The sequence below is a fragment of the Podarcis liolepis genome (assembly GCF_965112155.1).
Source record: "Podarcis liolepis genome assembly, chromosome: 2".
Lineage (NCBI taxonomy): Eukaryota > Metazoa > Chordata > Lepidosauria > Squamata > Lacertidae > Podarcis > Podarcis liolepis.
In genome coordinates, this window is record NC_139555.1 from 118283238 (window position 1) to 118339716 (window position 56479).

General features: G+C 47.6%; 3 protein-coding genes across 16 annotated transcripts; 1 reads left to right on the top strand and 2 right to left on the bottom strand.

Annotated features, from left to right (window-relative positions):
• Window positions 1-2870: 2870 nt before the first annotated feature.
• On the bottom strand, window positions 2871-20029 carry LOC310701185 (uncharacterized protein). 10 transcript variants are annotated; one of them, XR_014522942.1, is made up of 7 exons: window positions 17417-17546; window positions 15422-16391; window positions 14694-14805; window positions 8233-8715; window positions 5654-6824; window positions 4270-4404; window positions 2871-3782 (listed from the first exon to the last, which is right to left on the bottom strand). XR_014522942.1 is itself a non-coding variant. In XM_083491637.1 (6 exons), exons 2-6 carry the CDS (start codon window positions 16157-16159, stop codon window positions 6208-6210), a joined length of 2433 nt encoding a protein of 810 aa, XP_083347763.1. In that variant the 5' UTR covers window positions 16160-16190; window positions 18625-20029; the 3' UTR covers window positions 5753-6207. The 10 variants fall into 10 exon arrangements, 9 of the variants coding, with proteins under 9 accessions (XP_083347763.1, XP_083347760.1, XP_083347765.1 ...); XM_083491637.1 differs by lacking the exons at window positions 2871-3782; window positions 4270-4404; window positions 17417-17546 and adding exons at window positions 12040-12522; window positions 18625-20029 and having other exon boundaries at window positions 5753-6824; window positions 15422-16190; XM_083491634.1 differs by lacking the exons at window positions 2871-3782; window positions 4270-4404 and adding an exon at window positions 12040-12522 and having other exon boundaries at window positions 5753-6824; window positions 15422-16190; window positions 17417-17551.
• A 329-nt stretch (window positions 20030-20358) lies between these two features.
• Window positions 20359-35932, bottom strand: LOC310701066 (uncharacterized protein). 2 transcript variants are annotated; one of them, XM_083491201.1, is made up of 5 exons: window positions 35797-35932; window positions 32737-34542; window positions 30518-31211; window positions 28170-28275; window positions 20359-24230 (listed from the first exon to the last, which is right to left on the bottom strand). In XM_083491201.1, the coding sequence occupies exons 2-5, from the start codon at window positions 34506-34508 to the stop codon at window positions 23134-23136; spliced, it is 3669 nt and encodes a 1222-aa protein (XP_083347327.1). In that variant the 5' UTR covers window positions 34509-34542; window positions 35797-35932; the 3' UTR covers window positions 20359-23133. The 2 variants fall into 2 exon arrangements, with proteins under 2 accessions (XP_083347327.1, XP_083347328.1); XM_083491202.1 differs by lacking the exon at window positions 32737-34542.
• A 178-nt stretch (window positions 35933-36110) lies between these two features.
• LOC310701104 (uncharacterized protein) lies at window positions 36111-50983 on the top strand. 4 transcript variants are annotated; one of them, XM_083491378.1, is made up of 4 exons: window positions 36111-36599; window positions 44239-45184; window positions 47126-47240; window positions 48294-50983. In XM_083491378.1, the coding sequence occupies exons 2-4, from the start codon at window positions 44420-44422 to the stop codon at window positions 50426-50428; spliced, it is 3015 nt and encodes a 1004-aa protein (XP_083347504.1). In that variant the 5' UTR covers window positions 36111-36599; window positions 44239-44419; the 3' UTR covers window positions 50429-50983. The 4 variants fall into 4 exon arrangements, with proteins under 4 accessions (XP_083347504.1, XP_083347502.1, XP_083347501.1 ...); XM_083491376.1 differs by having other exon boundaries at window positions 36133-36599; window positions 48291-50983; XM_083491375.1 differs by lacking the exon at window positions 36111-36599 and adding an exon at window positions 40423-40462 and having other exon boundaries at window positions 48291-50983.
• The last annotated feature ends 5496 nt before the right edge of the window (window positions 50984-56479 follow it).

The window sequence follows — 56479 nt, forward strand, 5'->3', positions numbered from 1 at the left end:
TGAAGTGAATGGGCACACCACTAACTTAGGTCCGTTGATTTCAATGGGTCTGCCCTGCACTGGACTTTTTGTTGAATGCAACCCAGGGAGCATATTTTTATTTGTTTCTTGGAATACAGTGTACAGTACTGTTCTGGTGGCCTCAACTCAAAAAGGATATTACACAGCGGAGAAAAAAACAGGCAGCGCCCATGTGAGGAAAAGGCTGCAACGTTTGGGGCTTTTTAATTTAGAGAAAAGGCAAGTAAAGGAGGACACGATAAGAGGCAAATAAAATTGCGCAAGTGAATAAGGTTTTTCTCCTCTCTTAATACTAGAACTCGAGGACATCCAGTGATACTGAACGTTGGGAGCATCAGGACAGACCAAAGAAAGGGCTTCTTCCCACAGCGCGTAGTTAAAACTACGAAATTGGTCCCCACGGTTGAGCTTGCAGGATGCGTGTAAGAATGCTGTTGTAGCATTAATGGCAAAGTAGGATGAACTGCAAACATGAAAGTTCTGTGTTCAAATCTTGCCATGAACTCGCCAGGCAGCCTTAGGCAAGACACTCTCCTTCAAGCCTCAGGTCTCTTAACACGGGGATAGCCACACTGCCCTACCTTTCAGGGTTATTGTTAAGGGCTGCAACAAACATTATGTGCCTGGAAGCCCATACAGAGTAAGGTTGACAGGCAAAGGGCCTTCTCGGTAGTGGCACCCACCCTGTGCAACGCCCTCCCATCAGATGTCAAGATGAGTAACTACATAACCTTTAGAAGACATCTGAAGGCAGCCCTGTATAGGGAAGACTTTTAATGTGTAATGTTTCATCATGTTTTTATGGATGTTGGAAGCTGGCCAGAGTGGCTGGGGTAACCCAGCCAGATAAGCGGGGTACAAATAATAAAATCATTATTGTTATTGTTGTTATTATTATTAGTAAAGCAACAACGCCTGTAACTGCTTGGGGGGGGGGGAGTGATAAGCAAACTTTCTTCTTTCCTGAGTCCTTTCTGAGAACTTACCTATAAATCATATTTTTCTCCCCACAGGTGTTCCTTCCTTCCTGCTTCTTGTTTAGTGTACATGCTGTTTAACTCTTTGTCATGGCCAAATGTATTCCTGTTCTCAGAATGGTTTTGTATGCGAAGTTCCTTTATTCTTTCAAGCAGCAGTCTTGCCAGGCTATTTGCTTCTGCACTCCGCACATATATATATATATATATATATATATATATATATATATATATGCAAGCACCCATGTGCCATCCATTTTGAAGTAGACAAAATAATGTGAGGACAGCATGGAGTAAATCTGCTTTAGGGCTTTACAGATAAACACTTTACTTACCGGTAGCTGTGCTGCCCAGGGTTCCCCTGGAAGCAGGAACATAAATTCAATAAAAATAACATTTGCACGTTGGATTTTTCAATTTATCCGCTGCATTTATATTCTACATCACCTCCATTGGAGACAATCTTGCATGCCTAGTTTTCCTCTTCCTCATTTTATCCTCAGAACCCCCCTGTGAGGTAGGCTAGGCTGAGAGGCAGGGACAGGCCTAAGGTCGCCACTGCGAGCTTCGTGGATTTGAACCCGGGTCCCAGCCCAATGCTCTCAACCACTAACCCACAGATTGCCTTGAGATGCATAGAGAACCATAAAACCCTAGAATTGTAGAGCTGGAAGCGATTCACAAATTGGTGCTGGTCAAATTGATTTGGTTCACAGATTATTAAATCACCAGCCCTTTTGGAATTGTACCAAGTACACCACATGTCAAAGAGCACCTACACCAGGGGTCTGCAACCCGCGGCTCCGGAGCCGCATGTGGCTCTTTTACACCTTTGCTGCGGCTCCGGGGCGGATACTAGCAAGGGGAGGAGGCGCATTGCGCGCCCCGACACTCCCCACTGTGGCGGGCACTGTACTGGCTGTGAAGTCGCATGGGGGCGGTGCGTGCGTTAGTCACGCACCGTCCCAACGTCACCTTCCCGCCCACCACTACCGAGGGCACCACTACCGAGAAGGCCCTCTGCCTGGTTCCCTATAATGTCACTTCTCGCTGGGAGGGAACCACCAGAAGGCCCTCGGCCCACGGGCTCAGCAAATGAGCTATGCGGCATTTGCCCAGTATACCCGAAGGAGCGTCTCCATCGCCATCGTTCAGCCTGGACACTGGCTCCAAGGGCTTTCTGGTGGTTCCCTCAACACCAGGAGTGAAGTTGTAGGAAAGCAGCTGGAAGGCCTTCTTGGTAGTGGCACCCGCCATGTGGGATGCCCTCCCATCCACCTAGCTGCCAATCTTGCCGATGGTGTGGTGGTTCATGGCAGGCGGCGGCTGTGGAAGCTCAGGCTCCATGACCTGGGTCTGCACAAAGAGACAGCCAAGATGGTCTCTGGCCTCTTCACCCTCAGCTTTTGTAGCTGGAGTCAGTCAGGGCCCTGCCCTCCTAGGCCAGGTGGGAAAAGTCTTGCAAGGCAGGGAGCAGGTCTTCCAAGACTCATAGCAGAGTCCTTTCCAAATCTACTATTTTGTGATTCTCCGAAAATGTTTTGAACAAAAATGCTTTATCTGTCTTCACATGTCTCCACGAGAGCCCTGGAGGGCGGTGACACAGAAACAGGTCCTTTTCTGCAGTGGCTCCCCATTTGTGGACTGCTCTCCCTAGGGAGGCTCTCCTGGCGTTTTCGTTAGCTATCTTTAGGTGCCAGGCAAAAAGAGTCCTCTTCTCCATGGTGGTGGGGATTACTGGTTTGTCTGTTACTATGTTTTGTATTTTTGTGTTCTTATATGTAAAACACCCTGTGATCCTGAGATGAAGGGTGTTATTGAAATTTGATGAAGTAATAGATATACAACAATGCCTGCTACAAAAACAAACAATTTTCCTTACAAAAGAGCAATTTATTTAAATCTATCACTATATGTTGCAGAAACATGCTGGTCATTGAGGCAGTCCCTAAGGTGGTTACATTCTCCATTTGTGGGATTTGTGACAACCATTGCAGGTTTGCTTTTATTTATTTATTTATTTATTTATTTTTATTTAAAAAAACATATTTTATTAAAATGCCCTCTAGTTCTGATATTTGTGTGAATGTGCCAATGCTTTCATAGCCCAAATGGAACGGCAGACCCTCAAGATGAAAGAAGTATCAGCAGGCCTGGAAGGAAATTCAAAAGTACAGGGAAAAAGTTTGGAGAAAAATTGCAGAGCCCAATGAGGACTATTGGGGAATTGGGGGGGGGGGAGATAATTGGTTGGAGGGCCTTGAATCTTGAACAGCTACACTTCACTCTGTAACACTTTGTTACACACAAAACACGGTACTTTCCAGATGCTATTGGACTCCAATTCCCATCAGCACCCGAGGTCACAGGGGATGATGGGAATTGGAGTCCAGCAACTTCCAGAAGACACCCCCCCCAAGTGTTTCCCCTATCCCTGCTCTAAAGGGGTGTGTGTGTGACATCCTTGCTTAACATTTTCCATGCTGACGTTTCAGCTTACACACAAACCCTGTAAATATGGCCACACGTGTTACTAGTCAACAAACAGCCCGATCCTGTGCACACTGGCTTCCCATTTCTCATTGAAATACCGGGTTTATATCCCTTCAATTTCCCACTCAGTCAGAAGAGAGAGAGAGGGAAATTACTGGGGTCTCTCGTGAGGGAATACTCCAAATTCACGATTGCAAGGGCAATCAAGGGCAGGCAAAACGATCCCCATTCCAGCTCATAGCATTTCATTATCGTATCCTAACTGAAACTGATTAGAGATGCTTAATGCAGCTTTCACCTTGCCAACAAAGGTCCGTATAGTTTAAAGCTCTGGTTTTCCCAGTAGTGATGTATGGAAGTGAGAGCTGGACCGTAAAGAAGGCTGATCGCCGAAGAATGGATGCTTTTGAATTCTGGTGCTGGAGGAGACTCTTGAGAGTCCCATAGACGGCAAGAAGATCAAACCTATCCATTCTTAAGGAAATCAGCCCTGAGTGCTCACTGGAAGGACAGAACCTGAAGATGAGACTCCAATACTTTGGCCACCTCATGAGAAAACTCCCTGGAAAATACCCTGATGTTGGGAAAGATGGAGGGCACAAGGAGAAGGGGACCACAGAGGACGAGATGGTTGGATAGTGTTCTCGAAGCTACCAGCATGAGTTTGACCAAACTGCGGGAGGCAGTGGAAGACAGGAGTGCCTGGCGTGCTCTGGTCCAGGGGGTCACGAAGAGTCGGACACGACTAAATGACTAAACAACTAAACAACAACAATGCGGCTTTGAACTGGGCTGAAAATACTTTGCTTGCTTGCTTTCAAAATACTGATAATCTCTGGAATATTTATAGCCTGAAAAACAGGGGGCGGAGAGTGTGTGTGCTATCTGTTGCTGTTGTTTATCTCTCTCTTACCTGAGCGCCTGAAAAATGGTCTCCCTCGTCACAGGTGATCAGTCCTAGCTGGCACATTCAGCTTCAGGGATGGGGAACAGATATTGCTAGACTACAACCCCCATCACCCTTGACTTTGGGTCACATTGGCCGATGGCAGCCGGAGTCCAGCAATAATATAGCAAGAACCAAGCGTTTGGGCACTCCTGCTTCATGGAGCCACATGGCTTTGAAAATACAAGTCTGTCTTCAAACGCCCCAGACTGTTGATTCATTTAGCTCGCCAGCGTTGTCTTTTCCCAGAGAATCCTGGGAAGTGTACAGTGGTGCCTCGCAAGACGAAATTAATTCGTTCCGCAAACTTTTTCTTCTTGCGAGTTTTTCGTCTTGCGAAGCACGGTTTCCCATAGGAATGCATTGAAAATCAATTAATGCGTTCCTAGGGAAACCACCTTCAGACCAGGTCCGGGGACAGTCTGTCCCCCGACCTCTTCTGAAGGCTGGGGGGGGGGGGAACAAGGGCTTTTCTTCCCACCCCCAGCCTTCAGAAGGCTGTTCTGAAGGCTGGCGGTGGGAAGAAAAGTCCTTCTTCCCACCTCCCACCCCGCAAGCTCCGGGGACAGGAGGGCTTTGCTGCCGACCGCCAGCATTTTAAAAGCCCCTGCTGTCCCGGGGCGATTTTAAAATGCTGGCGGGCGGGACCGAAGTCTCTGCTGTCCCGGGGAGATTTTAAAATGCTGGGGGTCGGCAGCGAACGCTTCGCTCCCGCCCGCCAGCATTTTAAGATCGCCCGGGGCAGCGGAGAAGTCTCCGCTGTCCCGGGAAGGCAGGCGGGGGGGAGCAAAGACTTTTGCCCCCCGCCGGCCTTCAGAAGAGGTCCAGGACCTCTTCTGAAGGCCGGCTGTGGGCGAAAGTCTTTGCTCCCGACCGCCAGCAATTTAAAACAGGTCCCTGGAGATTTCCCTATGGGCTTTCGTCTTGCGAAGCAAGCCCATAGGGAAATTCGTCTTGCGAAGCGCCTCCAAAACAGAAAACCCTTTCGTCTTGCGGGTTTTCCGTCTTGCGAGGCATTCGTCTTGTGGGGTACCACTGTAGTTTGTTAAAGGTGCTGAGCATTGTTAGGTGACCCCATATTCTCCCACACGGAGCGACAGTTCTCAGTGTGGTTTAACAATCAATCCATCCATCTTCACAGGGGAACTCTGGGAACTCCAGCTCTGTGAGGGGAACAGGGGCCTCCTAACTGCCCTCAGCACACTTAACAAACTACATTTCCCAGGATTCTTTGTAAGGGAAACCATGAGTGTTCCAAGCAGTATGATAATGGTTTAAAGGCACAGCCCAGATGAGTCCAGCCCAGATGAGCTCCTGCAGCCAATCAGAAGCCGCGGAAGCCCCATTGGATGTTCGGCTTCCAAAAGCATTTCACAAAGCAGAACAGTCGCTTCCAGGTTTGCGGCATTTGGGAGCCAAAACGTTCGATTTGCAAGGCGTTTGGTATGACTTTACTACTTATGATCAAGGTACGACTGTACTACTTATGATCCAGACCACGACACTCCATGTGCTGATGTGAGCCACGTTTGCCATTTTATCCATCGCACAGAGCAACTGATGGATGCACAGCTTGTCGTCTAAAACCCCTGGAACTTCCTCATGTGGCTCTGAAACCCATTTTTAGCTGGGGACCTTTCCCGTGGAGCACACACAAGCGGTCTGGCTTCAAGCTTTGGGATCTTCTGTTTTATCAACACACAGCACACACAACCCCGCTTGTGTCTCCCGCCATCTAGACACGCACAGTTCTGAAGATCCTCCCTGCCCTCAGAAATGTGGCTTCTTCTTTCCATGCGTCTTCTCGTGCCTGACGAGATGCGCGGACTGGCGGAACTTCCTCCCGCAGATGGGGCACAGATACGGTTTCTCTCCCGTGTGGATTCTCTGGTGTCTAAGAAGGAGCGACGGAGAGATGGATTTGTGGCCGCACTCCAAACACCTGAACCGTTTTGTCCTCTCGCAGACGCTCTTGCGGCCATTAAGGCTCAGCTTGGGACGGCTGCCCCCCTCGCACTTCGCACACTCATACGTTTTCCTCCCTGTGTCTGCCATCTTTGCCTTGGGCATCCGATGTCCCGACACCGCCGGGCTGAACTTCTTCCCGCAGTCCGAACCCTTGTGAAGCCTCTCTCCTGTGTGGCCTTTCATGTGTCTGGTAAGGGTGGATCTGCGAGTGAAGCTTTTCCCGCAGACGGAGCACACCGCTTGTGGGATTGCGACTTTGAAGTAAAGCTCTTCTGCCACGGGCTTTCCCCTCTGAGTCCCTGTTGTTCTTCCTTCTCTCCTCTTCCCACTGTCTTGCTTCTCCTCTCCACAAACTTCGTTTCCTTCCGACGTGACCCAAAGCATCTCGCCATCATCCTGAATCGTCCACACAGGACCTGCTGGAATGAAAGACAGAGAATCTGATGTCAATCCTTCATTATTTTCAGGGAATTATTGTAATATTTTGAAATGCAGTAGTAATATGAGATGATTGGGATTCCCTCCGATCTCAAAGCATGGGAAGTCAGCTAAAAAATAATAATAATTTATAATTAGACATAACATTGGGATTTGTTTGATTATGGGATAATTTGTATAATTTGGAATATATGATTTGGTTTGATTGGTAATTTTTAATAAATATTATTTAAAAACAGAAAGAGAAAAGACAGACAGAGGATCATAGAACTACCATATTTTTTGCCCTATAGGGTGCACCGGCCCATAGGGCGCACCTAGTTTTTTTGGGGGGGGGAATAAAGAAAAAAAAATTATTTCCCCCCGCCAGGCGCGGGGCTGGGGCAAGGAAAGCCCAAGCTTCCCCCGACCCCAGCCCCCAGAACAGGCTGCTATCCGCAAGCCTAGGGAGCCCGGCTGTCAACTCCCGGCGGGCTCCCCAGGCTTGCGGATAGCTTCCTGAAGCCTGGAGAGCGAGAGGGGTCGGTGCGCACCGAACCCTCTCGCTCTCCAGGCTTCAGTGAAAGCCTGCATTCGCTCCATAGGACGCACACACATTTCCCCTTCATTTTTGGAGGGGGAAAAGTGTGTTCCATAGGGCGAAAAAAACGGTACCTCCTGCAATGCAGGAATTTTTAACCCAACACGGGGCTCAAACCCATGACCCTGGGATTAAGAGCCTCATGATCTGAGATGAGGAATTACGCAGACAATCCCCATGCACAGCTGTCAACTTTTCCCTTTTCTTGTGAGGAATCCTATTTGGAATAAGGGAATTTCCCTTTAAAAAGTGGAAAAGTTGACAGCTATGTCCCCATGCTTAGACCAAATTAATGGCCTTTTAGGCTTCCTCCATGTGAAGAGGAGTTCACTTTTTGAATAAGAAGAGTTATATGTCATGGGGGGGGCACCAGGATTTTAGAGATGCTTAGGTGGGGCATGGCCAAAAAAACGCTGGGAACGACTGACTTAAAAAAAGAAAAGTCACTTGAGCCAGGGACAGTCCACATATATATTGGCCTATTCTGACCTGTTTTTTTAAAACAGACTGCACAGAAAAAGCAATTTGGTTCCACAAAATTCATTCCGATTGCGCAGATAAAAGATAACAGATAGAATTCTACAGAATGGGGTACTGGCGTGTGAAAACGGTCAAGATCCAAGGATCTCCAGATGGCGGCATCCTGGCTTCCAGGCCTATTCACTTGGTCACAAGTGGTTGAAAGCAAAAGGCGCCTGGCAAATTTTGAACACTGGTGCAATCCGACCAGTGGCAGGGCAGAAAGCGTTAAGAACTACCAGGCTCACATTTGGGATCCAGTTCTCCACACCTGCTTCAAATTTACACACCTGCTGTTGTGATTCCGGGAGACTTTGCGGCTATTTCCCCCGCTTGGCCTCTTTGTCCAGCCGTCACCCTCTTTTTGTGAACTTTCTGGTGACTCACGAGCTTCTCCTTCCGAGCGAACCTCTGCCCGCAAACTGCACACCAGTGGGACTTCTGTCCCGTGTGGAGTTTCTGATGCCGAAAGAGATTCGATCCCCGCGTGAAGCTATGTCCGCAGACCGTGCATATGTGGAGCGTGGGCTCCTTGGGTCTTCTCTGGTTTTCAAGGCCTTGCCTCCGGGTCACGCTCCTCCTGGAGAATGCGCTCCTCCTCTCCTGTGTCCCCAGAGGTGGGACTGAGAGTTCAGGGAGCTGTTCACAAGCAGCTGCTGCCACGGATCTCTCCGGCCAGCTTTCGTCACGCTGCTCCGCTATGCCTACAACCCCGATGCTGACCTCCAGCTCCTCTCTTCCCACATTGTTCTCGCTCGTCAGCTCATTGGTTCCTGGAACGGAGGGGGATTGGGGCAAGCAGGGGAAATGGGTGGGGGAAACTCCGCCCCAAATGTCGTCATCACCTGTCTGTCTCGAGACAATGGAGTGCGCCTCCGGGGGTGAAGTAAAACGTTTCCGAGGACAATTCAAAGTGTTGCTGCTGACCTTTAAAGCCCTAAACAGCCTCGGCCCAGTATACCTGAAGGAGCGTCTCCACCCCCATCGTTCAGCCTGGACACTGAGGTCCAGCACCAAGGGCTTCTGGTAGTTCCCTCACTGTGAGTGGCAAAGTTACAGGGAACCAGACAAAGGGCCTTCTTGGTAGTGGCGCCCACCCTGTGGAACCCTTCAGATGTGAAGGAAATAAGCAGCTATCCTATCTTCAAAAGACATCTGAAGGCAGCCCTGTTCAGTGAAGTTTTTAATATTTAACGCTGTATTGTTTTTAAAACTTGACTGGGAGCCGCCCAGAGTACCTGGGGAAACTCAGCCAGATGGGTGGGGTATAAATTATTATTATTATTATTATTATTATTATTATTATTATTATTATTATTATTACAGTGGTGCCTCGCAAGACAAAATTAATTCGTTCTGCGAGTTTTTTCGTCTTGCGAATTTTTCGTCTTGCGAAGCACGGATTCCCATAGGAATGCATTGAAAATCAATTAATGCGTTCCTATGGTCAAAAAAAGTCCAAACAAAGCCAAATTTGGTACAAAAAGAGTTTATTAAGTGCTCTTTAAAGTCACACATACTGTAAAGAGCATTTCAAAAATTGAAGGAACAATAATTTAAGTTTCTAAACATGACAGAAAAGCATTTAAAAATCACCAAAGTGTACAGTACTGTGCATACATTTTCTAAGACTCTGGGGGACAACTTGAAGAGGGTTCCTCTTCCATTCTTTGCTTCTTGCTGAAGAACCTGTCTATGGTCTGCTGCTTCATCCGCCTTTTCAGCACCTCCCTGAAAGACGACATGACCCTCGTATCAAAAGTGTCCGCAAGGTCACGTGTCAGGTCCTTGTCAGGGTGGTGCCGCTGTGCAAAAGCCTGCACATCTTTCCACTTCTGGCAAATGTCCCTCAGTTCTTTGGAGGACAGCCGTTCCTCAGTTGCTTCCTCCTCTTCCAGCGAGGCCTGCTCCTGCGCAGCCTCTGCCTGCAGTTCGACCAGCTCCTGGGTGGTCAGCTCGTGGTTGTGCTCCTCCACCAGCTTGCTGACGTCCTCCTCTGTGACCTCCAGGCCCATGGTCCTCCCCAAGGAAACCATGCCTGACCACGCTGTGGATTCCAGATCTCGTCTTGAACCGGTAAAACCAGCCTCTGCTTGCCTTGAAGACTTCTGGCTCGCCTGAGGTTCCTGGCTGTTGCCGGACGAGGTCTGCGTGCAAGGCCTTGGCCTTCTCACAAATGACGGCCTCAGTCACAGTATCCCCTGCACGCTGCTTCTCTTCTAACCAGATGAGCAGCAACTTCTCCACCTCCTCCAGAACAGCTGGGCGGTTCTTCACGATCCTGGTGACTCCCTTGGCTACATCAGTCGCAAGGAACTTCTCCCTCATCTTCAGGATGGTCCCGATGGTCGATGGATTCCTCCCGTACTCCCTGGCGAGGTCTGTCACACGCATTCCACCGTCGTGCTTCCGGATGATCTCCTTCTTCATTTCCACCGTAACCTTCTCCTTCTTCCTCTCGCCGGCCTCTGCAGCAGCAGTCTTCTTGGGCCCCATGGCAGCACAGCTCCTGCCTTCGCAACCCCCCCCCCCAAAAAAATCAGTGCTTCACATCCAAAAAATTCAAAAGCACCAAACCTCCTAGAAAACACACAAACTTCCAGATTCTTGCAAACCCCTTCTCAACTATTCTCCCAGCCACCCACCAAACAGAAATCGAAACCCAGAAATCTTTTTTTTAAACAACAGCAGAGTGCCCCAATGGTCACAAAAATTCATAAAAATGCAGGAAAAAACCACACAAGCTTCCAGATTCTTGCAAACCCCTCCCCAACACCAAGTCCTTGAATTCCAAACACCCCAACCCAAAATCCAAAACCCCCCCAAAAAGTTTTAAAAGTTTAACTTACCAAATGGCTGCAAAAGAAGTTTTGGAAAAGCTTCAAAAATCACCAAAGTCTTCAAAAACCTCAAAAAAGGCTACCACACCGTGTGCTATGAGTTGCTCCTTGAAGTCAAGTCGCAACTGCACCTTTTAAGCAATGCATCCTGGGTATTAACGGTTTTAATAAAAAGGAAACAAACTCGCAAGACGTTTTCGTCTTGCGAAGCAAGCCCATAGGGAAATTCGTCTTGCGAAGCAACTCAAAAAACGAAAAACTCTTTCGTCTTGCGAGTTTTTTGTCTTACGAGGCACCACTGTATTATCATCTGACTTTTAGAAGACATCCATTTTAGAAGGCAGCCATGTTTAGGGAAGCTTTTAATGTTTGACGGACTATTGTATTTTAATATTTTGTTGGAAGCCGCCCAGAGTGGCTGGGGAAACCCAGCCAGATGGGCGGGGTATAAATAATAAATTATTATGATTATTACTGAAAGTCACAAATTTTTGTCTGGTTTGAGAAATTTGTGACAGATAAAGTTGTGAAATCTGCAGTTGCAGATTTTTAATGTTTGATGTTTTATCACATTATTAATAATATTCATATTCTGTTGGGAGCAGCCCAGAGTGGCTGGGGAAACGCAGCCAGAAGGGTGGTGTATAAATAATAAATTATTATTATTATTATTATTATTATTATTATTATTACTACTACTTTGCACTAGTAGCACTGAAGTGACCTGTCCGGGGTGCCTGCCAGGGCAGTGTGTCTGGGGGTCCTGGGCTGCCCAGACGACAAGACCCCCCTCTCAGCCTCACTGAGGATAGCAGAGCAATAGGTTTGGCACCATCTTGGCTGCAGAAGTGGCTGGAAGGAGGCGTACAAGGCACCATCCCACCATCTTAGGGAATCCACTCTGGATTTGTGTAGGATTTACTCCAGAGCCTTTTATTCTCCTGAAGATATCCCACAAGGCAGCAGAGGTTGAGGATCAGAGTTTTCCTTCCGGGTTCCCTTCCCAGGCTGTCCTCATTTCCCTCTACAGCGCATGAAGAAACCACTTTCTTAATCATTGGCCCCACTTCTGGTCTCATCTGCTCAAATCGCTGGAGCCTGTCTCTTGGTCACAAGTGGTTGAAAGCAAAAGGCGCCTGGCGCCTAGCTAATTTTGAACACTGGTGCAAACCGACCAGTGGCAGGGCAGAAAGGGTTAAGGACTACCAGGCTCACATTTGTGATCCAGTTCTCCACACCTGCTTCAAATTTACACACCTGCTGTTGCGATTCTGGAAGACTTTGCGGCTATTTCCCCCGCTTGGCCTCTTCGTCCAGCCGTCACCCTCTTTTTGTGAACTTTCTGGTGACTCACGAGCTTCTCCTTCCGAGCGAACCCCTGCCCGCAAACCGCGCACCAGTGGGACTTCTGTCCCGTGTGGAGTTTCTGATGCCGAAAGAGATTCGATCCCCGCGTGAAGCTACGTCCGCAGACCGTGCATATGTGGAGCGTGGGCTCCTTGGGTCTTCTCTGGTTTTCAAGGCCTTGCCTCCAGGTCACGTTCTTCCTGGAGAATGCGCTCCTCCTCTCCTGTGTCCCCAGAGGTGGGACTGAGAGTTCAGGGAGCTGTTCACAAGCAGCTGCTGCCACGGATCTCTCCTGCCAGCTTTCGTCACGCTGCTCCGCTATACCTACAACCCCGACGTTGACCTCCAGCTCCTCTCTTCCCACATGGTTCTCGCTCGTCAGCTCATTGGTTCCTGGAACAGAGGGGGATTGGGGTAAGCAGGGGAAATGGTTGGGGGAAACCCCGCCCCAAACGACGTTGTCACCTGTCTGTCTTGAGACAATGGAGTGCGCCTCCGGGGGTGAAGTAAAACGTTTCCGAGGACAATTCAAAGTGTTGCTGCTGACCTTTAAAGCCCTAAACAGCCTCGGCCCAGGATACCTGAAGGAGCATCTCCACCCCCATCGTTCAGCCTGGACACTGAGGTCCAGCACCAAGGGCCTTCTGGCGGTTCCCTCACTGTGAGTGGCAAAGTTGCAGGGAACCAGGCAGAGGGCCTTCTCGGCAGTGGCGCCTGCCCTGTGGAACACCCATCAGATATGAGGGAAATGCTTATCTGACTTTTAGAAGACATCTGAAGGCAGCCATGTTTAGGGAAGCTTTTAATGTTTGATGGACTATTGTATTTCAATATTTTGTTGGAAGCCACCCAGTGGCTGAGGAAACCCAGCCAGATGGGCGACGTATAAATAATAAATTATTATTATTACTGAAAGTCACATATTTGTTGTCTGGTTTGAGAAATTTGTGACAAAGTTGTGAAATCTGCAGTTGCATATTTTTAATGTTTGATGTTTTATCACATTATTATTAATATTAATATTCTGTTTGGAGCCAGATGGGCGGGGTATAAATAATATATTATTATTATTACTTTGCACTAGCAGCACTGAAGTGACCCCCTCAGGGTGCAAGCCTGGGCAGTGTGTACGGGGGCCCTGAGCTGCCCAGAGAACAAGCCTCGCTGAGGATAGCAGAGCAATAGGTTTGGCACCATCTTGGCTGCAGAAGTGGCTGGAAGGAGGCATAGAAGGCGCCACCCAACCATCTTAGAAAATCCACTCTGGTTTTGTGTAGGATTCACTCCATAGCCTTTTATTACTCCATAGCCTTTTATTATCCTTGGTCTCATCTGCTCAAATCACTGGAGCCTGTCTTCGTATTCAGGAGAAGTCCCTAATTCACTGAGGGTTTGAGACCCATCGGCTCCCCTCACCTGGTTTAGCCAGCCAGTCGAATCCGTTTCCTGGGATTGTGGCCACTGTCACATGGTGACAGCTTCTAGGAGCAACAGGTGAGATTGAGCCGAGTGCAGGTAGGGGACAAAGGGGGGCAAACTACCCCAGATGGAGCCGGATATCTAATGGATCTCAACGCGGCTCATTTCAAGAGCTCTTGCTACAGGATTGCTGCTCCCTTGATCTCTGCTGCTCCAATTGGCAGACTAGTAGGAATGGTGGAAATTCCAAGGAGGCAGCTTTAGGCTAAATGTTTTCTGCTTGAAGGTGGAGCAGAAAGCTATGGTGGTGTGCAGGTGGGGCCCTCCTTCTCTGGAGGTCTAGAGGCTGGGCTAGGATTTGTCAGGGATGCTGTGGCCGCATCCTGCAGTACACAGGCAGGGGGTTAGACTGGATGGGCTCTGTGAGCTCCCACTCCCTGCTCTAATTCTGCCACTTGGCAAAACCTTCCTACTGAAGCAAGCATTTTAAGGCAGCTTTTGCTTTTTGGATGAAGTTCAGTTGCTTCTATCAAACTAATTTCTAACCATTGCATAAATATATACAGTGGTACCTCGGGTTAAGTACTTAATTCGTTCCGGAGGTCCGTTCTTAACCTGAAACTGTTCTTAACCTGAAGCACCACTTTAGCTAATGGGGCCTCCTGCTGCTGCCAGAGCATGATTTCTGTTCTTATCCTGAAGCAAAGTTCTTAACCTGAAGCACTATTTCTGGGTTAACGGAGTCTGTAACCTGAAGCATATGTAACCTGAGGTACCACTGTATACAGATTTTTAAAAACAGCTGGCACAATTGCATACACTACAGTCATACCTCGGGTTGAAGTAGCTTCAAGTTAAGTATTTTCGGGTTGCGCTCTGCGGCGACCCTGAAGTAATGGAGCGTGTTACTTCCGGGTTTTGCCGCTCGCGCATGCGCAGACGCTCAAAATGACATCACGCGCATGCACAGAAGCGACGAAACACAACCCGCGCATGCGCGTCTTACATTTACTTCAGGATGTGAATGGGACTCCAAAATGGATCCCGTTCGTATCCAGAGGTACCACTGTATATGAATACCAGTCGTAAGGTAAGGAACGGCACTCACTGCCTCAGCATTGGAAATAGAGGGAGCTATTACATACCTAGAAAGCCAGTATTCTGGCTGCTCTCCTTCTTCATCTCCTTGCAGAATTCTGGAGCAGCCTCATCCCCTTCAGAGAGGCTCACAACCACTTCTGCCAAAGTTCCTAGAGCCTAGGACAGAGTGGAAAGAGAGAAGAGGCTAGGAGCTCAAAGGATTTGTTCAAGGATCTCGTTCCTCTATCCATGTACTATTGCTGATTCTGCATCCTGCCAAACCTTTTAGGAGAGAGGTGGGGAGCCTTCCATGCCTGGTGGGCCTGATCTTTAACTGCCCATGCCGGGCAGGCGAAACCTGAAGGGTCAATCCCCTGTCATCACTGTGCACAGCCCCACACCGCTCTCTTAACCTCAAAAATCCAGAAGCCCAACAGCCCCGTGTGGCTCTTTGCAAAAGGGCTTTTAAACAGCCCTGTGTGAATTTTTGAACCTCCCGTTTTCAACGGCTCAAAAAGTAGCACAGGGACGGAGGAGCATTTTCCACGGAAATGAGAATAACCCCCTCCATTCTAACACACGTCCCACCACCCATCATGGGAGCACTTCTTGCTCCAGCAAATGAACAATTGGGTGTTTGCCTTGCCTTAAAGTTTCCAATTGTTCCTCTGAACCCCTTCCATTATACATGGCATCAAGTAGAGGGTGGGTGGGTTTGGCTCGCCCAAAATGGCCTTGCATGCCAAATGGGGATGACCAGTGGATCAGAGGTTCCCCAGCTCCTTTGCCTCACCTGTCCTTCCCATCCTTCAGCCTTCCGCTGTCTCATCAGGAAATCCTCAGCCAGGACCACAGCCTGGGAGCAGGTTGCCGGACTCCCATCTCGGACCCAGCTCTGCATTGCCGGTGGCAAGACCGCCAAGAACTGCTCCAGGATCACCAGCTCCAGCATCTGCTCCTTGGTGCGCCTCTCTGGCTTCAGCCATTCACGGCACAGCGCATGCAGTCGGTCGCAGGCCTCTCGGGGCCCCTCAGCCTCCTGGTAGCAGAAAAGCCGGAAGCGCTGGCGCTGTGTCTCTGTCACAGCGGCACCCTTGCTTGAGATCTCTTTGCCCACTTTGACGCTGTCTCCCCTTTTGCCAGAGTACAGATCCTCTGAGGTTTGGGGAGCTTCTCCTTTGAGGCCTGGCGAAAGACCGATTGCCACCTCTCCACAAGGTCCCAAATCAGCTACCGTTTCGGAAGGGACCAGGGAGGATTTGGTAACTTCCCAGCGCATGGTCTTTGGAGACTCTGGGCTCCCCCAGTGAGGGGTGTGCACCACCTTCAGGAACTCCTGCCACTGGACTTCCCAGCTGTGGGCCAATCCCTCCTCAGCTTCCAGCCGCCCTGGTCTTGGCACGCCCCAACTCGCAAACTCTCCAATCGTCCCAACCTTGGCAATGCTGAGAGTCCTTGCTCCGTTCTTCATTGCTTCCAGATCCCCAGGATTGACCACATCCACCTCAGCTGCTGACCACTCTCCTGACATCTTTACAGCAGACAAATCTTGAAAACAGTTCCTAAGCAAATAATACTTTTTTTAAAAATGAAAAAACTGAGCCGCTTTCCGAAGGCAAGAAGCAAGCAAGGGATGCCTAGCCTTTGTGCTGGACTTCGTCCATTTCAGCTGGCTGATCTAGAAAGGAACAGGTGTGCAGAAAAACTAGGGGTTTGCACAGGAGCTACTAACAGCTTGCTCCTCTTGCAAACTCTACTTCTCCCTAAAGGAAAACAACAACAACAATAATAATAAATTTTATTTATACCCCGCCCTCCCCAGCCAAGACCGGGCTCAGGGCGGCTAACAACCAGTAATAAAAACAAGTTGATTAAAATACAATTTAAAAAACAAGATTAAAATACAACATTAAAACATTAGGATGCAGCCCCTTTAGAGGAGGAGAAAGAAAAAAGAAAGAGGGGGAGGGAATCAAACTGATTCTAAGCCAAAGGCCAGGTGGAACAGCTCTGTCTTACAGGCCCCGTGGAAAGAAATCAGATCCCGCACGCCTCTGGTCTCATGAGACAGAGCGTTCCACCAGGCCAGAGCCAGTGTTGAGAAGGCCCTGGCTCTGGTTGAGGCTAATCTAACTTCCTTAGGAAGTTGAACTGTGAATCTGATCACATGCTTTCTGAACTTTCCCCCTGAAGAATCCTGAAAACTACAGTGTGTTAAGGGTGCTGGGAACTTTAGTTCTATGGGGTGGGGTATACTAAGTTGCCACAATTCTTTGACGGTGTGTGTGTGTTATTTTAAAGGTATGGTGCGTATGCAGCCCCTGAATTACAGCTGGTAAGGCAATCTTCCTGCTCCTCTTGTAAAGAACTGGAGGAGGCTGGAGTTAATAGATACTTAGATCCATAAAAGCCCACCTAGTAAATTCAGAGCAGAGGTAGCATTCGAACTCGGGACCTTCCGGGATTCCACCCCCATCCCCACGCGCCCTCCTAGTTCATCACCTCCGATTCACAGGCTGTTAAACCTGTTTAAAATAAAATTTAAAAAGTACAAACACCACCGAGAAAAGCTGGGATTAAGCAGCTTCTTGCAAACGAACGGCGTGTGTCTAAACGCTGAATTAAATAAATAAGTCCTACAAATTCCACCCGCTTTTTCGCTCCAAGAACATAATTTGGGGATGGAGAGAGAGGAGGAAATCGGCTGCAAAGCTGTTTTGCCATCCCACAAAACACACACCCACACCCCCCAAGATATTTCCCCTCCGGCTTCTCAATACCTGCTCACCTTCTCCTTCCACAAAATCTGATTTCCCTGCAAAGGAGTCTCTTCTTTGCACTTACTCGCTTCCCACGTGGCTGACGCCGACCAAAACAATGATGAAGAAACAGCCCATGCGGCAGGGAAAGGGGCGGAGCCTGCGGGGGGCGTGTCACGTCTGCGCGCGCGCGCGCCCGGATGCAGGGAGGACCAGGTGACGTACTTGCAGAAATCAGCAGCCCCGCCCACCCATCCCCGCGTGGCCTCTCTAGGAATCCAAGGCTCTCGCAGCTTAACCCCTGGGTGCCCGGAAGGTGAGCTACGCTTTGCGGAAACGAGGGGGGTGGGTGGATTTTCCGCCCCCTTTCCTGCAAGGCGAGTGGAATTTTTTTCTAGGGGGGGGGTTTACTGCAGCCCTCCAGATGTTGGCCAATGGGGCTGGGGTGGTGGGACCTGGAGATCTGCAACGTCTGGAATCAAAGCCCCACCCCCATCAAGAGTTGCTAAATGGTCAGAAGACTTAAATCTAGGGAAAGCTGCTTTCGGCAGGTGGCGCCAAGAGGAGAAATATTTGGAATTGTTTGCATGAAGTGCATGTGCAGCGGGCTCTGTCGGAACCCATTCCCTTCCCCCTCCAGCTCCCCCCCTCTTTAAAGTTTTGAATGTACAGTATTTATGTTCACTGCAGAAAGTGAATGTAAAACAAACAAAAAACCCCCACCGTATCTGGAGAGCTATAAGTTCCCCCATCCCTGTGATCAAGGGGCTTGAACTATTCCCCTATGAGGATTATTATTATTATTATTATTATTATTATTATTATTATTTGACCTGTAGGGTTGGAAGGGACCGCTACAGTCAGCTAGTCCAGCCCCATGCAATGCAGGAATTGCAGCAAAATGATCCCTAGCAGATGCCCTGTTTAGGGAACTTTTGAGTGTTTGATGTTTTATTGTGTTTTTAATATCCTATTGGAAGCCGCCCAGAGTGGCTGGGGAGGCCAGGCCAGATGGACGGGGTATAAGTAATAAATTTAATGATGATGATGATGATGCTGTTGTTGTTTATTAAGTTTATAAACCACCCTTCATGAAAAGATCTCAGAATAAAATCTCAACAGAATAAAATGCAATGTAAAAACACAGGTAAATAATTAAAATGAAAACAGCAAAACAATAAACCCTCCCCCTTCCCCCAGACACATTTGAAAGGCTGTAGAATATTAATATTCTTACCCTGTTGTTGCTTTTACAAAATGTCTCTTTCCCACTGAGGTCTGTTACCGGAAAAATCCGAGGGCTCCCTTGGACAAAAAGTAAAGACACCAACCAGAGTAAATTGAAGCAAATCAACAGCCTGTAGGTTTGGTCTTTATTGAAGAAAGACTGTCGCGACAGGGTGCTCCACTCACTTGCAGGTGAGAGGAAAGACAAAGAAAAATAGTGTGCAAAGTCTTATAAAAACTTTTGAAATTCCCCTCCTCTAGGTCAAGCCCACCCCCAGAAACATCATGCATACATTACAGAAAGGAGGGGTTGAGGGAGGAGTTGTGGTGGTAACCTGAGTGTCCTGTCACCTGGCTTTCCCCCTCCCCATGAGTCACCTCCAGGAGACAAAGGGGAGTTTGCAGTTTCCTGCCCCCAGAGGGAAGATCTGATCATTGTCCTTTGTTCCAGTCCATGCTGAATCCACTCCCATATGCAAGTTCTTTGTGATCTTGATTGTCTTCTGTCTGGGATCATCAGGGTTGGCATAGCAACTGGGCAGGGCTCCTGTGGATGTGCTGGGATGGTGAAGGGATTATGGCTGACCAGAACCAAGCCACCCCCTTTTGATAGTCCTTGTCATATGGAGTAAAATAAAAATGGAACAGTGCAAATCCGATGTATGGTTGATTTTTCTATGAATTTATAACAGAAGTGTGGCGTATGTAGTGTGTGAGTGTGTGTGTGTGAAGTTTGTACAAACAGAATGATTGGGGTGGGGGGGTTCCTGCTACAGGTCACAATCATCAATGCCATGATTTAAAGCATACTTTAATAATCATGGAGAATCCTGGGAACTGCAGTTTGCTGAAGGTGCTAGGAATTGTTTCTTTGTGAAGCCAGCAGACCATTTAATGATATTCTCATTATGACTTTAATTTCTTACATAGTATTTTATTGCAATTTTGAATTCAAAAATTCTAATACAAGACAAGAAATAAAGGGATAAAAGTACAATTAAAAACCTGTAGGAATTTTTGATGCAATGCTGGAGACCGCCTAAAGGAAGCTTATGGCTTGCACTATGGGACGTGGGTGGCACTGTGGGTTAAACCACAGAGCCTAGGACTTCTGATCAGAAGGTCGGCAGTTCGAATCCCCGTGACGGGGTGAGCTCCCGCTGTCCAGTCCCTGCTCCTGCCAACCTAGCAATTCGAAAGCACGTCAAAGTGCAAGTAGATAAATAGGTACCGCTCCGGCGGGAAGGTAAACGGCGTTTCTGTGCGCTGCTCTGGTTCGCCAGAAGCGGCGTTGTCATGCTGGCCACATGACCCAGAAGCTGTACGCCGGCTCCCAATAAAGCGAGATGAGCGCGCAATTCCAGAGTTGGCCACGACTGGACCTGGTCAGGGGTCCCTTTACCTTTTACTTCTGAGTAGACATGGTTAGGCTTGCACACTGCAAGCATGCTCAGTGGGCGAGGAACTGAACCCCTGTGGACAATGGAAACCCAGAGGCGGGGAATGGAATGGGATATCTTGGAACAACGGGTGCGGTATAAATAATAAAATTATTATTAATATTCTTAGATGCCTGACACCCTGAGCAGGAGCAGTCCACGCACGGCCACATTTTGTCTCCATTATAATCACATCTCTGGGTGTGTTTTAATAAAAAGCCCTCTTGGGAGCTAAAGAGGGTATAATACTCTTCATGGATAAAATCAAACCTCTGGAGATCTGGAACCCAATTAGGAGGCTGGTATTAGTTTCATTGTTTATTTCGTGAGAAGATCACAGGCTGTCTCTCCGACATAGAAATCCCTCAAGGTCTTTCTCACCTTCCCATGCAGAGAGAGAGAGAGAAAACACTGGCAAACATTGTGACAGAAAACTTCTGATAAGATCCAAATGAAGCAATTTGTGAACACTTTCCAGAAAGTCATTTTCATGTGCCTCCTGCCGCACTCTTTTTTTAACAAGCACTCCATAAATTAAGCAATTTTGCTTCAGGCTGCAATCTGATACACATTCGCCTTGGAGTAAGCCCCATTGAACTGAGTAAGACTTACATCTCTGTAAACCTGCCCTGTAAATTGTAGATCTGTGCGCCATAACTGTTTGAAAGCACAACACCAACAATATATGGATGGCTATTTATCCATCTGCTTTCACCATGGACAAAGACATGAAATTTACTGCAGGGCGGCACTGTGAAGATCTACACCGTCCATTTAAAGCACATGGCTTTCCCAACAGAATCATGGGAAATGTAGTTCCCCACCACCACGGAGCTACAATTCCCTGCACCTTTAACAAGCTACAAGGGATGCGGGTGGCGCTGTGGGTTAAACCACAGGGCCTCGGACTTGCCGATCAGAAGGTCGGCGGTTCGAATCCCCATGACGGGGTGAGCTCCCGTTGCTCGGTCCCTGCTCCTGCCATCTAGCAGTTCGAAAGCACGTCAAAGTGCAAGTAGATAAATAGGTACCGCTCCGGTGGGAAGGTGAACAGCATTTCCGTGCGCTGCTCTGGTTTGCCAGAAGCGGCTTAGTCATGCTGGCCACATGACCTGGAAGCTGTCTGCGGATAAACGCCGACTCCTTTGGCCTATAGAGTGAGATGAGTGCGCAACCCCAGAGTCGGTCACGACTGGACCTAATTGTCAGAGGTCCCTTTACCTTTACCTTAACAAGCTACAGTTTGAGGGATTATTTGGGGGAAGTGATGTGCTCTAAATGTGCGTCGGTTGTGCTTTAAATGGGTGGCGTGGCTCTGCCCAGTATGTAACGCGGCCTTGCCCAACCAGGTGCCTCCCCCGATGTTTGAACTACGACTCCCACCGGCGCCAGCCGGCAGAATCAAAACATCTGGAAGTCCACCAAGAACAGGAAAGACTAATCCAGAGGGGATTTTTGGAAAGCTGCCCTAAATTGTCCTCAAAGGGAACACCCAAAGCTTGCTTCACACCAAGTCAGCTGGCCGATCTAGTGATATCTTTAAAGGGACAGTTCTTTTACTGCTTGAAAGGTGTACAATTTTGCAAGGTATGGTTAAAAATTATTTCCCAGCCTATTTTATTTATTACATAAATTGTAAACCGCTTTAATTATTGTAGTAGAAAAGCGGGATGCAGATAATAAACTAACTAAACTATTACTTTGATACAAAATACTATTTTATTCTTTAAAAAAAAAATGCTCCAAGGCTTATTGTTCCACCCGAGACACTTCTTTAAGGGGTGACGGACTCAACCCGGGGCTGCCTGCGTACATTTCATACACGAGTTAAACTTTAATAAAAAATACTACACGGCACCCTCACTACCCAAAAGACTAGGGCTGCAATCCTAGAACTACTTAAGGGGAGTAATGGTCAGTGGCTGTGGTGGGGCGGGAGGAAAGGAGCCCAACAGCAGGTGGCGCCAGAGCCAATGAAAGAATCATAGAGTTGGAATAGGTGGAGCCAACTAATTCTGCTTTTGTCCCCACCCTCCTGCTGAGTTCTACAAGGGCGGAAATGGACTGAGGGCAGCGTGGGACACTCCTCTGAGCGATCTGTAAGACGGCAGGCGGCAGGCAACAGAGGCTGGTCCACTAGGCGAAATGGGGGTGGGGTCAATGCTCCACCAAACTCAGCCGGTCCTCAGCGACACCCACCTGCACACACAGTGTTCTCCTTGCAGAGCAGGGAGAATAGGGGGAAACTAGAACTAGACTGGCTCTCCCAGCCTTCTGCCCTGCCAGACCCAATAAGCAGCTGCCCTAATGAATCAGCCGCCCACTGCTTCGTACACCCACAGAGGTGAGCCCCACATGCCAGGCTCAAACCCCCAGTTACCAAAACTTTGCAGCAGAGACATAATCCGACGTCAAGTTACTAAAACACACAGAAACTATATAGGACTAGTCGCATGTTGCATGTTGTCCATGACCAGTTAACACAGAGAAAACTGTCACCATATTCCTCGTGCCCCATCCATTCCGAATATAGAGAAATCATTGATGGGGGTGGAGGATGGAATTGCAACAAGTTCTTCATAGCCCAAAGAGGTATATTCCCTCTGCGTATCCACAGATGTCCACCAACCAACATTTATTGGCACAGCAGCAACCTAACCATATACAGAGGTGGATGTCTGTCAACCGAAAAGCTCTGGTGTTAATTATCGCTGCAGTTCCCATACTGGGCATCAGGGTACGCTAGTGAGCAGGGGCAAGCGATTCACTGCAGAGGTTTTCCCTCTTTCCGGCTGGCCTCCACGAGACGGCAACAAATGCTGCCCATCCGGAGACTAAGTGCGATTGCTCAAATCCAATATAGCGGCACAGTCAAATTCCCTCAGAGGAGTGTGCCTGTTGTGACTCTGCTTGAGTACACTGGCCTGGGATTTTTCTCTTTCCAAGAAAGAGGCATGTCCAGTCCCAAAAAGTCAGGAGCGGATCCTGAACGGGCGGGGATTCTTACACCTAAACAAACTACGCTAAGACTGCAGTCTGCTCTTGTATCTTAGTCCGGGAGGCCGGAGGGGACACGCGCCTCAGCTCTCGGACGGCTGAGAGACGTAGGACGAGGGTTTCTCCCCCTTGTGCTTCCTCACGATGTGCTTGATCACGTGCGCCCGCTGGCTGAAGCTCTTGCGGCAGACCAGGCAGGTGTACGGCTTCTCTCCCGTGTGCATCCGCTGGTGCACTTGAAGGCCCGACGAGTGCCGGAAGCTCTTCCCGCAGTCGGAGCACTGGTACGGCTTCTCCTCGGTGTGGATGACTTCGTGGGTGAGCAGGCTGGTCTTCTGGTTGAAGCTCTTCCCGCAGTAGGAACACTTGTAGGGCTTCTCCCCCGTGTGGATCCTCTGGTGCCGGTTGACGCTCGACTGCGTGGCGAAGACCTTACCGCAAATGGGGCAGGGGCTCATCCGCTTCCCCTTGTACAGCTTCGCTGGGGTCTTGATGAAGCAAAGGTCGCCGCCCGGAACGATCACAGACTCGATCGTTCCCACGGACACGTCCTTCCCCAGATCAATCTCAGGTTCGTTCTGGTGCTCGGGGACGTTCTCCTCCTTCTCGGGGCCCGGCGCGTCCGAGGGCTGCGGCGGGATCTCCTTCCCTTGCTCGTTCAGCAGCCGCCAGCTCATCACGCTGCCCGTCTGCCGGAAGTTCTTCTTGCACGACAAGCACTTGTAGACCTTCTCCCCCGTGGGATCCACCTGGTACGGGGCAATGCCCCATTTCGGCTTGAAGCTCTCCCCGCACTCCGAGCACTGGTAGGACTTCTCTTCGGTGTGGACGGCCTCGTGAGCCATCAGGTTGGTCCTGCGGTTGAAGCCCTTCCCGCAATCGAGACACCTGTAGGGCTTCTCTCCCGAGTGGATTATCAGGTGTCGGTTGAGGCTCGATTTGCGAGTGAACGCTCTCTCGCAAACGGGGCACACGTGTCTGCCCATGCCCTCCTGCAAGCTCTGGGGCCCCGTGATCTTCCAGACTTGGATTTCGTTTGCCATGTGTCCCTCTGCTCCGCCCGGATCGCCAAAGCTCCCTTCTTCCATCTCACATTCTTCCTCTTCCATATCGGACTCCGATTCTTCGGCGGACACATGCCGCGCTTCCTTTCCGCTTTCATCCAACAATATTTCACGTCCTGGAGCAGAAGAGAACAGCGTTTTATTGCGGCAGTCCACCTCAGAACGGAACACCGTGCAAGCCGGTACAGACTTCTACAAGGGTGCAGAAACTGCAATAGAATTTAGTACATGGAAATGAATTGCGTATAGAGCGGGATTCAACGTGGAATTAAATTGCTTGCACAGCACTATGTCCCCCCGTCTCCTACCCTGCAAACCCCCTACACCTGTTCTAGGCAAAGGGCCTTCTCGGTAGTGGTGCCCACTCTCCCATCAGATGTCAGAGAAATAAACAACTGACTTTTAGAAAACGTCTGAAGGCAGCCCTGTTTAGGGAAGTTTTTAGTGTCTGATGTTTTATTGCTTAAAAAAAAATATTATTATCATTAATTCTGTTGGGAGCTGCCCAGAGTGGCTGGGGAAACTTGGCCAAATGGGCGGGGTAGAAATAATAAATTATTGTTATTATAGGGGTTCGCCCAGCCCTCCAGAGCAGATTTGGGGGGGGGGCAGAAGGAGGGAAAGTCCCATTGCTTCCACTCGTGCAACATCCCAAGCCCGATGTGTAAGGCCTTCCAAGTTAACGAAGCTTTGCTTATTGAACACCACTAAAACAACAAGATGGCCTGTAGTGAAGGAGGGGGCCTAGGGCCCTCGTATTTACGAGACTGCCTCTCCTGGTCTGCCCCGCAGAGGACCTTAAGGTCCATGAATAACCATAGTTTAGAGGTCCCGGGCCCTAAGGAAGTCAGACTATCCTCCACCAGGTCCAGGGCCTTTTCATGATGGCTCCAACCTGGTGGAATGCTCTGTCCCATGAGACCAGGGCCCTGCAGGATTTAACTTCTTTCCACAGGGCCTGTAAGACAGAGCTATTCCGCCTGGCTTTCAATCTGAACTTAGCCTGATCTTTTATTCCCCTTCCTTCCCTCCCCTTTTTATGAAGATTACCCGCTCTGGGATCCCACAGCTAATTCTCCCCTGGTCTCCTCGCTGGCCCAAATAGGCCTAACTTAGCCAGCTAGCCCTGGTGATCATCTAATGTTTATTGGATGGATTTCCCCCCCCCTAAATTGATTTTTGAATTCTGAATTTATTGTTATACACGTTTTATATTGTATTTTATGATGTTTTTTGTTGCATCAATTAAATGGTTTGAATTTGTTGTCGGCCACGCTGAGCCCGGTTTTCTGAACTGGGAAGGGGCGGGGTATAAATAAATAAAAAAAATATGATTTATTTATTATTCCAGATCATTTAAGACTTCAAACACTAACATTTCCATTGTGTGTTATGTCCTTCCAACAGCTGTGAGCAAAAATAATGCAGCGAGGACTGCCCATGCTCAGGGGATTTCTGCAGGGATACCATGAACCCAGGTCACAATGGTTACGTTCTCCTGCCATAGTCAGAGATGGCAAATGCCTTTGGATACCAACTTTGCTGTTCCTTGAGGCTCAGGTGGTCTCAGTGGCCCAGAGCGCCTTCCATCAGCTTCGGTTGATGGCCCAGCTACGCCCCTATCTGGACAAGAATAGCCTAACTACCATTGTCTATGTGCTGGTAACCTCAAGGTTAGATTACTGCAATGCGTTCTACGTAGGGCTGCCTCTGAAGACATTTCGGAAACTTCAGGTAGTGCAGAATTCAGCGGCCAGGTTGCTCACCGGAGCAAGGCGGTTTGAGCCTATTATACCGATCCTGATCCGATTGCACTGGCTACCAATTAGTTTCTGGGCCCAATTATTATTTTTTCTTTTTTCTTTTGATAACATTTTATTAATTTTCCAAAAGTAACAACAAAAACAAAAATAAAAATAGCAACTATAATGCAGAAAGAGAAAGAAAACATCATAAACAAATTTTTAAACCATACTTTTTGCTTGACTCCCCTCCACTCCCCCTCTTGGTTCCATTGCTTAGTACTCGTTCACACACATCCTTTAAACCTTAGATTCCTAATAACCCAATTTTAAACCTAAAACAATTTTAAACTTGTTACAAGTGACTTTTAGAAGTTAGACTAATGTAAAAATCTATACACAATGCTTAAAAGATATGCATTAAACATTTGCCCCTTTTTATAAAACCCAAAGTCCTCTTTCTTTTCTTGGGTTTCAAGTTAACTGATTTGTCCTGCATAGTTCAAGAGTTTATTTTGCCAGTCTTCTTCATCTTCTCTGGCAGAGGAGTCTTCCTTTTGTGGGAGCTGGCGGGTCTTGGCCTGGCGTCCACTCTTAAGTACAGGAACAAAGTATTTCGTTCAATAAGTCCATCAAGACCTGTACATCTCAATAGTGTAACTTCAATTTTTTTTAACAACAATAATTTTCCACATTCCTTTCCAATCTTTATATGTCTTTTCCCAGGCCTTTTTAATTTTACATTGCCACCAACTTTTATCCTTTTTACCCTCCCTTCCTGTTTCCTCCCTAACACAGTCAAAGCCTCCCAGATCATTTCAGACAGGGGTCCCATTTCCGGGCCCAGTTAAAAGTGCAGGCTTTGGCTTATAAAGCCTTAAATGGCTCAGGACCGCAATGCCTCTTTCCATATGAACCTTCCCAGACCCTGAGATCATCCTCTGAGGACCTTCTTTCTGTGCCTCCCCCATGAGGGGTCTGGAGGATGGCAAGGCGAGAACAGGGCCTTCTCTGCAGTGGCTCCCTGTCTGTGGAATGCTCTCCCCAGGGAAGTTCGCCTGGCTCCTTCATTATACACCTTTAGGCGCTGTCAAAAATGTTCCTTTTTAACCAGGCCTTTGGTTGACCTGGTGACATCCTATACTCTTTTAAAATGTGCCTCTTTTTTGGGGGGGGTATCATTGGGTTGTTGTTTTTATTTTGAATATATATATTGTGGTTTTTATTCAATAAAACAACAACAACAACAGATGTAAACCACAGAGGAGGAGTGCTGTTGCCTTTGGGTGCTGCTTGTGGGCTCCCCTGGTTGCCAATGGGAGATCAGGATCCTGAACAGGGTGGGGCTGTCAAAGGACCTGTTGATGGCATTTTACCATTGTACTGTTGAGAGTGTATTAACTTATGGTCTGTGTGTGTGGTTTGGGAGCTGCACAGCCAGGGAAAAAACAATGCTATCCAGGGTTGTAAAGACTGCGGAGAGAATAATTGGGTGCACTCTTCCCACCTTGGATCAAATCTACGCTTCCAGGTGCCATAAGAAAGCTGCAGAGATAGTGCAGGATAGTAGGCACCCCGGAAATGATCTCTTTCAGCTTCTGCCTTCTGGTACAGGGGTTAGAAAGACTAGGACTAGCTGCCTGAGAAACAGCTTCTACCCAAATGCGATGTTGGTTTTAAATGCATTGTAAGGAGTCTGTACGGGACGCGGGTGGCGCTGTGGGTTAAACCACAGAGCCTAAGGCTTGCCGATCAGAAGGTTGGTGGTTCGAATCCCCGCGATGGGGTGAGCTCCCGTTGCTCGGTCCCTGCTCCTGCCAACCTAGCAGTTCGAAAGCACCTCAAAGTGCAAGTAGATAAACAGGTACCGCTCCGGTGGGAAGGTAAACGGCGTTTCCGTGCACTGCTCTGGTTCGCCAGAAGCGGCTTAGTCATGCTGGCCACATGACCCGGAAGCTGTACACCGGCTCCCTCGGCCAATAAAGCGAGATGAGCGCCGCAACCCCAGAGTCTGTCACGACTGGACCTAATGGTCAGGGGTCCCTATACCTTTACCTTTAAGGAGTCTGTAGGGGAGTATCTTGTATTTAAAAATGGGGTATCAAAGTTTTTAGGGGGCTAACCAGGCTGGGATAGCAGGCTTGTTGGGTTTTGAATGTCTTATGCAGATTTTTCAATTTCGTTGTTCTGTATGGGACAATGACAATAAAGATTATCGCATCGTATCGTATCTGACCTGACGCAGCAGCCAGGCTCTTTTCAACCAAAGCTGCCTTCGGAAAGCACAGAATTTAAGAGGCAAGAAAGCCTTACCTGGCGAGCTGGGGCTGTCGTCGACCTCTTCCTTCACCTCGGTCTCCATCAAAGCCTGGTCTCCATCCGACAGGCCCACAACCACTTCGTCGTACGTGTCCAGATCCTAAAACAGCCAAAAGTGACCCCCGTTATTAAGACACAACAGCAGGCTGTCCAATTCAGACTCCGGCCTATGCCCCCCTCCATGATGTGTTCTTGAACTCTGATCATGTCTGGATTAGAGAGGGGTATGTGAGTTTGCGCAGAAACCAGCCCACCGTCCTATATAAAAATAAATTTTGAATCCATTGTTCCTCTCACTTCTGCTTCTGGAGCGTGGCCCTCAGAAGGGAATGCGCCCCTCAAGAAGGAAAAGACAGCCCACCCCCTAGGTTCGCGTAGAAGTACAGCTGTCAACTTTTCCCTTTTCTTGCAAGGAATCCTATTCGGAATAAGGGAATTTCCCTTAAAAAAAGGGAAACGTTGACAGCTATGGGTAGTAGTCTTGACCAACCGTTTCAGTCAAGAATGAGATGTGGTTTTGTGGATCCTGCCTCAGAACTGGGAGCCTGAACGAATCAAAAGAGAGACTGGCCATGCTCACTTTTTGTCTAAACTAAAAAAGGTCCAAATGCTGCGGCTCTCTTCAGATACAGTGGTGCCTCGCAAGACGAAAATAATCCGTTCCGCGAGTCTCTTCGTCTAGCGGTTTTTTCGTCTTGCGAAGCAACCCTATTAGCGGCTTAGCGCTATTAGCGGTTTAGCGGCTATTAAAGGCTTAGCGGCTAAAAGGCTATTAGCGGCTTAGAAAAAGGGGGGGGAGCGAAAAAAATTGCAAGACTCGCAAGATGTTTTCGTCTTGCGAAGCAAGCCCATAGGGAAATTCGTCTTGCGAAGCGCATCGAAAAACGGAAAACCCTTTCGTCTAGCGGGTTTTTCGTCTTGCGAGGCATTCGTCTTGCGGGGCACCACTCTATTGTTGTTCCCTCGACCCTGCCTGCCAACATCTAGCAGGCCAGGATTATGACAAGAGAAAAAACTTCTCTCTATCCACTTTCCTCTCACAACACACCATTGTTTTTTTCCCTCCCAGTAAGAATGAATGGGTGTTTTGTGAGCAATGGAGAGCAGCTCTACACAAAGACTTCCCTAAAAGTATCATGGGAAGTGTAGTTCCCCCGCCGCCCACACAGCTACAATTCCCAGCACCCTCAACAACCAACAATCCCCAGGATTATTTGGGGAGAAGCCGGGTGCTTTTAAATGTGAGCTGGATGCGTTTCGATTTTATTGTGTGGATCTCACCAGAAAGGGAGAGAGACTGAGCAACTGATGACTGGGTTCTCAAACCTTCATCCTAAGGTCTCAGGGCAGGTCACAACAATTTAAAACCCAGTACAGCGTAACTGTTGAGAGAGTCTTGAAAGACACTGGTCTTGAAAGCCCTACACTGGCTCCCAGTACGTTTCCGAGCCCAATTCAAAGTGTTGGTGCTCATCTTTAAAGCCCTAAACGGCCTCGGCCCAGTATACCTGAAGGAGCGTCTCCACCCCCATCGTTCTGCCCGGACGCTGAGGTCCAGCGCCGAGGGCCTTCGGGCAGTTCCCTCGCTGCGACAAGCCAAGTTACAGGGAACCAGGAAGGCCTTCTCGGTAGTGGCACCCGCCCTGTGGAATGCCCTCCCACCAGATGTCAAAGAGAACAACAGCTACCAGACTTTTAGAAGACATCTGAAGGCAGCCCTGTTTAAAGGTAAAGGGACCCCTGACCATTAGGTCAAGTCATGACCAACTCTGGGGTTGCGGCGCTCATCTCGCTTTATTGGCCGAGGGAACCGGCGTACAGCTTCCGGGTCATGTGCAGCGCACGGAAACGCCGTTTACCTTCCCGCCAGAGCGGTACCTATTTATCTACTTGCACTCTGACGTGCTTTCGAACTGCTAGGTTGGCAGGAACAGGGACCGAGCAATGGGAGCTCACCCCGTTGCGGGGATTCGCAATGCCAACCTTCTGATCGGCAAGTCCTAGGCTCTGTGGTTTAACTCACAGCGCCACCCGCATCCCTAGCCCTGTTTAGGGAAGCTTTTAATGTTTAATAGATTATTGTATCTTAATATTCTGTTGGAAGCCGCCCAGAGTGGCTGGGGAAACCCAACCAGATGGGTGGGGTATAAATAATATGTTGTTGTTGTTATTGAGACCCGGATTCGAATCCCCACTCACTGGGTGAGCTTGTGTCCTTGCCCATGTGGGTCCAGGCTCCCTGCTCCTTGCACCCACACCACCACCATCCTGTCATATTCTCCCGAGGAAGTTTCCCGATCCCCCCAAAAACCCCTCACCTGCCCTTCCCACCTGCTCCCTACCTCTTGAGGCCTCAGCAGGAAGGCTTCTGCCAGGTCCACCGCCTGGTCGCAGGTCTCGGGGCGACCATCCCTCACCCAGCTCTGGATCTCCGGCGGCAAGACGGCCAGGAACTGCTCCAAGACCACCAGCTCCAAGATCTGCTCCTTGGTGTGCCTCTTCGGCTTCAGCCAGCCGTAGCACAGCTCCTGGAGCCGGTCGCAGGCCGTGCGAGGCCCCTCGGCCTCCCAGTAGCGGAAACCCCGGAAACGCTGGCGCTTGGCCTCCGTGTCGATGTTGCCTCCGCTCGGGACATCGCCCTTCCCGTTTGGGTCTCCTGGTTTCAGGGTCCTGGAGATCTTCCAGTCTCCGTCTCGGAAGGCCGGGACGTGCTTCGCCCTCCCCTTCCCGGCAGGCTCCCGGCGGACGTCCGGGATAACCGGAGGGGTCACGTCCCCCGACGGCCGAGCAGCGTCCCACGTGGAATGCGAGGGCTCGTCTCCCGGAGGGCAGCCCTGCCACTGAGCATCCCAGGAGTGGAGAGGCCTTTCCTCTGGCTCCACCTTGATCTCCTGGGGCTCCAGGTGAGGTGGGCTGGGGTGAGGAACGGCCTCTTCAAACACCCCTGTCTTGAAATCTTCCGAGCCTGCGGCAAGCGCCTCTTTCATTGTCGTCCCTGGGTAGCTTAGCGGCCTCGCGTACCAAGCTTGATGAGGCCTGGGTGAGAAAGGGCGAGACGGGATTCAAGGCTAAGTGTGACGTAATAAAACATAAATAAAATTTATAGGGGGGGTTATTGTTTTGATTTTGATTACAGCGGCACCTTGGTACTCAAATGCCTTGGGACCCAAACACAGCAAACCTGGAAGTAAGTGTTCCGGTTTGCAAACTTTTTTCGGAAGCTGAACGTGCTCCGTTTTGAGTGTTATGCTTCTGAACTGAGTGTTACGCTTCCGTTTTGAGTGTTATGCTAACGTCTGTCTGTTTTTGCTGTGCTGTCATACTTCGGGTTGAAGCATTTTCGGGTTGCGCTCCGTGGCGACCCGGAAGTAACGGAGCATGTTACTTCCGGGTTTCGCCGCTCGCGCAGATGCTCAAAATGATGTCACGCGCAGGGGTCGCGTTCACTTCAGGATGCGAACGGGGCTCCAGAACGGATCCCGTTCGCATCCAGAGGTACCACTGTATATTTTTCAGTTTTTATTTTTGTGATTGTGTGGAACCCAGTTCAGCTACTGATTGAATGACTATGGAACTAGAGTACATTGTTTATTGCTTTCATTTTTATGGAGCAATGGTCTCATTAGATAGTAAAATTAATGTTAAATTGCTGTTTTAGGGGTTGTTTTAAAAAGATTAATCCATTTTGCATTACTTTCTACGGGAAAGCGCACCTTGGTTTTGGAACCAACTTCTGGAACAGATTGAGAATCAAAGTACCACTGTATATATTTTGTGGTTTTATACTTTGATTTTCTTCTGTGAACCACTCTGAGACCTCTGGGTATAGGGTGATATAGAAGTTCAATTAATAATAATAATAATAATTTTTAAAAATTATTCTTTTATTATTTTTAAGGCTTAGACAGGGCACAGTAAGCTGCATTATCCAGAGCCAGACCATTACCCCACCTAGCTCTTTGCCGCCTGCTCTGGCTGGCAGCAGCTCAGACAGGTGCTTCTTCATTACATTCATTATTCAATAAATTATCTTTCCACGGATATATAATTTTATGTTATTACTCCAAAAAAAGTGGTGTCATGAGCCATCATTGCCAAAACAAGATGACACCTGATTGGCTCTCTAAACACTCCCTTTTCTGGTTATTTGGCTATAACCTTTGATAGAATACAGATAACTGAACAAACTTTGTTGCATTACATTCTTCATTAAATTATATTTCCATTGGTATATAATTTTATGCAGTGCTTTTTTTCCTGAAAAAACGTTTAGGGGTACTCTCATTTTGGCTGAAGAAAATTATAGTTCAAATTGGGAAAAATAAATACAGTAAATGGAGAAAAGTACAAAGATTCACAAAATATTTAGGAGTATGCATACCCCTGTGTCCCCCCCAGAAAAAAGCACTGATTTTATGGTATTACTCCCCCCAAAAAGTGGTGTTATGAGCCACCAAACCTTTGAAATACACTTTGCCCAAAAGGTTTCCACAATTTTGGCCACTAGTGTAAAAACAGTACTGTAGATGATAAAAACGGAAATGTCATTTTTTTTCCTTACCTGCAAAGATGATGATAGTCCCCTTCAATAATCACAAAAGGTGACTGCTGTTCAAGTGTCCCGTAGCCCTCTTCCAGAATCCCTCTAGCTGACTCCCGTCCTGCCATGCCTTCCCTTTTTACACCACTGACACCTGGTTCAGACTCAGCGGATCTTTTCCGTTGTTTTAAAATTTGTCTAAAGTGAGACATAGCGCTATCATTGAACGTGTTGGTGGCATGACTGACAGCAGCGGCATCAGGGTGATATTTTTCAACAAAGCTTTGCAGTTCAGCCCATTTCGCACACATTTCTTCGATCAGAGCAGTAGGAACGCTTTCTCTTCTCTTCTCGTCCTCCTCCTCCTCAGACACTTCCTCAGTGGCCGCCTGTTGCTGCTCCATCAGAATGTTCTGGAGTTCTTCTGTGGTGAGCTCCGTCTTGTGGTCCTCCACTAACTCCTCGACGTCCTCTCTGCTCACTTCCAAGCCCAGGGACTTCCCCAGAGACACAATATCCTCAACAACAGGAGCATCTTCTCCAACATCCTCAAATACACCTTCAGGAACGGCTGCCGGCCACAATTCCTTCCATGCCGACTTCAATGTTCTCTGAGACACATCGCCCCACGCTTTGTCTATGAGATGTAAACAATGTAGGATATTGAAACGGTTCTTCCAGAACTCTCTGAGGGTTAGCTCGGGGTCCGAGGTCACCTCAGAGCACATTTGGAACACTGCTTTGGTGTAAAGCTTCTTAAAATTGGACATGACCTGCTGGTCCATGGGCTGGATGAGGGGAGTCGTGTTGGGGGGCAAAAACTTGACACTGATAAAACCGAACTCTTCCATCAACTCGTCCGCCAATCCTGGAGGGTGGGCTGGAGCGTTATCCATAACAAGCAGGCACTTCAGTGGAAGATTTTGGTCCTGGAGGTATTTTTTCACGCTTGGCCCAAACACTTCGTGAACCCACTCAACGAAAAATCGCCTGGTCAGCCAAGCTCTGCTATTTGCCCTCCACATCACAGGCAATTCGCTTTTGATGACATTGTTTTTCTTAAATACCCTGGGGTTCTCCGAAAGGTAGACCAGCAATGGCTTCAGCTTGAAATCTCCACTTGCGTTCGCACATAATAAAAGGGTCAGCCTGTCTTTCATGGGCTTGTGTCCTGGCAATGCTTTCTCCTCCTCTGTTATGTAGGTCCTCTTGGGCATTTTCTTCCAAAAGAGGCCTGTCTCGTCACAGTTGAACACTTGTTGGGGTAGGAAACCCTCGGCCTCTACGTAATCTTGAAATTCCAAAACAAATTGGTCGGCGTCTTCTCTGTTGGCAATGGCAACTTCACCATGTCTCGCCGCAATGTGTATCCCACTTCTCCTCTTAAAATTATCAAACCACCCTCTGCTTGCCTTGAAAATCTCACCCTCACTTGCTCCAGGGATGTTTCTGACGAGGTCGGCGTGCAAACGTAAAGCTTTTTCACAGATCATGCTCTCAGAAATGCTGTCACCGGCCAGCTGTTTTTCGGTTATCCATATGAAAAGCAATTTTTCCACTTCCTCAATGGTCTGCGTTCTTTGTTTTGTAAGTGTTTTAACGCCTCTTGCAACGTTGGCTCCTTTAATGGCTTTTTTATTTTTTAAGATGGTACAAATTGTCGATTTGGCTATACCAAACTGCCTTGCCAGGTCACGTACACGGGCACCACTTTCATGTTTGGAAATAATTTCCTTCTTCACCTCTATGGTTGTTCTGTTAATGGTTCTCTTGGCTTTGCAGCTGTTATCCATTTCTCACAGCAAAGGGGTGATTGGCAGAGGGATCCTGAGATGAGATGAGCAGAGATTTGATTGCACACAGTCACAAAAACAAAGCGGTTGCAAGAGAGTCACCAAATAAGCCCAAATATCACCTCCGTGCTCAGGACTCAACAGCCGGCAGCTAGGCCTCAGGATCTTGCACTCAGCAGTAGCCGCGCGGCATGTTCGACTTCTGAGGCGTGTTCGAAAACCGAAGCGTTTACTTCCGGGTTTACGGCGTTTGTAAACGGAGACGTTCGGAAACCGAGGTACCACTGTATACCGCTCAATTGTGAAAAAAACAAACAAACAAACCCTCACACCTTCGTCCTAAGGTCCCAGGGCGGATCACAACAATTTAAAACCCAGTGCGGTGTAACGGTTAAGAGTGTTGGGACTAGGACCTGGGAGACCTGGGTTCGAATCCCCGCTCAGCCATGTGACCTTGGGCCAGTCCTCATCTCTTAGCCTAACCCACCTCACAGGGTTGTTGAGAGGATGGCATGGGCAAGAGAACCAGGCAAACCAACTTGAGACCCTTTGAAAATAAAGGTGGCCCTCCATGTAACAATAATAATTTAAAAACCCAACATTAAAAACAAAATGAGCTGGTGGAAGTTCCACAAACGTGCCTAAGGCCAAAATAGACCCTTTAGTCTTCAAATGGCTCCACACAAAACTCACTGCTGTCGTGCGGCAGTGCGAGTCTTACAGACCCTCCAAGCGTCCATATTTTCCAGGGACAGCCCTGGATTTGCAGAAGCTGCCCCCCATTTCTGATTTGATCCCACTTTTCATTGGGATGCCTCTATTTTCAATGTTGGAGAGTAACGGAGTTTTGCGACCTCCCCCCCCCAGGAGATCAGTAACTATATACAACCTTTAGAAGACATTTGAAGGCAGCCCAGCACAGGGAAGTTTTAAAAATGTTTTTTTTTTATGTATGTTGGAAGCCGCCCAGTGTGGCTGGGGAAACCCATAAATCATAAAATGACGATGATGATGGAGGGATATTTCCATTGGAGAAATGTTGGGAGGGTACGAACATTGGGGGTTTGTTCCTGCGCCAAATTAACCCTGCATTAACCGCATCGTTTCAAGTTGTGCTCCCGGCCATCTCCGACCGCCCTTTCCGCCTCTGAGCCGAGCTGGGGAGGCGAGGGCGCACCATTGCACCGCCCCGACCCGGGGACCCCATTTCCAGCCTCGCCCCCCTTCCCAGCCCCGCCAGACCCCTCCTCCGCCGCCCCCCCCCGGCCCTCCTTCCGGAGACCCTCACCTGGGATACCACCGGCGATCGGGCTTGGGAAAGCGCTGCTTCTCCGGCGGAGGCAGCCCCCTGCGTTGGGAAATTCAAAATCCAGCTTCTCGAGGAAGAGGTGGAGCCTCGCCGGCCGTGCGAGCAGAAAGGAAATGGCTCTCCAGCCGCCGCCGCCGCCACCCCGCCCACCCTCGCCGCCTGGAAGCGCACCCAAAGAACCCTGGGAACTGTAGTTTGCAGAGGGTGCCGGGAACTGTAGCTCCGCCAGAGGGAGAACTACAATTCCCGGGATTCCAGCTGCCGGGGGTGGGGAGAGCCATGCGCTCTGGACGCCTGCGCTCCTGCGCGCAGCTGCGCTCTCTGAACTTAACTCGTGTCTGGCCAAGAGTTGAATGGAGAGGCGGAGGAAGATGCCGTGGGCCGGGTCAGATCGCTAGTCGGAGAACGATCGAGTTCGAAGGGATCCCACGGGGTCATCTAGTCCGACCCCCTGCAGTGCAGGAATCTGTCACCCAACGTGCGGCTCGAACGCACAGCCCTGGGCATCAAAGCCGACTTCTTCTTTTTAAAATTAATTTATTTGTTTTTTCGGATTAAAGTTTTACAGTCACATAACCAACATGCAGCATAAAAACAAGATTCCTATGAATCTCTTGAAATTCCCTCCTCCCCTTTGTGGGTCCTACTGTTTATCATTTCCTCCTGCATCTTTTATGGTAATCCAAATCTTTTAACCTCTCCATTGCATCTAAAATTCACCATTGAACAAACGATATTCTAATCCTACTAACGATTTTAACTGTTTACAATGGTCTTTTAAGGTAAGTTATAAATTTTCCCCATCCCTTATTAAAATTTTCGGTCAAATCTTTTTTATTAAGTATTGCATTGCAAATTTACATTCGAACTGTAAACATGAACACCATCATTTAGGATTCCCTGAATCCTTCGACTCCCCTCCGTCCTTCCAGCAATCTTTTTAAAACTGCTTCTGTTATTTTCTCTATTTTTCTTAAGTAATCCATAATTTTTTGTACATTCCAAGCGTTACTCAAATCCTGCCAAAGTTTTTAGTTGTTTACAATGTTTTCTTAAATATATTTTTTTTTAATTTTCCCACTCCTTAAAGTTCTTCTCTTCCTGGTTTCTGATTTTCCCTGTCAATTTCAGCATAGTCCATCATCTAGTCTCCCCCCCCCCAGCCCCCCGCAATAAAATATTTTAGGGCCCCGGGGCCCCCAAAACTATACCCTCCAACATTTCTCTGAGGAGAATAGGGACATCATAGTCTATTATTATTATTATTATTATTATTATTATTATTATAATTTGCATTTTATTTCTTTGTTAACATTCTTGTATTACATCGGTAAACGTTGTCATATTACATTACAGGACTTACTATAATATAATTTCCAACATGTATCCATAAATTATATACAAATTTTATATACCTAGAAAGAAAATGAAACAAAAAAAAATAAAGAACAAAGAGAAAAAACAAAAACAATTTCCTCCCCAAAGTCATATACATACCAACACACTAGACTTCCTGTCCTTCCCGTTGTATATTCCTTTTTTACAAATGAATGTACTCTTATTATTGTATACAGTGGTACCTTGGCTTAAGTACAGTACTTAATTTGTTCTGGAGGTCTGTTCTTAACCTGATACTCTTCTTAACCTGAACCACCACTTTAGCTAATGGGGCCTCCTGCTGCCACTGCACCGCCGGAGCGCGATTTCTGTTCTCATCCTGAAGCAAAGTTCTTAACCCAAGGTACTATTTCTGGGTTAGCGGAGTCTGTAACCTGAGGCGTCTGTAATCCGAGGTACCACTGTATTTCTTTACATATTATCTAATACATTCCTATATCAATATGTGCTCTTAGTCTTACAGTGGTGTCCCGCAAGACGAATGCCTCGCAAGATGAAAAACTCGGTAGACGAAAGGGTTTTTCGGTTTTGCGTTGCTTCGCTAGACGAATGTCCCTATGGGCTTGCTTCGCAAGACGAAAACTTCTTGCGCTTTTTTCTTAAAGCCGCTTGAAGAGGCGCAGTTGCGACGGACCGTGCTTCGCAAGACGAAAAACATCGCAAGACGAAAAGACTCGCGGAACGGATTATTTTCGTCTTGCGAGGCACCACTGTATTTCTCAACTCAGTCTCACTCCAACGTCGATCAAATGCTAGCCTAGATAGTGAACCTTTACTGTATTTTTGAACATATATTTTATATCTATCCCACTTTTCCATAAATTTTTGTTTTGAATTGCCTCTCAGGGTGTTTGTTAACTGTGCCATTTCAGCAAATTCTTGTAGCTTGTAATGCCAGTCTGTTATTGTCGGGGCTTCTTGGTTGAAACTGTAGTTTTACAGCATTCAACTACTCCTGAATATGGAGGCTCTACATAACCAATATGTCTTAAGAGCATAGGGGAGAGCACCGCTGTACTTGCAAGCTGCTTGCAAGCTTCTCACATGCACCTGGTTGGGCTCTTTGAGAACTACATAGGTCATTGGTCTGATCCAGCAGCCGGGCTTTTTTTGATGTTCTGAATTTATTTATTTTAATGTTATTGAAATATTTTGACATAAAATACAATCAGAATCAAACTAGCCTACAAAACCAGAATTTTAAAAAGAACCAAAAGATATAAAAGCAAGAAGAAAAAAAGGGGGAAGAAGAAGAAGGGGGGAAACCCCCTACAAGGCCCTTCACCATATTTATATGCTATACAGTGGTACCTTGGGTTAAGTACTTAATTCGTTCCGGAGGTCTGTACTTAACCTGAAACTGGTCTTAACCTGAAGCACCACTTTAACTAATGGCGCTTCCTGCTGCTGCCGCGCCGCCGGAGCACAATTTCTGCTCTCATCCTGAAGCAAAGTTCTTAACCTGAAGCACTATTTCTGGGTTAGTGGAGTCTGTAACCTGAAGCGTATGTAACCCGAGGTATCACTGTACTGTATTTCCTTAAATAAGTTGGAGTTCTTGTTATTAACCATACCAAGAAAAAAGCACACCAAGAACTCAGGCCAATGTAAGTTTCAAATCGCAGTATAAGTTTCGTATACTCGCAAATCAATAGTCAGTTGTAACAAAAACTAACCCATTCAAAAGTATGTATTCTGGCAAGGATTACAAACTCAAACAGAGATTACAAACTCAAACTCATAAAGATATGTATAACACAATAATTCGTTACAGTATTAAAGATAAGAGTTTATGAGTAGAGATAAATTCATGTTAGTCCATAGTCAGATTCGACGTGGAGGTCTTGATTTCAATCACTGAGCAGATTTCAATTATGGATCAGAAACCAGGAGAGGGCCCTGTTTCGATGTATTCACCTTCATCAGCTAATTTTTAAAGGGTCATGTAAGTTTGAAGACTTTCGGATAAATATATCCTGTTTTTCCCCCCTACGTTTCTCAGGGATAACAACTGAAAATAATCAATAATAATTACAGGTGTAGAATCAAATTAAAAACTCGAAGGCAGCATATAATCATACTGTACTTTCTGCCATTTATCCACATACAGAGATGTTCATGCGGGGGGGGGGGGATAACAACCTGTAAAGAGCTACCATATTTTTTGTGATTGCATTTTTTAAAATGCTGTTTTCAGTGTTGTTGTTGTTTAGTCTTCGTCACCCCCGGACCAGAGCACGCCAGGCACTCCTGTCTTCCACTACCTCCCACAGTTTGGTCAAACTCATGTTGGTAGCTTTGAGAACACTGTCCCACCATCTCGTCCTCTGTTGTCCCCTTCTCCTTGTGCCCTCCATCTTTCCCAACATCAGGGTCTTTTCCAGGGAGTCTTCTCTTCTCATGAGGTGGCCAAAGTATTGGAGCCTCAGCTTCAGGATCTGTCCTTCCAGTGAGCACTCAGGGCTGATTTCCTTCAGAATGGAGAGGTTTGATCTTCTTGCAGTCCATGGGACTCTCAAGAGTCTCCTCCAGCACCATAATTCAAAAGCATCAATTCTTCGGCGATCAGACTTCTTTATGGTCCAGCTCAGTGTAATAAATTAAAATAACAATAGCAGCAGAAATCAGTATTGGAACTCTCTGCCTATTTACATGAGGCAGATGCCTTCACTGTAGAACCTTTATTTTTACAAGCCTATCCAGATATGAAGGATGTCGACATGTATTTGAATCTTTTTTTTAACTTTTCACTGTTTTTAATTATTTCTGAACCTTTTAAATAGTTGTTTTCCCTGATTTTTTTTTATTTTTAAAAAATGTATTCTTTCTGTAAAACCACTTTGAGGGTGTCTTTTAAATTGTACTTAAGCAGCACACAGATTTTGGTGACCTGAAATAAATGGTGCTTGGGGGGGGAATACACCAATAACAAGTGGGGCCCCTGTAACAAAATGTTGCAGTGCTCCTGTTGAGGGATGCAAGCCATTCCGTTCCCATCACCCCATCTCTTTCTTTCTTTCTCACACACCCTTAGCATCTTTGGGATGTGGATCCGGCTTTTTTGATCGTTGTCTGGAAAAGGGGGAATTATTATTAATTCTCAGTGCGGCTGGGCAAGGGTTAAAGGCAGCGAGCCGCGGCTCCTAGAGAGGCGTGGGAACTGGGGTGGGCTGCTGGGGGTGGGGAAGGAAAGGAGGAACTTCCTTTTCCTCTTCTTTTTTTTGCACCCAGAGGCAGCACTTTGAGGGTGAGGAGGGGTGAGAGCAAAGCTGGGGGGGCATTTGGGTTGCAGGGGTAGGGGGTTGAGGTGATCCTAAGGCAGGAAGGCAGGGGGAGAAGAGGCAGGCAGGCTGGTGTTGCCTGCACGGGCTGGCAGCAGCTCTCCAAGGTTTCAGGCAGGGGGGCATCCATTCGCAGGCTGGCCTGGAGATGCCATTGGAGATTGACATTCTGCATGCCAGGCACATGCTCTGACACTGAGCCACACTGGTTGGGCAGGAAAAGGGACCTGGGCAGAACTGGGACGCCCTTGGCCACAGCTTAAGCTGGGTGGTTTGTTCTCTCAGCTGGTGAAATTCCCCCCCTTTAAGAGGAAGCCTATGTCCTCCTGCTTGCTTGCCTTAAAAAAAGAAAATTAACTCAAACAATGCCTGAGCATGTTCCTGGTTCCCACCTCTAGAATTTATAACTCTATGGTGAGATTCATAGAACTGTACATTTGGAAGGAACCCTGAGGGTCATCTAGTCCAGCCCCCTGCACTGCAGGAAGGTGTAGATATCCCCGTACAGGGATTGAATCTGCAACCTTGACATTATCAGCACCACACTCTAACCAACTGACCCAGCGTTAGATTTGAGCATCTGATTTGAACATCTGGGGTCAGGTCCGAGCAAGAGCATGCCTTGTTTTTTGCTGTGTGGTGAGAGTCTGTTTTTTAATAATAATAATAATAATAATAATAATAATAATAATAATAATAATAATAATAATTTATTATTTATACCCTGCCCATCTGGCTGGGTTTCCCCAGCCACTCTGGGCGGCTTCCAAAAGAATATTAAAATACTGTGATACATCAAACATTAAAAGCTTCCCTAAACAGGGCTGCCTTCAGATGTCTTCTAAAAGTCTGATAGTAGTTGTTCTCTTTGACATCTGGTGGGAGGGCGTTCCACAGGGAGGGCGCCACTACTGAGAAGGCCCTCTGCCTGGTTCCCTGTAACTTGGCTTCTCGCAGTGAGGGAACCGCCAGAAGGCCCTCGGTGCTGGACCTCAGTGTCTGGGTAGAACGATGGAGGTGGAGACGCTCCTTCAGGTATACAGGACCGAGGCCATTTAGGGCTTTAAAGGTCAGCACCAACACTTTGAATTGTGCTCGGAAACGTACTGGGAGCCAATGTAGGTCTTTCAAGACCAGTGGTTTATGGTCTCGGCGGCCGCTCCCAGTCACCAGTCTGGCTGCTGCATTCTGGATTAGTTGTAGTTTCTGGGTCACCTTCAAAGGTAGCCCCACGTAGAGGACATTGCAGTAGTCCAAGCGGGAGATAACCAGAGCTTGCACCACTCTGGCGAGGCAGTCCGCGGGCAGATACGGTCTCAGCCTACGTACCAGATGGAGCTGGTACACAGCTGCCCTGGACACGGATTTAACCTGTGCCTCCATGGACAGCTGTGAGTCCAAAATGACTCCCAGGCTGCGCACCTGGTCCTTCAGGGGCACGGTTACCCCATTCAGGACCAGGGAATCCTCCACACCTGCCCTCCTCCTGTCCCCCAGAAACAGTACTTCTGTCTTGTCAGGATTCAATCTCAATCTGTTTGCCGCCATTTTAAAAATGTCTGAAGTTTTATTTTATTTTTAATAGGGTGGTACCTCGGGTTAAGTACTCAATTCGTTCCGGAGGTCCATACTTAACCTGAAACTGTTCTTAACCTGAAGCACCACTTTAGCTAATGGGGCCTCTCGCTGCCACCATAGCACGATTTCTGTTCTCATCCTGAAAAAAAGTTCTTAACCCGAGGTACTATTTCTGGGTTAGCAGAGTCTGTAACCTGAAGCGTATGTAACCCGAGGTACCACTGTATTCTGTTGGAAGTCGCCCAGAGTGGCTGGGGAAACCCAGCCAGATGGTATAAATAAAATAATAATAATTATTAATAATATTATTATTATTGTATGTTCTCATTGTACCAAAGGATCTAAGCAAACGTTTCCATGTTCAGAAGTAGTGTACATCCGAATACCAATTGCTGGGGGCAGGGCACTGCTGCCTTCTGTGATGGATATTTGGCCTGATCTTCTGTTGATAAGAACAATAATAATAATATTTTTCTATTTATACCCCGCCCTTCCCGGTTCAGAAAACCGGGCTCAGGACGGCTAACAACAAATTTAAAACACTTAATTGTAGAAGCAGCATAAAATACAGCATAAAAACATGAATAACAATAAAATTCAAAGTTCAGAAATCAGTTTGGGGGAAATCCATCCAATAATTATTAGTAGTCACCAGGGCTAGCTGGCTGAATTAGTCCTACTTGGGCCAGCGAGGAGGCCAAGAGAGAGTTAGCTGTGGGGTCTCAAAGTGGGTAATCTTCATAAAAGGGGGAGGGAAGAGAAGGGAAATAAAAGATCAGGCTGAATTCAAATTAAAGGCCAGGCGGAATAGCTCTGTCTTACAGGCACGGCGGAAGGAGGTTAAATCCTGCAGGGCCCTAGTCTCATGGGACAGAGCATTCCACCAGGTTGGAGCCATCACTGAGAAGGCCCTGGCCCTGGTGGAGGATAGTCTGACTTCCTTAGGGACCGGGACCTCTAAAATATGGTTATTCATGGACCTTAAGGTCCTCTGCGGGGCATACCAGGAGAGGCGGTCCCATAAATACGAGGGCCCTAGGCTAGAATAGCATTAGTAGTTTTTGCTTCTGCATTACACCGTTGGCTCATGTCAAGAATGTGATCTCTCTGCTTTCTACTTCCTCCATATCATAATTCTTCCATACATACAGTGGTGCCCCGCAAGACGAATGCCTCGCAAGACGGAAAACCCGCTAGACGAAAGGGTTTTCCGTTTTGGAGGTGCTTCGCAAAACGAATTTCCTATGGGCTTGCTTTGCAAGACGACAATGCCTTGCGAGTTCCTGCGGGTTTTTTTCCCTTTCCCCCCCTTTTTCTAAGCCGCTAAGCCGCTTATCAGCTGATCCGATCAGCAGATAAACCGCTAAAAGCTGCTAAAAGCCGCTAATAGCGCTAATCCGCTAATCCGTCAATGGGCTTGCTTCGCAAAACGAAAAACCGCTAGACGAAGAGAATCACAGAACGGATTCTTTTCGTCTTGCGAGGCACCACTGTAATTCTATACATTTCAGTAATGTTGCCTCTTACACCTCCTTTTTCTATACAGCCGTACATTGGCTGTCAATCACCTTGCTACATGAATGTTTAGGCTTCTGAACGCCGCAAACTGTTCCGGTTTGCGAATGTTCATTGGAAGCCGAACGTCTTGACGCGGTTTCTGCGGCTTCCAATTGCATGCAGGAAGCTACTGCAGCCAATCGGAAGCCATGCCTTGGATGTCCAACATTTTTGGAAGTTGAACGGACTTCCGGAATGGATTCTGTTCTAAAACCAAGGTACAACAGTACTGAAAAGCCTCAAGTGCAGTAACCTTTCCTTTCTGAATGTGTACATTCAAATGAAAGATAAAATATATGCAAAGGGACTTGACAGGAAGTCAAAGTTGAAGAAAAGATTTTGGAAGATAAAAAGGGAAAAAATATTTACTTTCCTTATTATCATTTTGTGTGCGGGTGTGGGTGTCTGCACATATGCCTGTTGTTGTATGCAATGTTTGGGAGGAAATAAGATGGTAAATAACAAATAACAAACTAAATATCGATGTATGTAATTTTTATTTCTTAATTATATTTAGTGGTAGTATGGCTGTATTGTTTTTTGTAACATAAAATCATTCAATAAAAATTATTTTTTTAAAAAAACATCTTTCCTTTCTGTTCTTCAGAAAAAAAACAAATCTTCCAGTGTGGGGAGAGAGCCCTACGGCCGGCTGTGTAGCCGAGGGATTTTGAAACATCGCCACCTCCGTCTGGTTGTCTTCTCGAAATTGCCCAAGGCTTGATGGTTGGCATGTAGGCTGAGAGTGATGCAAAAGCGGAACTGGTTGAACCAAGCCCAAAGACAAAATGGCCGCCGAGCAAAGGACGGTGTCCTGTTTGGCTCCCCACCCGTATGATGCTGTGGCGGAGAAGGAAGTGAAAATGGAAGAGCTGGACCCGGCGGGGTCTACCCCACCAGAGAGGCCAAAACGTTTCAGAAAGACCCCCCAAGGTGGAACCATTGGGGAATGCCTCAGCCGGGCCATTGCGAAGCAAGCCGAGTGTGAACTGGACGATGGGTTGTTGTCCCATTGCTGGGAGGCCCAGTGGCAGGAGTTCCTGAAGAACGTACAGTCTCCATTTTCCGGGTGGACCAGCTCTCCGCAGCTCCCCGTTCCATTGGCGCTCTCGGAAACGTCGGCCGGGGTTTGCCAGCAAGAAGCAGCGAACGGGCTTCCTTCAGGCATCAGAGAGGGGTCTCCCAGGACCGATGTGCAGCCCGGAGAGAAAGCGGGTTGCGGGGCTGTGAAGGGGGAGACCCCGCACGAGGGAGAGGCTCCCGGCGCCGAAACGTGGCGCCAACGTTTCCGCTGGTTCTGCTACCAGGAGGTCAAGGGGCCCCGGGAAGTCTGGGCCCGGCTGCGGGAGCTCTGCTGTGAGTGGCTGAGGCCCGAGCTCAACACGAAGGAGCGGATCGTGGATTTGGTGATCCTGGAGCAGTTCCTGGCCATCTTGCCGGAGGAGATCCAGAGCTGGGTGGGTGAAGGCGGGCCGGAGACCTGTGCCCAGGCGGTGGCCCTGGCTGAAGACTTCCTGCTGAGGCAGCAGGAGGCAGAGAGGTGGAAACAGGAGGTGAGGATAGTTCCCACCATCCCACACTCTGAAGAGGTCTCAATTGGGGTTGGCAGTGAGCGCTTTGGTCCTGTCGCATCCCAAGTCGGGTAGAAAAAAGCCCCAGTAGATCAGCAGATGCTACAGAAAAGAGGGTACAGACTTGGATGATGATTACTTCATTGTTGTTTATTTCCTTTGCACCTCCAAGGATCTCAAGGTGGCAGGCATGGTTCTCTCCCCTCCCCGTATTATCCTCACAAAACCCTGTGAGGTACGGTAGGCTGAGAAGCAGCGACTGACAGGTCCAAGGTCACCCAGAAAGTTTCATGGCCAATGGGGATTTGAACCCGGGTCTCCTGGGGTCTAGTCCAACTCTCTCACAGCTGTAGCAAATGGTTTAGTTGAGATGTTCCTGCCAGAAGGTGATAATGATGGTTGTCATAATTATTATTATTATTATTATTATTATTATTATTATTACTCATGGAATCCATAATAATTGGCCATAATAAAGCAATAGGGAAGTACAGTGGTACCTCTGGTTGCGAACGGGATCCGTTCTGGAGGCCCGTTCGCAACATGAATAGAACGTTACCCACAGCGGCGCATCTGTGCACACGCGGTTTGCGATTTGCTGCTTCTGTGTATGCACATGACGTCATTTTGCGCGTCTGAGCATGCACAAGCGGCGAAACCCGGAAGTAACCCTTTCCGGTACTTCCGGGTCGCCACGGGACGCAACCTGAAAGAACGTAACATGAAGCGGACGTAACATGAGGTATGACTGTATTGCTATAAAAATTAATGATAATACAATAGAAGTAATTAAAGATAATAACTAACTTATTATTTCATTATTGTGTCATGTTAATAGTACAATTGTGACGAACAATAATGATGCTAAATAAATTTTGAGTTTGTTATTTAGTAATAAATATACATTAATAATAAAAATCAGACACTAGTAGTACAGTGTAATTGTTGATTTGTTGTTTTAAAAATAGATTAATGACATGCTAAGTTATTACGGAAGTGGGACCTGCAACAAAGTGTGAATAGCATGGCCAAACTGCCATGCTATCTGTCATGGATGCTTTCGCTGAGATTCCTGCAATGTAGGTGGTTGTACTAGATGACCTCAGGGCCACTTCAAACTCTTGATTCTATGCCCCCTCTTTTCCAGGATACTCCTTCATTATTGGCTTCTCCTCCTGCATCCTTCAGTTTCCAAGTAGAATTGTTGTTGTTGTTGTTGTTGTTGTTGTTGTTGTTGTTGCTATCCCACCCATCTGTCTGGGTTTCCCCAGCCACTCTGAGTGGCTTACAGCGTATCTAAAAACATAATACAGTGGTACCTCAGGTTAAGAACTTAATTCGTTCTGGAGGTCCATTCTTAAGCCGCACGATTTCTGTTCTCATCCTGAAGCAAAGTTCTTAACCTTGAAGCACTATTTCTGGGTTAGCGGAGTCTGCAACCTGAAGCGTCTGTAACCCGAAGCATATGTAACCCGAGGTACCACTGTAAAAACATCAAATTCCCAGATCCCTGCCTCCTCAGCCTGTTTATAAATACTTAGTAGATAGGTAGCCGTGTTGGTCTGCCATAGTCAAAATAAAAAAATTCCTTCCAATAGCACCTTAAAGACCAACTAAGTTAGTTCTTGGTATGAGCTTTCGTGTGCATGCACACTTAGGTATCTGAAGAAGTGTGCATGCACACGAAAGCTATCTGAATAGGTATCTGAAGAAGTGTGCATGCACACGAAAGCTCATACCAAGAACTAACTTAGTTGGTCTTTAAGGTGCTATTGGAAGGAATTTTTTTATTATAAATACTTAGTTATTTAAACCAATAAATACGAGTTAATTCTTTAAAAAGGAAAAGTACCCTATGTGAACTGACCACTCGGGTCACACTGCGACGCTTTGCCTCCAAACCTCTGGCTTACTGCGTTTCAGGTGCTGGGAGAATTTGAGGAGGTGGCGATGAGTTTCTCTCGAGAAGAGGATGCTGGAGAGAGGCCCCACCCCAGGGAGATCAAGCAAGAAGGCCAGGAGGGGGGCACATTGCTGGGTAAGCATCTTTCGCTGTAGCAGTGGTTTTCCCGCTCCCCTCCCCATATTACCTTGCTATTGTTTGCCGCCCTGGACTTCTTTGGGAGGATTTTTTCAAAATTTCAGAAACGATTTTCCTGCCTTGCAGGGGGTGGGACTAGATGACCTTTGGGTCCTTTCCAACCTTACAATTCTATGATGATGGTGATATAGTAAGATTTTCCAATAAAATGCTGCCCCTAACAGAATTGAGAAAAGTCTAGAGATGCAAAAATGAGGGGAAGCTGGGAATTCCCCCTCCCCAGTTCTTTCTCAGTCCTTCGCATCTTCTTGTCTCCTTGGGTGAACGACTCCTGGGTCTCCACAATAAGAAACGTGAGGTTTTGTTCTGTTGTTTGTTTCTCCAGCAACTGGTGTTCAGAGATAGACTACTTTTGAACATGAAAGTTCCATTTAGCCTTTCTAAGAAAAGCCCTGCTGGGTCAGGTCAGCATAGTGTCTTTTCCAGGTTCCTTTTTTTTTTTAAAAAAAAAAAGATATTTATTAAGGTTTCAAAGAAAAGAATTACATGAATTAAAAAAAGAAGAAAAAAAGACAAAAGAAAAAATAAAAGAAAAAATACAAAATACAAAAAAAACCCCTTAAAAAATACATCAGTCTTTCCATACCTTACATTCATTTCCTTGTTTCCCTGACCTCCTCACACCTCCCTTTTTTGTATTCCAATTCAGTTAGTTAATTCAGCAATTTCTTTCCCTCTTTGTTTTTATCTTAGTCCTTTCACATAATATATTATAACTTTGGATTCTCACCTGTTAACAATCCATTTTTACATACACCTTTATAACATTGCTGCTTAAACCACTTAACTTCATTCTGACATCATTCTAACATTCATTAATTTTGCAATATTTCTGTAAATAGTCTTTAAATTTCTTCCAATCTTCTTCCGTCGTCTCTCTTCCCTGGTCTCGGATTCTGCCAGTCATTTCCGCCAATTCCATGTAGTCCATCACCTTCATCTGCCATCCAGGTTCCATTTTTAACAAGCTTCTGTTTTTTATTCCAGCAGGCCATGGCTGGGAGAGCGAGGAAGAAAGGCCCTCATTTGAGGTGCCGTTGGAAAGAATAAAGCCTCGAGACCCAGAAGAGCGCTTTGGAGATCAAGACGGGAAGAGGCAGGAAGAGAGAATACAAACAGACAAGAGTCAGAGCGATAAATCCATCCTTTGCCGGAGTGCTGAATCTGGTGAAACTGTAGCACAACGAAGAGTTTCCACGGGAAAACGACAGTTTGTGTGCAATATTTGTGGGAAAACTTTTACTCAGAAATCAAACCTCAACAGGCATCAGAGAATCCACACGGGAGGGAAAAAGTATCAGTGCTTTAAGTGTGGGAAAACCTTTAATTGGGAGACTAGCTTTACTAGACACCAGAGATTCCATACGGGTGAAAAGCCTTACCTGTGCTTAGAATGCGGGAAGAGCTTCAGTCGGAGTGCAAACCTTATCATCCATCAGAGAATTCACACAGGAGAGAAACCGCACCAGTGCGTAGACTGTGGTCAGAGCTTTAGTCATATCTCCAACCTCGTCAGGCACCACAGAGTTCATACTGGAGAGAAGCCTTATAAATGCCTAGAGTGCGGGAAGGGTTTCACTCAAAAATCAAACCTCATCAAACATCAGAGCGTGCACTCGGACGACAAACCACACAGGTACTCTTCTTACGGGAAGAGATTCAGTCAGAGGCCAAACCACAACAGACTCAAAAGGATTCCGTTTGGAGAAAACGCATGCAAATGCTTCAAGTGTGGGAAGGTCTTTTCCCGGAAAGGGAACCTCCTCAGGCATCAGAGCATCCACACAAAAGATAAGCCGCATAAGTGTCCGGAATGCGGGAAGCGTTTCAACCAGAGGACAAACCTTAACGCTCACCAGAGAATTCACACCGGAGAGAAGCCTTACAAATGTCCGGACTGTGAAAAAAGTTTTCGGTGGAGAGCACACCTCCTCATACACAAGAGACTGCACACGGGGGAGAAACCGCACAAGTGTGGTGATTGTGGGCAGAGCTTTAGCCAGAGATCCAACCTTGTGAGACATCACCGAATCCACACTGGAGAGAAGCCCTACCGATGCTCAGAATGTGGGAAGAGCTTTGGTCAGAAATCGAACCTGATCAAACATCAAAAGATTCACACTGAAAACAATGGTCTCAATCCGAAACCAAACCGTATTCGGCGCGAAAGAATTATCACAGGAGAAAACCTGTATAAGTGTTTCAGATGTGGGAAAACATTTTCCCGGAGAGGGAACCTTCTTCGACATCAGAGCATCCACAGCAGCGAGAAACCACACAAATGCTTTGACTGTGGGAAGAGGTTCAATCAGAGAACGAACCTCATCAGCCACCAGAGGATTCACACAGGTGAGAAACCTTTCAAATGTTCGGATTGTGGGAAGAGTTTTCGTCAGAGCCCGCACCTTATCAATCATCAGAAAGTCCATACAGAAGAGGAGGCATCATACAGAAGTTCAGGTTGTCCGGAAAGTGTAGATCCAGGGTTGAACCCTAGTAGACATGAGAGAATTGAGGTGGGAGAAACCCCGTATGAATGCCTTAAGTGTGGGAAAATCTTTAATTGGCAATCGAACTTTATCAGGCATCAGAAAATCCATGCTGGTGAGGAGCCTCACAAATGCTCTGACTGTGGGGGGAAATTCAACCGAAGGAAAAACCTCATTGCCCACCAGAGAATCCACATGAGATACAAGCCATACAAATGTCCAGATTGTGAACAGAGCTTCACGTGGGAAGCTCACCTTATCATCCATCAAAGAATCCACACGGGAGAGAAACCCCATCAATGCACAGAGTGTGGGCAGAGCTTCAGCCAGAGGTCCAACCTTATCCGGCATCAGAGAATCCACACGGGTGAAAAGCCCTACAAATGTACAGACTGTGGCCAGAGTTTCAGTCAGAGAACGCACCTTGTTGTACATCAGAGAACGCACACGGGAGAGAAACCGCACAAATGCCTGGACTGTGGGCAAGGCTTCAGTCAAAGGGCGCACCTTACAGTCCATCGGAGAATCCACACAGGGGAGAAGCCCCACAGGTGCGTGGACTGTGGGCAAGGCTTCTGTCAAAGATCTAATCTTATCAGGCATCAGAAGACCCATGCCTGCGAGAAGAACATATAAGAGATGCTTCCATTGAAGCCCGTGCTGAGGACAGGGCCCAAACCATTATATAGCACAGGCTGAGAGAGTGACACTTTTACAAAAACTCCAGTCTTGCTAGGCATCTTGGCAGAAACAGAGACTGGGAGGCACTGCTTGTACCCAGAAAGTTGGGTGGGGACACGAGACCTCTCCTTCAGCTCCCCTTCCTTCTTCTGAGCCTTGCAAAATAGCGACAGCATCCAGTGGCTTGCGATGGACCAGCTACACTTGAAAAGCATCTGGAACCCATTCTGACTTGGGGGAAACACCCGAGGCAAGGACTGGGGAACCCGTGGCCCTCCCAGATCCTGCCGGACTCCAACTCCCATCAGCCTCAGCCAGCATGACCAAAGTTATTGGGGAATGATGGGAGTTGTAGTATTGATGGCATCTGAACGGCCAAAGGTTCCTTATTCCTGGCCTAGGCAAGGTGGGGGATTCTGTGAATTGGATTCTTCATTCTTTTCTACCCGCTGCCTCTATTGTCTCATCTTTCAGTTCAGCTTTCTGGTTCTATTAAACCCCTTGTGAAGCTGAAGATCTCAGTCTCCTGTTCTCTTTTTTGCTTCCTCTTCCTGGAATTCTAGGGACGCGGGTGGCGCTGTGGGTTAAACCACAGAGCCTAGGGCTTGCCGATCAGAAGGTCGGCAGTTCGAATCCCCGCGACGATGGGGTGAGCTCCCGTTGCTCGGTCCCTGCTCCTGCCAACCTATCAGTTCAAAAGCACGCCAAAGTGCAAGTAGATAAATAGGTATTGCTCCGGCAGGAAGGTAAACGGCGTTTCCGTGCGCTGCTCTGGTTCGCCAGAAGCGGCTTAGTCATGCTGGCCACATGACCCGGAAGCTGTATGCCGGCTCCCTCGACCAATAAAGCGAGATGAGCTCCGCAACCCCAGAGCCGTCCGCGATTGGACCTAATGGTCGGGGTCCCTTTACCTTTACCTGAAATTCTGCATCTCCTCCCGATCCAGCCTTCTCAGATACCTATTGCTAGCTTTCCCAGGCAGGACCCGTCTTTGCCTCCTGTCCGTTCCTCCCCAACATGCCCTTCTTTCTCTTAGAATGTAAGGCTGCGGGCAGGAGATCGACTTCTCTCTTTTGCTCCATTGTACAGCACCTGGCACATAGAGGCCCCTTTACAAAAGAGCAGCCCTAAGAATAAATGCATCGTGCTTAGAAGGCTGGAGATTGTTCACTTACTCAAGCGAGGACTGTGCAGGTGAGCTCGCTGCTAAAAGCGACAAAGGTCTAGGGATGATAAAAGATAAAGGTACCCCTGCCCGTACGGGCCAGTCGTGACCGACTCTGGGATTGTGTGCTCATCTCACTCAAGAGGCCGGGAGCTGGCGCCGTCCGAAGACACTTCCGGGTCACGTGGCCAGCGTGACGAAGCTGCACTGGTGAGCCAGCACCAGTGCCGCACACGGAAACGCCGTTTACCTTCCCGCTATAAAGCGGTACGTCTTTATCTACTTGATATTGAAATTGAAATACTTTATTGTCACTTGTACAACTTGTATACAGTGAGATTACACGAGCACCCCCCACTCAGCTCTCTTAGTCTTAATTCCCCTCGTTTACTGACGCACACCCACCAAACCCAAGAGTCAGTTGCCCTGTTGTTATCTTTTCATTCAGCAGCCTAACAGCCCACGGATAGAAGCTGTTCTTTACCCTGTTGGTGCAACTGATCATGCTTCTATATCTTCTGCCTGAGGGCAGGAGATCAAGAAAGTGCTGGCCAGGGTGTGAATCATCCCTGAGAATTTTCCTCACTCTCCTGAGGCTATTCTTCCGCTATTTCATCCAGCGGATTCACGGGACAGCCCATAATATCTTGTGCTGTATTCACCACCCTCTGTAGGCACTTCCTGTCAGATGATGTCAAACCAGCGTACCACACCGTGATGCAATATGAAAGGACACTTTCTATTGTTGACCGGTAGGAGGAGATCATCAAATGTTGATTGACATCATTCTTCCGCAATACTCTGAGGAGATGGAGTCTCTGTTGGGCTTTCTTAACCACCTGGGTTGTACTTATTTTCCAAGTAAGGTCATGACATTGCGACACCTGCGTCTTCATCCAGTGACAGCCTAGAGCGTGGAGATAGAGGCGGAGGGAACTGTATGATGTCTCACCTGTTTTGAATGCAGAAGGCCCTGTGTTCAATGCCCAGCATCTTCACTTAGGGTTAGGAGAGACTGAAACCATGGAGAGCTGCTGCCAGTCAGTGCAGGCCATACTGTGCTAGATAGGCCAATGGTCTTAGCCTGCATTTGGCTGATTCCTACATTCCCACCCCATGCCAGTTATTTTTTTGCCCCATTCAGGGTTTATGCAAAGGATCTCAAGTGCACAGGGCAGGTTTCAAGGAGAAATAATACAGTGGTACCTCAGGATGTGAACGGGATCCGTTTCAGAGCCCCATTCGCATCCCGAACAGAACGTAAGACGCAACTGCACGTGTCGTGTTTCACCGGTTCTGCGCATGCACGTGACGTCATTTTTACCGTCTGCGTATGTGCGAGCAGCGAAACCTGGAAATAACATGCTCCGTTACTTCCGGGTCGCCGTGGATCGCAACCTGAAAGCGCTCAACCTGATGCGTATTTATCCTGAGGTATGACTACAGTGGTATCTCGGGTTACATACGCTTCAGGTTACAGACTCTGCTAACCCAGAAATAGTACCTCGGGTTAAGAACTTTGCTTCAGGATGAGAACAGAAATCGTGCTCCAGCGGTGCGGCAGCAGCAGCAGGAGGCCCCATTAGCTAAAGTGGTGCTTCAGGTTAAGAACAGTTTCAGGTTAAGTACAGACCTCCAGAATGAATTAAGTACTTAACCCGAGGTACAACTGTAATAGTAATAGTAATAATAAAAATAAAAATTATTATTTATAGCCCACCCATCTAGTTGGGTTTCACCATCCACTCTGGGCGGCTCCAAACAGAATATTAAAAACACAACAAAACACCAAACATTAAAAATTTCCCTAAACTGGGCTGCCTTCAAAATGTCTTCTAAAAGTCAGATAGTTGTTTATCTGTTTGACATCTGCCGGGAGGGCGTTCTACAGGTCGGGCACCACTACCGAGAAGGCCCTCTGCCTGGTTCCCTGTAACTTGGCTTCTCGCAGGGGGGGAACTGCCAGAAAGCCCTCAGAGGTGGACCTCAGTGAACGATGGGGGTGGAGATAAATAAAATATATTTTATTTCTGCTATATATTTTGGAAAGTTGTTTATCCTCTACTGATCTGGACACATTTGGATCTCACAGCCAAATTTTGCAGAAAATTCCTGAAAGGACAGAGCAGGGTGTTGTGTATGGATACCATTGGACGCCATTTTGAATCAAGATGGCGGGCTGAACCTTTCAAAAATGAAGATGCTCCTTCAGGTATACTGGGCTGAGGCCGTTTAGGGCTTTAAAGATGAGCACCAACACTTTGAATTGTGCTCAGAAATGTACTGGGAGCCAATGAAGATTCTTTAGGACCGGTGTTATATGGTCCCAGTGGTCGCTACCAGTCACCAGTCTGGCTGCCGCATTCGGGATTAGTTGTAGTTTCTGGGTCACCTTCAAAGGTAGCCCCACGTAGAGCGCACTGTAGTAGTCCAAGGGGGAGATAACCAGAGCACGCACCACTCTGGCGAGACAGTCTGCAGGTAGGTAGGGTCTCAGTCTCAAACCAGACAACAAATACGTGACTTTCAGTAATAATAATATTTTTTCATTTATACCCTGCCCATCTGGCTGGGTTTCCCCAGCCACTCTGGGCAGCTTCCAACAAAAGATTAAAATACAATAGTCCGTCAAACATTAAAAGCTTCCCTAAACAGGGCTGCCTTCAGCTGTCTTCTAAAAGTCTGGTAGTTGTTTTTCTCTTTGACATCTGGTGAGAGGGCGTTCCGCAGGGCGGGTGCCACCACCGAGAAGGCCCTCTGCCTGGTTCCCTGTAACTTGGCTTCTCGCAGCGAGGGAACCGTCAGAAGGCCCTCAGAGCTGGACCTCAGTGTCCGGGCAGAACGATGGGGGTGGAGACGCTCCTTCAGGTATACTGGACTGAGGCCGTTTAGGGCTTTAAAGGTCAGCACCAACACTTTGAATTGTGCTCGGAAACGTACTGGGAGCCAATGTAGGTCTTTCAAGACCAGTGTTATGTGGTCTCGGCAGCCACTCCCAGTCTAGCTGCCGCATTCTGGATTAGAACCACTCTGGCGAGACAGTCCGCGGGCAGGTAGGGTCTCAGCCTGCGTACCAGATGGAGTTGGTAAACAGCTGCCCTGGATACAGATTTAACCTGTGCCTCCATGGACAGCTGTGAGTCCAAAATGACTCCCAGGCTGCGCACCTGGTCCTTCAGGGGCACAGTTATCCCATTCAGGACCAGGGAGTTCCCCACACTACATATGACACACTATAACCAAAGACTCTCGAGTGCGCAGGCCAGGTTGCAAGAAGTTACCCCCAAAATAGCATTTACACCAACGATGCCAATCTCCCTTTCTCCTTAACATTACACCTTTCCAAAAAAGATGCTCTTTAGGGTTTCATAGAATTGTTGAACTGGAAGGGACCCTAAGGGTCACCCAGTCCAACCCCCTGAGAGGGGGTCATCCCAGATCAGCCTGGAGATGCCAAGGATTGAACCTGGAACCATATCAAATTGGGGAGAAGGGTCTGCTTCATCCTCAGGTAACATGTTGGCAAACGAGTGCAGGCAGGATTGAACAATCACCGGCTGATGGGCAGAGACTTCAATTCTTGCCTTTGGGGGGTTAGGTCTGGGTAGCATTTCACCACCACCCTGATCATTGTTGTTGTTTAGTCATTTAGTCATGTGCGACTCTTCGTGACCCCCTGGACCAGAGCACGCCAGGCACTCCTGTCTTCCACTGCCTCCCGCAGTTTGGTCAAACTCATGCTGGTAGCTTCGAGAACACTGTCCAACCATCTCGTCCTCTGTCGTCCCCTTCTCCTTGTGCCCTCCATCTTTCCCAACATCAGGGTCTTTTCCAGGGAGTTAAATCCTGTTGCTCTGGCAGGTGGCCATGGAATTGCAGGTCAAATCCAACCCACTGGTGGGTCAAATTCCCCCCCACTTGTATCACTGTAGGGAGCCCTGGGAGATCACTAGGGGGGGGGGGAAACACTCGGGTGGAGAAAGGAGGAGGTAGAGTGGGTTTAGTTTTATTAGATTTACATCGCGCTTCTAGCTACAAATAACCCCAAACTATTTACAACCAAAGTAAAAATGCAATTATAAAAATCACATAAACATAGATATTCTAGGAGACAATATGGTGAGTCCTTGACGTAATTTGCCCCACCCAGCCGAAGGCCTTATTGCCACAGTAGATCTAAAGCATCGTACAGCTTTAAACAGATGTGGATACCCCCAAAGAATCCTGGGAAATGTAGTTTGTTAAGAGTGCTGAGAATCGTTAAAGAGACCCCATTCCTCTCACAGGGTTACAATGGCCAGAGCTGCTTAACAATCAATCCTTCTTCCCAGGTTTTAACACCTACCCTGAGTGTTAAAATGATTGGACTTAGTTGAGATGGCAAAGACGACGTGTTTAATCAGAGAAAAATCGTCAACGATATTTACGAAAGATTGGAAACTTGTTACAGACACTTTATGTGGAAAAGAAAATGAACTTATGAAATCTAGGTTTGAGCACTGAAGGAAATATTGATTTATAGAAAGTGGAATTGATGGGTGTTGGGCTTGGAGTGGATGTTTTGAATAATTTTCTGTATATAGTTGACAGACGAATAGGAAGGTCTCCTTTTTCTCTCCCCCCTTTTTTATTCCTCTTTTCCGTTTGTGTTTTTATTTAGTTTTTTAAAATTTTTGATAAAAGATAGTAACCTTTGTATATTTTCTTTCAAACTTTAAATAACATTTATTGGGGAAATAAATCCCTCTCCCTGGGGAACTCTGGGAACTGTAGCACTGAGGGAAACAAGTTTCAGCACCCTTAACAAACTACAATTCCCAGGATTCTTTGGGGGAACCATG

Excerpts from the sequence above, each read along its gene's own strand:
- LOC310701185 (XM_083491637.1), bottom strand. The coding sequence starts at position 16,159 with ATGTCAGGAGAGTGGTCAGCAGCTGAGGTGGATGTGGTCAATCCTGGG. Across the intron at positions 14,806-15,421 it reads CTGAAGGATGGGAAGGACAG|GCTCTAGGAACTTTGGCAGA; the intron begins GTGAGGCAAAGG and ends ACTCTGTCCTAG. Across the intron at positions 6,825-8,232 it reads TCCCGGAATCACAACAGCAG|CAGGTCCTGTGTGGACGATT; the intron begins GTGTGTAAATTT and ends CTTTCATTCCAG.
- LOC310701066 (XM_083491201.1), bottom strand. The coding sequence starts at position 34,508 with ATGGATAACAGCTGCAAAGCCAAGAGAACCATTAACAGAACAACCATA. Across the intron at positions 28,276-30,517 it reads TCCTGCTGAGGCCTCAAGAG|GATCTGGACACGTACGACGA; the intron begins GTAGGGAGCAGG and ends TGGCTGTTTTAG. Across the intron at positions 24,231-28,169 it reads CGACAGCCCCAGCTCGCCAG|GACGTGAAATATTGTTGGAT; the intron begins GTAAGGCTTTCT and ends CTTCTGCTCCAG.
- LOC310701104 (XM_083491376.1), top strand. The coding sequence starts at position 44,420 with ATGGCCGCCGAGCAAAGGACGGTGTCCTGTTTGGCTCCCCACCCGTAT. Across the intron at positions 45,185-47,125 it reads CAGAGAGGTGGAAACAGGAG|GTGCTGGGAGAATTTGAGGA; the intron begins GTGAGGATAGTT and ends ACTGCGTTTCAG. Across the intron at positions 47,241-48,290 it reads GGAGGGGGGCACATTGCTGG|CAGGCCATGGCTGGGAGAGC; the intron begins GTAAGCATCTTT and ends TTTTTATTCCAG.